This window comes from Lytechinus pictus, unplaced genomic scaffold, assembly GCF_037042905.1.
Source record: "Lytechinus pictus isolate F3 Inbred unplaced genomic scaffold, Lp3.0 scaffold_25, whole genome shotgun sequence".
Taxonomy (NCBI): Eukaryota; Metazoa; Echinodermata; class Echinoidea; order Temnopleuroida; family Toxopneustidae; genus Lytechinus; species Lytechinus pictus.
The window spans coordinates 751,909-812,856 of NW_026974145.1; the positions used below are offsets into that span (position 1 = coordinate 751,909).

The window sequence follows — 60,948 nt, forward strand, 5'->3', positions numbered from 1 at the left end:
CCCCATCGACCATTTTCTATTTTGTCCGATCTCTCTCATTTATTCTTAGTGAATTTAGGCCTACAATAATTATAGGCCTATATTTTGAATGGAAGTCTACGTCATAAAGACATTGTTTCTACTTTAGGCCTACTATGTTTCCTGATTGTTTATATTTTGTCCGTACAGTAATTATTGGAGCATATCATTCGTAATAATCATGTAGGCATACAAGCGTTGGAGAACAATGCATAACAGGAGCGAATGAATTGCGATGTTATTCAATATTGCCAAATGTCAAACCATGGAGCTATAGCTCTATGGTCAAACCAGTAGCTGCAACTCTAGGTCCGTGGTATATGCCTACCTTGAGTTTCTAGGGTCCATGGTTTATCAAACGAGTTTGACTCTTGACTTCTCTCTCATGGCTTTGCACGCATAAATCATGGAGCTCCATGCATAAATGATTGCTGATAACTCGGTCAACAGCAGCTTTCATTCTAGGTAAACTCTGATTAAGGGTATTAATGATAACGATCAAGCTTGGATTCTCCTAAGAGCATTCCATCTTAATTGCTTTGTGTGTCATATGAATTATAGAACACAGCTGGTAGCAGAAACACAGGGGTGGTCAACGCTTTACACGCGGCCAGGGATACAGGCGAGCTGTCACTGACCGACTGAAACCTTTCCCTTTTCACGCGCTTTTGAAAAACCTACTAATGGTAAAGGAATGCGATAATGTGGAGATATAGAAGATAATTATGCTCGAAAAGAATATTAATCACTGAAAACCTTACTCGTAAATGGGAAATGAATTATGGTACATGACTGTGTTAGCGTCCCTCTTTGTTGACCTTTATCAATATATATTTTTTTCATTGTCAGCAAATCATTGCTCTTCCCTTTTCATGAGGTTTGCCATTTTTACAATTTCTTTATCCCTATCCCTCGTTTCTACCGTCCTTTTGCATACAGAACTTGCGTTAACTTCACTCAAAAAAAAGTTTACCCAATATTGGGTAAAATGGGAGCATGCATGTTTGTTGAGTAAAAAGGTACCAACTATTATGTAAAGTTTGCGCAATGTTGCGTTGGAATTCACCCTTAAAACATGTATTTTGCCCCATACTGAAGAAAAAAAATACACAGTAAACATGCATGTTCCCTTTCTACCCAATATTGGGTAAATATTTCATATGTGTCTTGTTAAACGATTTTAAAGCGACAATTATTGCTGGGAATAATTCGATCTCATGCTTTCATCTGCATTGCCTATTCTGATACTTGTGATTAATATCAATCTGCAACGACGGCGCTGTATAATTATGCCTAAACACACGAGACACACAATACGACATAGATGTACTAAGGTATGCTATACGAAGTGCATACACATGTACAAATACATGAATCCTAAATCGGAATGTTTTCATTAATATTGTTATAACCTTTTACCTGGTATCATAATTCATTTTGCGGGCATACAAATCGTTTTTACTTGTAGTCAATAAGATTTGATCGGTACTCCATTAATGACAATTTAAATTACAGTATTCACATCGACTTATCAAAATTAAAGCGAAAATTGTTGAGCTAGCCGCAGCGCATATTTCCACAAATTGACGTGACTGAAAGGGAATTATCTAATATTTGATTTTCTTAAATCGGATATTTGATTTTGAGGAATCGGGAAAGTAAAATTGGCAAATAAAGAGTTGGGGGAAAGAAACACTCCAAAAAGACGGAATTGAAACGTGAAATTGAGCTAATCCTCGGCACTGAGAGCTCTCTGTGCGTTGAGTCTTTCCTTTACAAGTTTTCAACTTTCCCACGCCAAACACAATGCATAAATGAAAGTGTGTGTAATAGTATACGCCAAGCTACCTCGACCGTAGTCAAACTCAAAGAGGATATGGGCACTTCATTTTCTCTTTTTTTTTCATTCTTCCTCGTCCAAAAAATGTCCTTTCCGCTCCACCTGATGGAAGCGAATTGAATGACCTGACAAAATGCTTCACAATGATCAACTGGCTATCGGTTTGTTTTTCGTAGAGAATGCTACCCATCGAGGAGACATATTATCAACATATTGAGTCCACAACCGGGTCCACAATCCGTGTTTGCAAATTAATAATAATTATACAGTCATTCGAAATGACGCAGTTGTTATCGTTCTGGGGTCGGTATCGTCGGTGCTATTATAGCATAAGTTTTTGTTGGGGAATACCATTTTTCTTTAGCAAACACTTATCATGTTGATTAGTTTATACTGATACAATGATGCATCGTCATGTAATTGAACACGATTACAACGTTTGTTTGTGTCGCATGATTTTAACGGGGTTTGCGGAGGGTGTCGAACTGCACAAATTAATCTTCGCGAGTAATCTACAGAGGGCGATATATCACTTTTAGGCACGGTGTGCTCTCCTAAAAATATTCCATGCCTTCTCTTTCCCGTACAAGCTTGCTACCGTACCCCTCCCGATCCACCTTTCACCCCCCCCCCCCATGTCCCCCTCACTCGCCCCTCTCTCTCCCTTTCTTTCTCCCCCTTCCCTTCTTTTACTTATTTTCTTATTATCTATCTCTTCTCTATTCTTTATTTATTTGGATCTCAGTTGCTGTATATCTCATCTTATCTCGTTTTTTTAAATATATTGTTATTTTCTGGGCATGCTGGGTGATTGTGTATATATTTCTGGCTATGTCTCTTTATTTTCAGATATATTTGTCCTTTCTGTCGTAGAAGTTTTTCTTTCCCCCCTTTCCATTTATTTTTTTTCTTCTCACTATGATCTCTCAATTTTCTTCCCATCCCTCAATCTATCTAATACCGAAGTTCAATTTCTTCTCTCTTTCTATCCTGATTGGCCTAAGGGATCTATCCTGCTTGAGACTGGTCTAGCAATCAAGCCAGTCATGGCAGTGCCCTAATATCGCTTTGAGAGACAGGCCAGTTGAAAGAAATTAACTAGGGCAGATATTTTTCAAATGTTCACAAACAAATTCAGCTATTGTCCGTTCCTCTAAGTAGCTAGAAGCTCCATTTTGTGTGGGATTGCGTTTTGGAGGTATTGAGGTCTGGGGGTTTTTATTGAAGGCTTCCGTAAAAAGCCGTCAGGTTCATCATATGGGAAATGCAATTTCTGATTGATTCTATTGTGCTATATTGAAAATCCGCTCGCATATTAGCTACAACTTCGACACCCCAAGCGTCACTCAAATCTCTCCCCCTCCGTCTCTCCCTCTCTCCCTCCCCCTCTCTCTCTCTCTTCCTCTCTATCACCCCCTTCTCATTCTAACCAATCTCCCTCTACTCGTCTCTCATTCCTTCTTTCTTTATAACTGTTTTCTTTCTGTTTTCTAATATCTTACATATAAGGAAAATTTTGTTTACTACTATTAATTTATATTATAATATCATTTACATGATATATATGATTATCATTCTAGACTATAGAAAATGCTCTCATTTTTGTAATTTTATGAATATTTTTATTTCCTGCTTACATCTAAATATGTTTCCATGTCCTTATTCTAAGGTTATTGATTCGTAGGATTTTTTAAAATAGTATGTGTGCAAAATTATATAGAAAATAAAACAGTGCATTTTATCTGAATTATTAATTTTTAATTAGGCCTATTATCATCAATTATGTTTATAGAATGATTTATGTTAGTATCATTTGAAATCCGATTTTATTCATACCAACACTTCCGAAAAAAAGATAAAACAGCAATCTATATAATAAAATACGTAAACACGATTGATTTTCAAATTGTTGATTCATATTGGTTGCAATTAAAAGATCTATACAAGTGTTTCAAATAATATCCTTTTCCATAGGAATTAATTTGAAAGCTAAATATTTACTTTCAAATTTGAATTCGAAGCTCTAAAGTTTAAATTAGTAGCCTAGTGAGTGCAAAAAATCAGGGTTAGTGTATGGTGTTTGGGACCAAGTTTCTGGTAAAGCAATCGAGCAGAAAATGACTTTGTTAATACAAAAACCTAAATTTGTGACAATTTTTTACATAACATTAAACAAAAGTAATATAATATTTCTTTTCTTTTCAATTTCTCTCTTTTACTTCCTTTTTTATTGGTCTTTTTTTTTTTTTTTTTTTTGGGGGGGGGGGTAATTGAAAGTAATTGAAATTCAAATCTATAAGGTTGCCATAAATCTAGTATTCAACATACATCATGACTGTACATGTATGCCCATTTGACCCACAGGAAGCCAAAATGAATTGACCTTTATTCTTAATGATTCAACGCCAATATTTCAAAAACGATTACATCTTAATAATGATAAAAATGTGTGATGAAAGCAAATTTCCATGCATTTTTAACAATTTTGGACAAAATGAGGAAATCAGTTTATTGGATTGAATTGAATTGATATAAAAAAAGAGCTTTGGCACACATGGTCAAGACAGAGGTATAAATATTTATCTGACCACAAAAATATATATAACTACGTACTTGCAGAATATATCCACAGTACAAGAAAATGCGTCTATACAAAGGAAAATTCATTATAACAATAACCCCAAACCTAAATGCTTTGTTTCTTTCGGGGTTAGATATATCTATCTAACATGAAATTGTATTCTGATTCGTTTAGAGCAACAATGACGTTAAATTGTTGTTACAGCCTTCTAGTACTGAAGTGCAGAATTGGAAACATTTTATAAGCCTTGACTTGTACACGTGTTTAAGATGCGAGAGTGAAAAGAGGCGATAATGTAATTTTATTCATGTTTTATTCATCATCTGGAAGATTATCAAATTAATTTCGATTTTTTTTCTTCCCTATTTGAGATAAGTAAAATCGGCAACAGTTTTCTTCTTCCCCTTCAATGCAGTGGGAGATGTGATTATGGCAGACAGCAAAAAGCGGAAAGAAAAATTCTTTTTTTTTCCACCTGAGCTAAAAACGAACGTCAGTTTCTTTACGCATCAATAGTTTATGTTGTAATCAAGTGGATATTCTAGGCCAAATTTGTTTAATTGTGAAATTCAGTGCGCATTTTGTATTATCTAATTCATTTTTAACAATATTTCTGCATGCTGGTACTGTGGTAATGCACGATCTAGCGACTCTCCGCATTCTGACTGCCATCATGTCCGTGATCAAATTGATTTTTTTGAATTTTTCTCCTTGCAACATTATTTTGGTTCAATGTACCATGAAATTTCCCATGAATCATTTCAATACATGTATAATCATGTTAAGATTGTAATCATAAATCTGTATATAGAACGAAATAGAAACATATAATTGTTGCACTTAATTTATACAATAGATTTAACTTTAAAATTTAAATAGTTTGCAGCAAATTTACAGCAAATGTTTCTCCCTACATATCCAAATTGATACGTGCATTTGCATTAACATCACATAAACTTTTAAGGAATTGTTTGTTGAATGGGAAGATGTTGCAAGCATAACTCCATGCATCGCGTTAAAAAGCGTAAATGCATTGAAATGAATAAAACCTAAAGAATCTAATCATCCAAGATGATAAATGCATCAAATAAATTTGATAAAGAGGAAGGTGGATTGACTCCGAAAATATGATTGAATGATTGCGACTGGTAAGAACGGGTTTCAACAGTTGAAATTCGTCTTGTGGTGACCATGAATTAATTACAATCAATCATGGAAACGAAATTAATAGTGCAGTGCTCCTTCTTTGCATTTTCCAAGTTTGCTTTTTCTTCTCGTCTTTTATTGAATTTCATCTTGATTTATGCTCAAAAGACATTTAAAAAAATGTATTTTACTCAAGTTATAGGGTCTAGTTTGCTCTGGAAATTACTTCCCAATTTCAACGTAAAATAATATGTAACATCCATGCTTTTTTAAAAAGCTTCTTATAATTATATTGTTTGTTATTCATTTATCATTTTGTTGTGAGTTATTGACATGCAGGATATGGTTTTAAAAATTAGTTTGTTATTTTCATAGAAGCATTTTACAAGAATTTCTTTGATTCTGAAGCGAAAATCTATTCACACATAATATGCTATACAGTTCTAAAATTTCTAAACTCGATAAGCAGCCCCCTTTTTAAATTATGATACTTGTTTTTACCCATTTACCCCACTATAAAGCTTCATAATGGTGATTCAAAAACAAAAGGCTCTTTATTTTGAATTGTGATTTGAAAGTTGTTTTTTTTTCACTCCCATAAGAAAATATAAACTAAATTGCTCGGGAACTTGGAGTAAAGCTGTTTTGTTCGATTTTCCACTAATTTTCAAGACCCCAACCCAACGAAAAAAAGTCTGCAATCGGCCAGTCAATCAAACAAAAGTCATCGGATATTCGTTACCTATCCCCTTAGCCCGATATAAATAGCAATTGCTAGCTTTTCTTATTTGAACAAGATAAAAGTTTGGAATCAGTAGAAATACATGGATAGGAAATGTTCAGTTGGCGGGCTTTGACTAATCCCAGCACGTGTGAATTGGTGTTATCACGACAAACAAAACCATGTTTAGATGGTGAAACGAGAGAGCTACAAACTCGTGGCGAGTATTGACTTAACCAAGTTATTGTACAAATTACGGCGAGGCGTGGCGGACTCTCTCTGCAGTCCCACGCATTGGCTTAAGTGACATCTTTTCTTCCACAGCTATCAAAATGGTTCGCGCCCTTTTCTTCTTTTTCATTGATACACAGCCTTTTTTCTGCCCTTCTTTTGTCGAGGGAATCTCTAGCTAATCGTTGGGGATGATCTTGGTGTTTGCAGTGTCTTCGGGGCAAGATATGCCTCTGTTTATTGAGCGTATGTTTTTCAATCGTCTTCTAGGTGGACATGTTTTCTTACAACTTATTTGTCGTTTGATTTGTACATGGACTGAGGGAAGTTGCACTTCTTCATCAGTTTCGTGCCCGAGGAGCTCGAATTCCACCAAGTTTAATAATAGTTTACAATCGAACCATTACCAAAAATGAACCACAATGTTGCTGCATCTGCTGCTTTTTGAATTGATCTCTCTGCATGAAATTTAACTTGTATGTAATGAATCATTTTTTTTATTCCCAATGATATGTTCATTTGTTATCTCCATTATGAGATTTACTGAAATTAAAGTAGAAAGTTGTTTAAGATGCTCAAGCTCTCAAACATGTGTGTCTCTCTCATGTATATACAATGGTACAAAATAATCCACATGAAACTTCAATACTATATGTGATCAAGGAAATGACCCGATGTAAAGTGCTTATGAATAACAAAAGGCTCACCAAATAAAAGTCATGGCAAACTCATCTACATGATAAAAGAGAGAATCGTTTCAAACGAAAATCGATATGCAATGAACATGAACAAATGCTATTCGAATACAAAAATATTGAATCAAAATTACCTGTAACTGTTTTGAATTGCAATAATCCCTAGACCAATATAGATCACTGCTTCAACAAAGGCTTCTTGCCCCCCTCTCTCTCCCTCTCCACCCCTACTCTCTCTATCTTTCTCTCTCTCGTCCCCTTCCCCATTACGTTATTGGTCAATTATTCATCTCGCTTTCTATGTATTTTGGACCATTCATCATTGTCTACTTTTATGGGTGCGGTATGTCAAGTAAAGTTATGAAGAACAACAAAATCTTCTCGGAACCTGAATCGGAGACTAGGAAATATGAAATAAATGTTCGAAACTTTCAATAAAAATAGCAGAAAAGAGAGAGAAAAACGGGTGATTTCCTACACGATTGCAGCAGTATATCGCAACAAAAATCCCCATGATGTAAGTGCATGTCTTTTGTAGAATACACGTGTACACACTGATTCTTGGAGGATCCGTCACGGCACTGCCAAAAAATGACGTTTGGACATGATCATAAGGTCTTTCTTGCAGTTACACCTAGCGCCAAGCCAGTGAAACAGGGACAAGTTACGGCCCATTGGTAAGATTGATGGATGATGGGTTGATGTTTGTAAACATCCATGTATCATTTCATCTATTCCTCGACATAAAGTCAAGGTAACTCACAACGATGGCGTGACCATTATTCTTAGGAGGATCGTGGGGGACGGTTCTGTATAAAGCGATTTGTCAATGATCCAAGTTTGCGTCCAGCCAATCAGATGCAAGAATTCGAGCAGCTTGTGATATTTGTCAACGAAAATCACTAACAAATCACTTTCAGTAACGCTACCCTGATTAACCCACGTTTGGAGTAGGAGGAACTGAAACTCCCCCTCCCCACCCCTCTCTGTCTCCACTCCCAACATAAAAAGTCCTGTTTTGCGAAATTGTTAACAAAATTCATGAATACGTAATAATAGAGGTTATTTCGGAGCAGTAATTTAGCCTGATTACCATAAATTGATGGATGTGTTATAGTCACTGCAATAGATATTAGAAGGAGTGAACATTTGAGTTGGCACTGCTTGAATATACATTTCACGTTGTTAGTTGTTGTTTTCTTATACAAACCGACGTATCATTCGCATCTATTTGATTATATTGTTGGAGTTAAGAGTAGGAAGGACACATTGGTTACAATATCGGTGTCAGGAATGGGATCGTTAATGGGTTACATCATTGGTATGAGGATTGGGATGGTTACATTAGTTACATTATTGGTACCAGGAGCGAGTTGGTTACATTATTGGTGTCAGGAGAGGGATGTTACATTGGTTAAATTATGTTTATCAGAGAAGTGGGATGGTTACAGTAGTTTCAGTATTGGTGTCAGGAGTGGGATGAATAAATTGGTTTAATTAGTAGTGTCTGGAATGGGTGGTTACAATTGATCCATTATTAATATCAGGAGTGGGAAGTTTCCATTGGTAATATCATTGATGTCAGCAGTGGGATGGTTACATTAATGAAACTATTAGTGTGAGGAAAGGGGGTTACAATGGTAAAACTATAAGTGTTAGGAATGGGATGGATACATCGGTTACAATGTTGGTGTCAGGAGTGAGATGGTTACATTTGTGACATTATTGGTGCCAGGAGTGGGATGGATACATTGGTTACCTTATTGGTGTCAGGAGTGGGAAAATTAAAAATTATTAAAATGCTACTATAATCGTGGTATTTGTCATTCAAAAATATTTTGACGTGACTATTCAATATTTCGATAAGAAAGTCGTTCACTATAAGCCCTCCAATTACATAAAGATATTATCAATAACAAAATACAGAATTATATATCAGCCATTGCAAAGCCATACTTTAGTGCAGTTACTGATAGCATTTGTTATCAGAGTAATTTTCGTCAACGGGATCACATTTAGTTCCTAGTATTTATTTTTTCTTTTCATCTTAACATGCTTAAAGGTAATTAGTCCATTACCAACTTCTTAGATGTCTTAATTCTGGCAGCTCCGACACATTTGAAAAACATTAGTTGATAACCAAAATTTGCAATCATACATTTCCATTTTGAAGCCGTATATGCACGACCACAAGCAGGCGATAAGCATTGGTATCAATGAAAAATACAATCACCGAAACTCCTATTTTCCCCCATTTATAGATTTTTTTAGGGGGGGGGGGGCTTCTATCAAACAAATGATTAACCTTATCTAGAGTCTATGTTCGTTGAATTCTGCTCAGACAAAATCCGGAAGGTGTCAGAATTCTGTCTTAGAATTTTTACAACCGCAACCTTTACAATGCAGTCTACCTGCTTTTAACAATTATCACTTCATTTTAGACGAAAATCCCTATTCAGGTATATTGCCCTTTGTGCCTCCGTCAAAGAACACTATTTCCACATCGTTTCTAAATACGTGACAGGATAATAAACCACACATTTCGACCATTGTATTGGGACTATTATATCAGTGGTTTTATAATTTTATTATTTCCTTTGACACCCATGTAAGCCCAAATTGGGCTTCGTTTTTTTTTATTGGCGATAGATTGCCAGGAGCCTTACAAAAGGGGAAAAGCATAAAATGACTTGTGCTATTTTTTTCTGTTTCATTGTGAGTTCAGGAGCAAAACAGTTTTTGACATGCGTTTGTAAATGCGTGAAGTAGAATAAGTTTAATGTAGTTATCGTTGTTGTTTTGTTTTTTTCTCATTTGAATATTGTGTGTGAGGGTGTGGGGGTGTGTGTGTGTGTAACCAAATTTGTTTATTTGGGGAAATTTTGCAATTTTCGCCGAAAAATTCAAAAATCAAATTATGATGCATAGTGACGGAGGCATAGAGATTAAAGAGGAGACCAGACAATCGGGATATCAAAATATAAACAAATACAATCTTCAAAAGGAATAAACATGCTAATTTTACCATTTATTACATTTTAGCTTTCCTCGCCTCTTTTATTGATCTGAAATGAATTTATTATTTTTTAAGTCTTCATTTAACTATATATTTGGGTTATCTATCTGCCATATACCTTGTAATATAATCTCCCGATAGCATCGGATCATCCACCCCCTATTTCTCTCATCTCCCCCCCCCTCTCTCTCTATATCTCTCTGCCTCCGTCTCTATTTCTGTAACTTTGTATTCGCTTTTATTTCCTATACTCTTCCTGTCTCTTATTCATATTTGAATATTTCTCTCTCCCTTTTTTCTCTGTACAATTCCCTTTTTCCCCTGTCCTAGCCCCTACCCACTTCTCTCGCTCTTGATATTCCTCTTTTTATACTCCCCCCCCCCCCCCTCAGTCACCTTTCCAACATTCCATATTCTACGTCAATCTCCTGAGCTGCCATCCATCTCCATTTTTTGCTTTATCGCCTTGGAGGTAAGATTTTGACTTCGAGGTTTTCCTTAAAAACACCAGCAACCGGAAGTGTTAGAAAAGGACAGCAACCCCTTTTCGCTATTGCTACGACTAACCCACCCCCACCAATCACCAATAGCAATTTTTCTCCCTTGCTTCCAATCTGTAGTTAGGTGCTCAATTCTCCATTGTGTGGTAATGGTTGACATTGTCTTTATTCTTCTCATTTTTTTTTTTGGGGGGGAGGGGTGTCACTGCGGCGGTTCAATTGCCTCCATCCCCCATTCATACGCCAGTGTATTTGACTGCTATTATGAGTTTCTGTGGTTCATTCATGTGATGGCCGATTCGTTACGGGATTGAGGGTTCGAATCGCAGCCGGACAACATGAAAGAAAGAAATTCTTTTAACACTTTCTTACGCAGAAATCGATGGGCATCTGGATGGAGTAAGCCCAAACCTAAGCATGATAAATGGAATATCCTCATCGCCAATTTCAATTAAGTGGATGCGGATTCCAAGAGTAAAAGAAAAATACCGCAATTAATTAAAACTCTTCCCCCCTCTAATTCCCACTTCATTTCGTTTTTTTTTTCATTTTCAGGACTAATTCTTAATGTACATAATGTTATTATTAAAGAAATCGGATTTATCATTACTAGTTTATATTACGGGCTTTTGCTGTTGGAGCTTCACTGACACGAAGAATGACTTTGATATAGTAGCTCTATAACGTCACTATTAGAAATATGTTTTGTATTATGATTGAAAAAAGGAAGGCATTGAAAAAACAGAAACAGAGCTCACAAGTAGTGACAAATTCCACAATTGACTGATCATACAGATCGTTCAAAAAATAGTTTCATAAAAGAGAACGATACAAATAAAAAAAATAAACTACGACTGATTGCATTTTGTACCTTTTAAACTTATTCCTTTATTTCTTTATTTATGCTTTCCTTTTCCATTCTTTCACTCGTTTCTCTTCGCAGGCCATGTCGTTTCTCAAAAACTTTCTGCATCTAGGTCAAGACCCGAAAGAGTTCTCCTATATTTTGGTTGGTTTGTACTTTTCCGATGCCATCTGCTTTTGTGGGTTCGCCAAGTTTCAACACCTGATCGTCACCTCGCCCGGCCACGCTTAGTTTCTCCTCTCGACTCGTATATCGCTCAGAGTGTCTTGGGCTGTTGTCAGTGACCGGCTACTAAGTGCGACTTGTCTTTCAACTTGGTGGATTAAGACCGTCTGTGACTTAGCTAAGATGAAACCAGGGCAATGAGACCGGGCCAGGTTGACCTCCCAGAAAAAAGGAGAAATTTAGAGTGAAAAGGGGGCCATATTCGTCATCACGGGAACAATCGTATACAAGAGATTGCCAAGACGAATATGATGCCAACATACTTGGGATTCTTGACAGCTTATGTGTCATCATTGGCGTCATTTTGTCATAAATACTAGAGTGAATGCAAATTCAATGCTGTACTATTGAATATATATATATATATATATATATATATATATATATATACATACTACTGTATGTGTATTGATCATTAAGAGTAAACTATCTTCATCAACATGGCCTTCGGGCATCTAAGCAGGGAAACCCATATCCCTATCACATAAATCATTCGTGTTATTCATTTTCTATATTTTGCTACTTACAGTAAAGGATAAAATGTTCTTGCTAGTTGAAAATTGCTATTATCTTTGTTTTTGTATTCAAAGTGATCTAAATACGGAGACTAACTAATAAATTGCAAATATTATGGTGTTAAAGAGGAAGTTCACCCTGAAAAGTTTATTGTCAAAATAGCAGAAAAAAATATTGGTGAAGGTTTGAGGTAAATCCATCAAAGATTTGAAAAGTTATTAGAACTTTAATGTTTTGATTTGTGACGTAACATACAAGCACCTTCACATGTATCGTGAATTTGACAAATCAATTTTAATTTTATTTTCTAAAAAAAAGTGAAAATGGGTTTTATCATACTTTTAGTATTATATTAACAGACAAATTATTTCACACCCGGTCGTGAAATTTTATTTTTTTATCACCATGAACTATTAAAATAATTGAAATTTATGCATTTTATATTACATAACATATGGGGCAGCTGTTCGTACATGACGTTACAAATGTAAAACTTAAATTTCTGATAAATTTCTTAATCTTAATGGATTTTCCCGTAACCTTCACCAATATTTTTTTATTATTCTTTCTGCTATTTTTACAATAAGTGAACTTCCCTTTTTAATAGAAACAACGCCAATCGGTGTTATGAGAGCACCACACCCATAATGTGTTAACATACACCATTGACATGATTGAGTTTAAATATAACACAAAATAATATCAATATAAAAGCACAATATCACAATTGGGTGTCAAACCATGGTCTTGGTAAGCGGGGGTGATTTTCCTGATGTGGGGTGCTGCGTGTATTTTCTCCATTTGCAGCACCCCCTGGAATTCTGGTTGGTGTGACAAAATGCAGAAGTGTAACCAAAACTAATCTACATTTTGTATAGAAACCCCCCTTTTTTAATTGCTTGTCAAATTTCTCGGGACCAAAGTGATCTTTTTTGGTTTATTTGTTGTTGTTTTTTTTGCTTGTCAAATTTAGATTAGCAACCCCTGTAAAAAAAAAAAAAAACATTTTCCCGTTGCCGTGTGTCGAACTAACACCATGTAGTTTAAACACCGTCGTATTTGCAGTGTAAGCCCACTGTGCTTCATCAAACCCTGCACACCAACTTGTCTTAGACTTATTAAACTTCCGCACAATATGTTAATCAGAGGCCGCACTAAGAATTGTGTGTGTGTGGGGGGGGGGGGGCGACGTGTGTGCACGTGTGGGGTGTGAGTGTGTGAGGGTGTGTGTAAATAAGGGGTGGGGGCTGATCCGAAAGGGTGGCTGAACCTACATAAAATTTTAAGATCATTTTCAAGTTTTTTTCTTATTTTTTTACATCGGTACAGTAACAAAGGAGGGGGGGGGGCTAAATCTCTAGCTCCTGTTGATTACATACAGAGTTATCTAATTAATACATATATTATTATAGTCATTTGAATACGAATTCGTTTTCACGATTAGGGAAATCTTATGTTCTTATCACGACTGTATCATCTTGTTTTGTATATGTACATATAAATACAAAAAAAATTGTATGTTATTTTGTTTTCTGAAATAAAATATTTTTAGAAAAATATTTGGCTCGGCCAAAACGCATTTCCATTAACTCATTTTCCTGCTATATCCTGAATCGTCTGAGACACTCAGGACAATCAAGGAAAAGTGGGACTGTGGATTGATGATTGTCAATTAAAACTCTGTCTGACTTGGCCATGCGATGTTAGGTTCAAACTGTATAAGACTTGAAGAAGAGTTTGGGACTCTTCTTTTCGAAGGACCAAGAAAGTTCATGCGAGATGTCATTGCACTCTCTTGGTTTAGCTTGAGGGAAGAGGATGGTGGATGTGAATGATAGCAAAACAAGTCAGAGATAAACTTAGGCTCGTTCCAGTCGACCACGATCAACATTTTCAAAAAAAGAAAACTAATCATTTGGCATTGCAGGTGTAAAATATGGAGCGAAAGAACATTTAACCGGGCATTTGTTTAGCCTTGTGAGAGATCCATTTGGATGTGTTTAGCTCTGAAACTTTCTCCATTTATAGTAAACACAATGCCACTTCAATTATAAAAATGATTATTTAAAATAAAGGTTATCTTTTCAATGTCTATGTCATAATAAATTTCAATAATGAATTAACAAGAAGTGCAGGAATAACCGACATCTATAAGTAATAGTCATTTGTAGGAGAAGTGTGGTGCCGAATCGGAAAACAAAATATACATTTTAAAAATAAAACTGAAAAGAAATTAGGCATGTTTTAGAAAATTGATATTAACAAAACTCGAACGGCTTGATGAAGTCTAAGTGGGCATGAAAGGGTGAAAGATGGAGATGGATTGAGGAGGAAGAGGTGAAGACAGGTTCCCTTAACTTACCTCTCTTTGCACCCATCACTTGTCAAGTCTAGGTCCCGAACCGGGGCAATAAGAGGGGATGCCCCCGGGCTGGGATTCCATCGACCAGCATCCGAACTCCATTTCAGGCTTAGAGCCCTCTGATGACGCGCGGCCTTTCTCCCCTGAGGATCGTACGGAGGGGTGGGGTCGATGGGGAGGGGTGGTGGAACAGATATAGGGAGGACAGGAAGGGGGAAGTAAGGGAGGGGTAAGCACAGGCGGCATCAGGGGACAAGGGCGGATACTCCACACTTTGTCTTCATTTCTCAATTTCGGGGGGGGGGGGCACTGTAAAAAAATATTGGGTAAAATTTTTACCACCACGAGGGTAAGTATGTGTCCAACCAATTTGGGGCAGTATTTTACCCAAATGCGGGAAGCATACTGTACATTAATGGGCAAAATTTTCATCAAACTGGATAAATAAAAATGCCCAATATTGGGTGGACACGTAATTACCCTCATGGAGCACTTATACCCAATTTTTTTTTAGTGCACAACGCTTCATGCAGGGGCCTGGAAACGATTTTTGAAGAGGGTATGTTGATTTAAAAAGATGACAAGCAAAAAAAATTAAGGTAATTTTGGTCAAATATCTACATTTGAACATAACAACCTATTAAATTTCCAGGGGATGCTGTGTAAAACATACTCAGCATCCCCAGAAAATAGCTTTACAGGTAGGCCTAAGTATTCGAACCAAATTCTGAAACAAAAGTGTATGTTTATGATATTTGAATCCAACTTCATCGTAATTATGTTCAGTAATATATTATATTCTTGTCTGATCCTTTACCTATTTTTATTTTCACGAATTAGAATGTGATTAGAAGCAATTAATATTATTTTACAGATATTGCCTACCTAGATGTTCATTCTAACATTTTATTCCCCGACGGAATGACATTTTACCCCAGGTATTTTATTTTTTACGGAAGCGCACAGTTCTGAGGGAAAATATCAAATGCTAGAATATAAAAAAGTGATCACTGTGACTGTGGTCACATGGTTCACAGATTCGATAACCAATTTAATAAAAGCTAATAAGTTGTGAATATCTTCCGTGTGATGTTGAATATACTACTACTGCGACTACTACTACTACTACTACTACTACTACTACTACCACTACTACTACTGCTACTACTACTACTACTTCTATTGCTACTACTACTTCTGCTATTAATTGCTTCTGCTATTAATTATCTTCTTTATTTGTATGGATTTCCGTGTTCATATAAAACAAAAACAATGCTTCTCGATCCAAAAATTCAAAAACACGTCAAATAGGCCTATATCTATAAGCTCAGTATAAATTCGCCTTTCTGAGTTTTCACCAAGATCGTATGTGCGATCTGTCAACGAAATCACTTGGAAAAATCTTCGGGCTTGTTCTGGTAGGTGGTCAAATCAATCTGTCACAGAACTTTCAGAAAATTGGCATACAATTTCCTTCGCGTGCTATGGTTAATATGAAAAGTGCAAAAGGCGAAGACGCAGACTGAGGGAGAAAGCTAGCATCAAATTGCGAGGGAGACATGCTTGGTAGATAGGTATGCAAGGGGGCAAAGGAGTTCACACAATCTCACGGGTGGAGATGATTAAACCATGCATCTAAACGAAAAAAGTAGAATATGCCACCATTAAACATCACTGTCGAATCTAGATAGAAAGTTTTTTTATTGGTTCTAGAGGATGTGGGAAGACATATCGACATGATGGACATAATGGAAGGCAGAACAAACACCTACAATGTTTAATATCATGAATGTGTAAAGAATATGAAGAATGAGAACGAATATATTAACAAAAGGATTCGAAATTAATACACCACCCCCTTGAAATTGATTGAACCTAATTCAAGATAATAATGAGTGAAAATTTGGAAGTTCAGAAGTTTGTTTGTTTTATATGACGATGTATCTGCTGATCTAACAAAAAAGTTATCAATTTTTTTCTAACTATCCGATCATAATGGGTGATATATAAATATATACCCACCAACCATATTCGTTTTCTTTCCGAAGCCTCATATAATAACCAACCTAATAGTTTTTCAAAGTATACTTTCCAATAAAAATGAACAAAAAGTTCTTTAAAAACATGGAACAGATAAATAACTGTAAAATCAACTAAAGCAAATGTACACGCTCTGTAAAATCACATAAGATCATTCTGTTCCACTCTCGAAAAGAAATATCTTAATTGTAAATAAATTAGTCCATACATCAATGATTCAATATTTAACCATAGTCAAAAGTTTGACAGCAATTATCTGCTGCATCTAATGAAAATAGACGTGGAGTTATACATTTGTCCATTCAATTAGGGAAATATAAATAGTTGACTAGACTTTGGGAAGATTGTAATTGATGGCGTCACCATGCGATCAGAAGTGCACCTCACTTGGGTTCAATTGAAAATTAAAAGGGGTCATACGAGAAGAAAGGAGCGAGTATAGAAATTTACGGGATATATCGAACTCGTGAATGAAGAAAGTGAAGAAAGGTAAGGAAACGAGCGGAAATGTGGATGGAGAAAGAGAGAGAAGAAGAAAGGAAATGTACAAAATGAGAGATAGACAAAAAAACCAAAGACGTTATGCAGACAGTCATATCTATAACCCATAACCACACCTCACACTCACCCACACACGCACCCTTCCATACACACACACACACACACTTACACCCACCCATCCTCACACTATATAACTCCATCCAAACCCACACCCATTCACCCTCACACTCACACACATCATCCTTACCCACGCCCACACTCACACCAGCTCACCCTCAAACTTTATATCTATATCCATATTTTTTTTAACATGTTTTTATTAAGGATTTCATTCAAATGGATTACATAAACTCCAGATAAATACAAAAAATTACAAATCTTCATTTTATATCAACAAGGATATGCAAAATATATATATATATGTTTACCAAAAACTGAAACAAATAAGGACGGAATGAAATTCCTTAAAATATACTTTTATATCTAAAAACAAAACAAAACAAAAACAAACTAACTAAACTGAGCCCCCAACCCTCTATGTATTTTAATAATAATTAATATTAAATGACTGAATGATTTGCAGGAAAATAGAAATCAACATAAATGTATTATCATGTATTATTATTATCCATATCCATGCCCACACCCACCCAACCTCACACACATCCACATCCACACCAGGCCGCAGCACACCCTCAAACACAATGGGCAGGTAGAGAGGAAAGGCTATAACAGACTCTTCAGAATATAATACCTCGAAACAGAATGTATATTCTCAAATCCTGTATAAAGTAAGAACGTGTGTGTGTGTGTGTGTGGGTGTGAGGGGGTGTGTGTGAGCGAGGGTGTGTGGACGAACTATAATAGAAAAAATATAATGTACATTCTAAAATGAAATAGAAAGTGAATCAAGAAGAGATAAAGTGTACTGATATGATATCATAATAGATAATAAAGAGAGGATAATGTGAGGAATGGGGAAAGAAGAGAAAGAGGGAGAGAGAGGGGATTGGGTTGGCAAATCGAGATAGAAAGTGAAAAGTATATGGTATCAGGGAAAGGAATTGTAATGAGGACATAACCGAAAGATCTTCACTTTTTATGCTATGGGGGACGGTTGTCGACCATCCGTCGTCTTCATTAATTTTACCGTCTTCCGCCCCTAAAATTTGAATGCGTTCATGTCTGAATGGGTATCCCAGAGCTAGACTCCACAAAAGAGCTCTTGCACTTTTCAAAATTTATATGAAGGGAAAATGTGAAAATATGGGAACAAAATGAAAGACAAAAACTAAAAGAGAAAGCAGTGAAAGAATTGACGTATCATGCAAAAAAAAATTCCGCGAGTTTCAAATGGAATGCATTTTTTTTTTTACAAACCTCTCAGAAAATAATGCAAATAATTTTCTTTCAGTAGAAAGAAAAAAAATATCACGGTAAAATCATGAATCAGTAGAAATGAATCAACAAACATAACTTTACTAGCTTACGGTATATTCAAAATTAAAGTCTGCAATTAAAGCGTGAAAAATAAAAAAATACAAAGCCTTGTTGCGCGGTTAGCTAAATCACGTGATCGCGAGGTCGAACGCACACCCCCATCGTCGGTCGTCTGCTCAAGACGAATTTCATCAAATCAGAAATTCCAATTTAAGGATGCGGATTACCATGGTAATGATGAGAGTGATAAACATGCAGTGTCATTCCCCATATCTCCTGTCATCGAGAAACCAATACTGGCTCATGTTGACAAACAGCTAATGCGATCTAGCTCGAAAAGAAGCAGTCCTAGTCTTCATCAATCATACATTTTCTCTCATTTGAAATATCACCTTATCATAGCAAGTGAAAACACTAACAACTTAATTAAATAATTGTAATACTAGTTTCTACACCCATGCTTATCACAAATATAATGAGGACAATATCTCCTATTTTCAAACTAGAAAAGAGAAAACGGTGGGGCTTGATCAACAAAGGTGTATGGTGTTAGACTACAGAAATAAAAAGAGGACTTTAATTATGTTTGCAAGCGTAATTAAACAAATGTTTCACTCATCGAAAGAAAATCTCGAGATCTGCAACCCAGACATCTCAAACTACGCTTACGTGTAATAACGCATCAGTTAAATTCACATATTCTCCTTTCAGACTTAAGCAATTCCTATCTCAATTTTAACATGTGATTATATCATACAATTCAAAGGGTAATTCTAAATGTGTTTTCTGGTTGCCTGTAGAATACCTGTAAAATAAAATGATCACCATTCATTGTTTTATCTGCCATTCATTGAAACGTCTCTTTTAATTATTATTCATTTTTATATTTTTGGTATACCAGTAAAAAAGAATTGTAATAAAAGAAAGAGTTACTGTTATAAAACTTCCTAGTAGGATGCTCCCTATTGGTATGATTGGTGTTATTTGTAAAATATATAGTTCAAATAGAGTAGTCATAAAGATAACGACTATGATTACTAACAACGTGACATGAATATAATACATTTCTGCATAATATATTGCAATATAAGTATTTTCATATTTCGGTTAAATTGTGAACAAATGTTTTTTTTCTTCTAAATTCTGTTTTAATAGTCTACAATTTTAATCATAAAAAATATGTCAGGACAAAAATCAAATAAAAATTGTTTTATCGTCTTAAAAGTGTCTACGCAGCCCGGTTAGCTCAGTCGGTAGAGCATGAGAATCTTAATCTCAGGGTCGTTTGTTCGAGCCCCACATTGGGCGCACATCCTTTTGATTTTGAATATATGACCTTCGGAGGAATACCTGAAAACTGGGATTAAATACTACATTACGGCATATTTTCAACTTTCAGTCATACATATATCGTTATTCTATTTTTTTCAAATTAATTATGAATTGAATTGAATTTATTAGAACGTCTCTGGCATTCGCCAATATTTTGTTCAAAACAAGAAGTACAAAATAATACAAAACAAATTTACAATTCAAGGAATATAAGCAGATAAACAAAAACAAAAGAGAATTTCGTCAAAAAAGAAAAACAACTTATGTCTACTTATAAATAGTAAATGCATCATGGCATAAATAATAGAAGGGAGTTATAAGCATGCAGGGGACATATATTCGTAATTATATACATATACATGTATACATATACATACATATATATATACACATATACATACATACATTATGTTTGTTTTCGGTCCATTATTTGGTCCAAATGTCTGGATGAATTTTTTTCAGTTAATTTGCTTAGGAGCCATATGTTGGCCTTACATTTAGAATTCCTTCGATTTGTATACAATAAACGCAAATTCAAGTAATCATATTTACAATATCAGTATATAATTTAGATGATATTTGTTATCTAAATGTTGTTTGAATAGTACATAACATGAATCCTATACAAATCGTCGAGATAAAAGTCAAATTAAAATTGATTTTTATTGTTATCAACAATCATCGCGCAGCCCGGTTAGCTCAGTCGGTAGAGCATGAGACTCTTAATCTCAGGGTCGTGGGTTCGAGCCCCACATTGGGCGCACATCCTTTTGATTTCATCATACATTACCTTTTGAAGAATACCTGAAAACTGGGATCAAATGATACAAATTTAGGTTTATTTTCACCTTAAAGTCATGGATATATCGTTATTCTATATTTTTGATAATTCTGGTTTTTTGGGGTCCATATCATAATTGTGCTCAAATTTAGCATCCCTTCGATTTCTATACAATAAATGCAAATTCATTTGATCCAAATCGTTGAGTTTTTACAAACTTCTATAATGCTTGGTCAAAGGAAACATGAGTGAATGTCAGACTAACAGTTTGTAGTTAGCTTGCCCTCTTTAATATTCAGTGTAATATTTTGGCATAAGTAAACTAAAAAAGAACTGCAATACTATTAAAGTTTTCACATTTTTATTACAGTGGAAAGGTGAAATGGTATTAATCTATTATCATATTTATTTAACGACATAATTATGTTGGCTTTTTGTGGTAAGCCTATATGAGTAAACGGATTTGTAATGAAAAATAAAAATAAATACTGTTTTAATACTTTTTGTGAGATGCTCCCGAATTCAAATTTATTCCAGGTGTTATTTATAAAGTATATAGGTATTCAAAAAGATTGAGAATATTGTGGCAAATAAATTGATGGTTACGAATCAAATAAAATACAAGTCTTCATATTTTACAATATAAGTATTTCGAGAATAATTGTTTTTTCTAAAGTTGGTTTGAATTATAAACAACATGAATCGTAAACAAATCGTTAAGATAAAAATCAAATAAAATCAATTTTTATTGTTAATATCAATCTTCGCGTAGCCCGGTTAGCTCAGTCGGTAGAGCATGAGACTCTTAATCTCAGGGTCGTGGGTTCGAGCCCCACATTGGGCGCACATCCTTTTGATTTTGAATACATGACATTTGAAGGAGTACCTGAAAACTGGGATCAAATGCTACAATAAGGTTTATTTTTAACTTTCAGTCATACATATCGTTATTTCATCTTTTAAAATAATTATGTCCGTTTTGGTCCATATTTTGTCTTCGAATTTAGAATCCCTTCGATTTATATACAATAAACGCAAATTCGTTTGTTCCAAATCTCATTTATTCGAGTACAAGAAGTTACTGTTGACTTTTCACAGACTTAAACATGATGCTTTGTCAAAGGAAACATGAGTGAATGTCAAATTGAATGTTTTAGTTAGCTTGCCTTTTTAATATTCAGTATATATTTATTCAGCATAACTAAAGTGAAAATGACCTGCAATGTTTTAAGGGTTTAAACTTTGATCATTATAGTAAAAAGTTGAAAAGGTTTTTGTCTAATATCGTTTTTATTTAACAGCATATGTTGGCTTTTATGGTAAGCCTACGAGTAAACGGATTTGTAATTAAAAAACAAGAAATATTGTTTTTATACTTTATAGAGATGCTCCCGAATTCGAGTTTATTCGAAGTGCTATTTATAAAGTATATATTTTATTCATAAAGATTAGGAGTATTGTGGCAAATAATTGATGGTTACGAATCAAATAAAATTCCAATCTTCATATTCTACAATAAAAGTATGACCTTTGAAAAAATACCTAAAAACTGGGATCAATTGCTACAATATGGTCTATTTCTCAAGTTTCAGTCAAACATATATCATTATTTTATCTTTTTGGTCCATACTTTGTCCTCAAATTTGGCATCCCTTCGATTTTTATACAACAAACGCAAATTCCTTAGTTCCAAATCTCATTATTCGAGTACAAGAAGTTACTATTGACTTTCCAGAGACTTGTGCATGATGCTTAGTCAAAGGAAGCATGAGTGAATGTAAAATTGAAAGTTTGTATTTAGCTCGCCTTTATTAATATCCAGTATATTATTTGGCATAGGCCTAACTAAAGTGAAAAGGAATTGCAATATTTCAAGGGTTTTAAACTTCGATCATTATAGTGAAAAAGTTGAAATGGCTTTGGTCTATAATTATTGTTATTTAACGACATAATTATTCTCGGAAAACAAAATGACAAAACAAAATAATATGCGATTATGTCGTGGCTTTATTCAATAGAGATGAACGCTTCCCGAAATTGGTGTCACAATCACATAAGTATAAAACATGGATATGAATACCTCTGATTAGAGACTTACATTCATGTATATCTGAAACCAACCGATAGCCTCGAATTAGCTCCCCGAAGGGGGGTTAAACCCCCGGCTAGAAGGCCCCCCTCCCAGAAAATTCAACGTTAAATTTCGCGGCTGCTTTCCCACTGGTTCTCTGCTAGCCGGACAGGAATACCAGCACAGCTATGAACTACATTTATGAGCTACCGGCAAATCGGTGGATTACAGATGTCATACTTATATCATATAATATACATATATATATACCAGCCTTCCCGCATGAGAAATTGGGTGAGGCCTAAATTTCACGAAAAATATAAATGTATACAGAATACCAGCCTCCCCGCCTATGAGATCAGGTGAGGCCTAAACTGAAAGTTCGAGCGTGACACCCTTACATTCAAATCTACAATTGCGTTCTTAAAGTACTATGTAAAGTTATAAATAAATCCCCTTCGTCTAGGTACCGAATGAGGACCCGATTCAATATGAAATATTAATCAACGTACATGGCATCAAAGTGGAAAATCTAATAACTAGAGGCGAAAATATAATTCACTGCTTTAAACACCTTGCAAAAGTGACCATTGTGGATTAAAGAACATATGCCATGCCAATAATAAGACAATACAATTCATGTGAATTACCAATATATAACGAACACCCAGCCACAAAAACGGGTAAGGGCAAAAACCCACCTGACCACAGTCCAAAATAGATCAGAAGGATAAAATTCCCTTACGGCCCACATTTCTAAATGCACGACGATCTTTGTATTGTTTTGGTGTGCGACCAGGCAAACTGCCTCCGGATTTGAATTCGTGTTTCGTTATATAAATCAATATTATATTAATGTAAGTAAACTAATTCAAATGTCCATTATCGACAGCTCTACATCCCGTTATTCCATTCTGAACGAGCTGTACATTCCAATAAAACACAAATCAATTCTGAATGATACGTATAGCGTATCTTCATTCTCGACCTTCTCCAACGCATGTGTTTAAACAATATTCCAACATCGTTTGACCCAAACGTACCGTTTACATGGGTGGTTGTTGGGGAGGAGGTGGGAAAATTACAAGCGAATATTTTGGACGTTCATCTCCGTTGAAAGCCAAGACTAAAATGAAGGATTTTTCGCGCCTTCACACCTAGGCGCGCGCGCCAAAACATGCGCGCTCCTTGCGCCCAGTACAAATTATTATCATTGTGCGCATAAACCAAACAGGCTGACGCTCCATTGTGACGTATCACCTCGTCAACCGCGCCATTCCAAATTACAAATACCTTCATGACCTGGCATTGTTCACCGACTAATAAATCATTTTAAATCGCCGAGTCGTCTTTAAAATACATTATTCTCGGAAAACAAAATGACAAAACAAAATAATATGCGATTATGTCGTGGCTTTATTCAATAGAGATGAACGCTTCCCGAAATTGGTGTCACAATCACATAAGTATAAAACATGGATATGAATACCTCTGATTAGAGACTTACATTCATGTATATCTGAAACCAACCGATAGCCTCGAATTAGCTCCCCGAAGGGGGGTTAAACCCCCGGCTAGAAGGCCCCCCTCCCAGAAAATTCAACGTTAAATTTCGCGGCTGCTTTCCCACTGGTTCTCTGCTAGCCGGACAGGAATACCAGCACAGCTATGAACTACATTTATGAGCTACCGGCAAATCGGTGGATTACAGATGTCATACTTATATCATATAATATACATATATATATACCAGCCTTCCCGCATGAGAAATTGGGTGAGGCCTAAATTTCACGAAAAATATAAATGTATACAGAATACCAGCCTCCCCGCCTATGAGATCAGGTGAGGCCTAAACTGAAAGTTCGAGCGTGACACCCTTACATTCAAATCTACAATTGCGTTCTTAAAGTACTATGTAAAGTTATAAATAAATCCCCTTCGTCTAGGTACCGAATGAGGACCCGATTCAATATGAAATATTAATCAACGTACATGGCATCAAAGTGGAAAATCTAATAACTAGAGGCGAAAATATAATTCACTGCTTTAAACACCTTGCAAAAGTGACCATTGTGGATTAAAGAACATATGCCATGCCAATATATCTTATGACAACAGTGTTTAGGCGGCATAATTTGACAAATTACCGCCAAACGAGAATATATTTTATATATATGATCGGCCGCCAAACACTTCATTCATTTTTTAAGCCTTCGTTCATAATTTAGTCTAGTTTTGCATTAGCTGGCCAAGCTAAATCAGTTATCATGCATATGTAGTCAAGTAGGCCTCCAAGCCCTCCAATAATTTTAAATGAATTTAAAATATATCATCTTTGTATAAAATCTTTGTACAGCCTTGACGTCGCTGTATTACATGACACAGTTACCTGAAGGCTGGCATTCTTTGCCTCTAGCTATTCTGGCTGATATAAGAGTGATCATTTTATATGCAGTATACCCGTTTTCTATTCTTGACCAACATACCAGCCCGTTTTAAACCAGCATGAAATGACAAATACTTTGCACCTGAATATTTCACTTATTGCATTCCAAAACCAGATAGAAAAATTCAATTCAAGTATATGAACAAATATCCATCTCAAGTATAATGAGAGCATGAAAAACACTTCAATGTATTCAGCTGTTGGAAAAATCTCCCAATAGAAATACATTAAAACATAACCGTGTCAGAACTTCATTCACAATTAAAATCTGATTACCATGCGCAAAACTAAACAAAACATATGAAGGAAGACAAGATAATATGCCATTTGAAGTATCATGATTTTGATACAAATCTATTGCAATCTTCAAAATTGAAATTCATTGCATCACTAATTTTGATAAGTTATCAATAATATAATTAACAATATAATTAACAAATACTGGCATCCCAACATTGCTAAACTAGCAATGCATGCCGCACTGAGGTACTGCCTCTGTCTTGTTGTCCCATTTGCCATACATGTATAACAGTGCATAATTTAACCCTATGCACACAAATAATTCAATTGTGGACAATCGATCGATAAAAACCAAACACGGCATTTAGCTAGTCACTTCACACTTAATTCCAACAAATACGGTACATATCATACCATTCTGAGTTGTAATTTTATTTTATTCATTTTTTCATTATTAGTATTTTTTATGGATTTTATATACTGTTCTGTTGGAAATGAGATAAGATAAAATCTGAAACTGAAAACTTGAGTAACATCCACAGAATAACCCCATATTACCAATGGAGTATAACCATGATAACTGAAGGCACTAAAACCAATTAGATGGCCGAAAGCCATCAGTTTGACCATATAGTTAACACATACTAGCATCCCAACATAGCTAAACCAACAATGCATGCCGCACTGAGGTACTGCCACTTTCTTGTTGTCCCATTTGCCATATAATTATAACAGTGCATGACTTAACTCCATGCACCCATATGATTCAATTGTGGACAATCGATCAATTAAAATCCAACCACAGCATTTAGTTAGTCACCTCACTCTTAATGCCAACAAACACACATCATACCATTCCTGAGTTATAATGGATTTTGAATACTGTTCTGTTGGAAATGAGATAAAATAAAAACTGAAACTGAAAACTAGAGTAACATCCACAGAATAACCCCATATAACCAATAGAGTATAACCATGATAATTGAAGGCACTAAAACCAATTTGAACATGAAACCTTCCCGATCAGGACTACTCCGTTAGAGCTACACTCCTCATGCAGCTAAACTAAGAACCAGTGAACATAAACTGGAATTTTACTGGGGATGTTTCATTTTTCGATTATGTATTCACATATCGACGTAAAACATGACTGACTTTTTGTCTTATCATTTTCACCACATCCATGAAATAATTGTTTATTTCAAAAATAAAATAACATCCGACGAGTAGTCCTTCAAAGGATAATGAATAAAATTTGAAGTGCCTTATACATTTATACATCCATATATATATATATATATTTGTCCTGAACAATATGTTACATTCTTGTTGGCAAAAGCACAAAGAGGCAAAGGGCTTTCTTCATATGTTCAAGTTCCAATCCCTTCCAAGTGAACAATGTGGAGGACCTAATAAAAAGTCTGAAAATGAAATCATAATGAACTCATCCTCATATCATGGACTCATTATTCAAGATAGCCCACTGTATCATGATGTTTGGAGCAGTGGTCAACGTCTTCATCTAAATAATTTACCGACAGGTGTGGATTTATAATACGTAGTCCAAGGAATAGAGGTTTTCTTCAGTAAAAAAAAAAACTGGTGAACAAACATCTTAGCCTTCAAGGAACAGTATTGCAGCAGGGAAATTGTTTTCCCTGCTGCAATACTGTTCCTTGAAGGCTAAGATGTTTGTTCACCAGTTTTTTTTTTTACTGAAGAAAACCTCTATTCCTTGGACTACGTATTATAAATCCACACCTGTCGGTAAATTATTTAGATGAAGACGTTGACCACTGCTCCAATTACGGTAATTTCCGGCAGCATAGTTCTCAGGCTATACCCAGTTCATTTCTATTTATTACAAGAGCGTATTAACGCCAAAATTGACATCCATTACCATGGACTCTAGGCTATCTGGTCAGGAACTAGATCCAACCAAAGGGAAACTCTTTGCAGCCAGACTTGGAGCGTTCTAGGTCATACTATAGTAGGTCCAATTGTCATCAAACTTTCCTGCCAGCCTACCTTGCCTCGCAGTAGTCAGCTTGAATCCATTTTATCCAAAGAGCCGACTCTGCAAAAGAAAACAAGAAAAAAGCCTGGGCAGAACACCTAAATCTGTATCTCGTACCAAAACGGGTTTGTCCCTCTGCTTTCCCTTTCAATTTATCACTCAATTATGAGCTTAACACGAAAGGAGCAGCTTCCCGAAACATCTGAAAACCGCCTTCACGGAATAATCAGTAGTCCTGCTCCTTATGTTTCATTTTTAACTTTAATTTTCCAATTCCCTACAGTACAACCCCAACCAGCGATGCAATATCATCTGCATACATGTGCGTGTCGCAACTTAGACAATATTTCAAAACCAGATTAAGCTTCAAATAATCTGTTCCAAATGACTATAACTGTTATTATTTTGAAATATATTATCATTATTATTTCAGTATTCAGTTTACCTCTATATCACTGCAGAAATAATCGAGCCAAATTATTGCATCCAGCCCATTGGAAACATTTTCATACTCAACGGGCCACCAACAAAATATTTCACACGCTGTACAATTCCAAAAAAGAAGATGTACTTTTGTAACCTGGTTCCTGATTGTGCAATCGGTAAATTTCGTTTGATTGGCCAGTTTACCTACATGGCTTATTGCATTAAAGGCATCCGTATTGTGTCCCCCGAAAGCAAAGGGGGGATGACAGCATGGTGCATCTACAAGATTTCAGACTTTCCCACACATGCCCATTTACACTCAATGCCTTCCAGGAATTAACTCCTCATTATTTATTATTTTATTTGCCGCCTTGATCATTTATACCAAATCTATAATAATTATCATTCTTTTTAAAATGATATTATCGATATTATCTCAGTTCAAATCATTGACCAGCCAAATAGGCCTATTTGATACATACCTTGAACCATGAGGTGTAACTAGGTTCAATTGTGAAGCGCTTTGAGCAGTTCGACTTCGAGGTTGATATAAAGCGCTATATAACAACCAGTAATTAAATTCAATTCCAATAGGGCCTAAGCATTTCTATTTCTTTTACACAAAATAAAATCCACACAAAATCATCGCACATAAACGACTCCTATTACATAAAGGTTTCTTATTAGGAGGCCTATAATATTATAACAAACTGCTCGTTGAACCCCTTGACTTCAATCTAAACTAATTTGGGGATTCCAAGCTAGTTCGAAATTACATCCGACTATTATGTGCATGGTAAGTCTACTTTTACGTGTACCATGTTTCCTCGAAACGTGAAGCTCACATTTCCAGCAAGCATCGGCATTCAATTCATGCAAAGTGAATTCCAAAAAACCAACCCCTTTCAAGGCGTAAATGTATAAACAGAACTCCTTGTTGCAAGGTGGAGGTATTTATATTTAATGTATAATCATTATCACACTGTATCATCAACATCAGCAATAAATAGTATTATTTTCAATACTATAAACTCTAGTTATTTTCCTTTGAAAGACTGTAAGAAATCCATACAATCACATGTCATAATGCTAAGCCACATCCGCTACTTTTCAAGTGACTGATTCAACAATAATATCATGCCCGTCGCAGTCTGTAGATGTTCATTTAAAAACTGAGTAGACGTATGCATATCTAGTATAAGCTCTTCCACTACCGGTCTATCCACATAATTTTTAGACCGGGAACACAGCTCATGCTGGCCAATATCCAGAAAAAGTCACAGAGGTCAAATACTACTTTTATAGGCCTAACTGAACCAGCTGATTTATCCCCAAAACAGACATGTAAAACCGCGTCTACTGTAAGTAGATCTAACGTTGGACCTAGCCTAATTTCCTCTGTGGTGTCACCATTAAATTGTAGTCCGAGTACCTGTTCTAGTAGTAGACTACTTGTAAATTTATAACAAAGACAAAGTGACATTTCTCACTCAGTTATTTATCAGTACCGAAAAAATTCGAACTTTTTGCCAATCACTAGTAGACCCTCTGCTATTCTCACCATTTTTGCCAAAAACGGCGGCTTAAAATTAATCATGGTCTTAAATACATTTTAGCCTAGCCCATCACTAGGCCTAGAATAAGCTGTAATGCTAGAACCAATTTCATATCGGCCTCTATAGACTTCATTTTTCTTTGATTTTCCATCGTAAATATACATCGATTCTGGCCGAAGTTTTAGAACCTCAATGTAGGCATATACTGAGGAGACTAACCCCAATTTCCAAACCACCGGCTGTGAAAATGTATTTACATCCATATTAATCACAGCCATGAACTAGGGCCTACACCTAATACGATACGGTAATTAACGTTAATAAAATTGTTGAACTCATTTTAAAAATCACCATGACACACCTAGTGACCTAGTTCAGACACTAAAACAAGTCGTCAAGTAGGAACAGGCCTAGGCCCGTGTTTGAATTATGACGATAACCCCTCCCTTTTCCATCATGATCGTATAAACCGCTTGGACCAAATTTAAAATTAATTCCAGGCCAAGTCCAAGCTATGTCTTATTATGGCTTGACATATGACCTACATTCAAATCTAAACCCCAGTTGTGTTAACAAGCCAAATAGCCCCCCCCCCCCCCATCGAACCATGTTTGCCTGACTACCTTAACTAGTCTTATGCCTGGCCTATGGTTGGTAATAGGATCTTCGCGTTCTAACGTGAAAACCGGGGGGGGGGGGGGTTGACGGGCCATGAAATTGAAATGAAAAGGACTCAGAGCCTATTAACTCCTGACCAATAAGAACATGATTTTGTTCGAAATCTAAAGCCAGGCCTAGACAGGCCTACCTGCTCGTTACAAAGCAGGCCTCTTCTACGATTCATTTAAGCCTAACTTCTACTCTAAGTTAGCACTACATCAATAGGCTTAGCGTTAGGCCTAGACCTACTACTAGGCCTAGGCCTATACTATTTGACACTAAACCGTAGACCTAAATCTAGACTGAGTCTAGCCTAGATCTATTCCTGCTTCGTACTCACCGGATAGGCTAGGTCTTGTAGAGACTGGAACTTGTGAATTGTCTGGTAGTGGTACCGTCTTACCGACCACGAGTACCCCGTTCCCCGTTCCGTCTGCCAATCCAGACCGTCGCCTCACCTCCCACAAGCAGACTCGAGAGCTCGGACTCAGCCTCAGGAGTAGGACCTCTGACTTCCGACAAACATTCAATACTCATAGTCATATCATTGGGTGATCATGATGAATCATAGTCGACTGTATCATGGCGTCGCCGACAATGTCTAACTTATGCATGATTTCGTTGCCAATGTAGGCCTAGGCCTAGTCTCTAACCTTGTGCCAGGGCCCGTGCTCAAATGTTTTGTTGGCTGGGTTGGCTGTTGCCAGTCCCAAATCCTGCTCGTTAACGACAAGACTCTCAGACTCAATAAAAATTCCAGGCTTATGAAAAGCCGAATGAACTGAATTCCACCTAGCAGCTTGAGTCACATTCTCATCATTCGTTCCCATCGTTGCTGAAACCAAACAGCTCAAAGTTAGGGCCCAGCCGATCTGCTGACTGCTGTAATCGATACGGTCGCTCCCCGTCGTATTAAACTTGGTTCAAAGTCAAAGCAGACGAGTTATAATTGTTAATGTTAGGCCAGGCAAGAAATGGAGCATCATCAAGTAATTCGGACTGCATTTTCAGCTTCATAAGCGAAATTGTTGTGAGTCCCTATCGATGATGGTTTCAACAAAAAATTCTTGTAGATTTCGTTGTTCTTTGTAGATTACGACGTCTTCAAAAATGCAAGGTCGTAAGAAAAATTACAAGCGAATATTTTGGACGTTCATCTCCGTTGAAAGCCAAGACTAAAATGAAGGATTTTTCGCGCCTTCACACCTAGGCGCGCGCGCCAAAACATGCGCGCTCCTTGCGCCCAGTACAAATTATTATCATTGTGCGCATAAACCAAACAGGCTGACGCTCCATTGTGACGTATCACCTCGTCAACCGCGCCATTCCAAATTACAAATACCTTCATGACCTGGCATTGTTCACCGACTAATAAATCATTTTAAATCGCCGAGTCGTCTTTAAAATACATTATGTTGGCTTTTTGTGGTAAGCCTACGAGTAAACGCATTTGTAGTAAAAACTAAAAATAAATACTGTTTTAATACTTTTTAGTGAGATGCTGCCGAATTCAAATTCATTCCAGGTATTATTTATAAAGTAAAGAGTGTATTCATAAAGATTAAGAGTATTGTGGCAAATAAATTGATGGTTACGAATCAAATACAATACAAGTCTTCATATTTTACAATATAAGTATTTCGAGAAGAATTGTTTTTTCTAAAGTTTGTTTGAATTATAAACAACATGAATCGTAAATAAATCGTTATGATAAAAACCAAATAAAATAAATTTGTATCGTTATTAACAATCTTCGCGTAGCCCGGTTAGCTCAGTCGGTAGAGCATGAGACTCTTAATCTCAGGGTCGTGGGTTCGAGCCCCACATTGGGCGCACATCCTTTTGATTTTGAATACATGACATTTGGAGGAGTACCTGAAAACTGGGATCAAATGCTACAATATGGTCTATTTTTTAACTTTCAGTCATACATATATCGTTAGTTTATCTTTTTTGTCCATATTTTGTCCTCGAATTTAGCATCCCTTCGATATATATACAATAAACGCAAATTCGTTTGTTCCAAATCTCATTTATTCGAGTACAAGAAGTTACCGTTGACTTTTCACAGACTTAAACATGATGCTTAGTCAAAGGAAACATGAGCGAATGACAAATGGAAAGTTTGTAGTTAGCTTGCCTTTTTAATATTCAGTATATATTTATTCAGCATAACTAAAGTGAAAATGACCTGCAATATTTTAAGGGTTTAAACTTTGATCATTATAGTAAAAAATTGAAAAGGTTTTAATCTAATATCGTTTTTATTTAACAGCATATGTTGGCTTTTATGGTAAGCCTACGAGTAAACGGATTTGTAATAAAAAAAACAAGAAATGCTGTTTTTATACTTTTCCGAGATATGCTCCCGAATTCGAGTTTATTCGAAGTGCTATTTATAAAGTATATATTTTATTCATAAAGATTAGGAGTATTGTGGCAAATAATTGATGGTTACGAATCAAATAAAATTAAAGTCTTTATATTCTACAATAAAAGTATTAAGAGAATATTTTTTTCCAAATTTTGTTTGAATAGTGCACAAAATGAATCATATACAAATCGTTAAGATAAAAATCAAATTGAAATTAATCTTTATCGTTATTAACAGTCTTCACGTAGCCCGGTTAAGTCAGTCGGTAGAGCATGAGACTCTTAATCTCAGGGTCGTGGGTTCGAGCCCCACATTGGGCGCACATCCTTTTGAATTTTGAAACATGACCTTTGAAAAAATACCTGAAAACTGGTATCAAATGCTACAATATGGTCTATTTTTCAACTTTCAGTCAAACATATATCGTTAGTTTATCTTTTTTGTCCATATTTTGTCCTCGAATTTAGCATCCCTTCGATATATATACAATAAACGCAAATTCGTTTGTTCCAAATCTCATTTATTCGAGTACAAGAAGTTACCGTTGACTTTTCACAGACTTAAACATGATGCTTAGTCAAAGGAAACATGAGCGAATGACAAATGGAAAGTTTGTAGTTAGCTTGCCTTTTTAATATTCAGTATATATTTATTCAGCATAACTAAAGTGAAAATGACCTGCAATATTTTAAGGGTTTAAACTTTGATCATTATAGTAAAAAATTGAAAAGGTTTTAATCTAATATCGTTTTTATTTAACAGCATATGTTGGCTTTTATGGTAAGCCTACGAGTAAACGGATTTGTAATAAAAAAAACAAGAAATGCTGTTTTTATACTTTTCCGAGATATGCTCCCGAATTCGAGTTTATTCGAAGTGCTATTTATAAAGTATATATTTTATTCATAAAGATTAGGAGTATTGTGGCAAATAATTGATGGTTACGAATCAAATAAAATTAAAGTCTTTATATTCTACAATAAAAGTATTAAGAGAATATTTTTTTCCAAATTTTGTTTGAATAGTGCACAAAATGAATCATATACAAATCGTTAAGATAAAAATCAAATTGAAATTAATCTTTATCGTTATTAACAGTCTTCACGTAGCCCGGTTAAGTCAGTCGGTAGAGCATGAGACTCTTAATCTCAGGGTCGTGGGTTCGAGCCCCACATTGGGCGCACATCCTTTTGAATTTTGAAACATGACCTTTGAAAAAATACCTGAAAACTGGTATCAAATGCTACAATATGGTCTATTTTTCAACTTTCAGTCAAACATATATCATTATTTTATCTTTTTGGTCCATACTTTGTCCTCAAATTTGGCATCCCTTCGATTTTTATACAACAAACGCAAATTCCTTAGTTCCAAATCTCATTATTCGAGTACAAGACGTTACTATTGACTTTCCAGAGACTTGTGCATGATGCTTAGTCAAAGGAAGCATGAGTGAATGTAAAATTGAAAGTTTGTATTTAGCTTGCCTTTATTAATATTCAGTATATTATTTGGCATAGGCCTAACTAAAGTGAAAATGAATTGCAATTTTTCAAGGGTTTTAAACTTCGATCATTATAGTGAAAAAGTTTAAAAGGCTTTAATCTATAATTATTGTTATTTAACGACATAATTATGTTGGCTTTTTGTGGTAAGCCTACGAGTAAACGCATTTGTAGTAAAAACTAAAAATAAATACTGTTTTAATACTTTTTAGTGAGATGCTGCCGAATTCAAATTCATTCCAGGTATTATTTATAAAGTATATAGTGTATTAATAAAGATTAAATGTATTGTGGCAAATAAATTGATGGCTACGAATCAAATAAAATACAAGTCTTCATATTTTACAATATAAGTATTTCGAGAAGAATTGTTTTTTCTAAAGTTGGTTTGAATTATAAACAGCATGAATCGTAAATAAATCGTTATGATAAAAATCAAATAAAACTAAATTGTTATCGTTATTAACAAGCTTCGCGTAGCCCGGTTAGCTCAGTCGGTAGAGCATGAGACTCTTAATCTCAGGGTCGTGGGTTCGAGCCCCACATTGGGCGCACATCCTTTTGATTTTGAATACATGACATTTGAAGGAGTACCTGACAAATGGGATCAAATGCTACGATATGGTCTTTTTTTTTTTACTTTCAGTCATACATATATCGTTATTTTATCTTTTTTGTCCATATTTTGTCCTCGAATTTAGCATCCCTTCGATTTATATACAATAAACGCAAATTCATTTGTTCCAAATCTCATTTATTCGAGTACAAGAAGTTACCGTTGACTTTTCACAGACTTAAACATGATGCTTAGTCAAAGGAAACATGAGTGAATGACAAATGGAAAGTTTGTAGTTAGCTTGCCTTTTTAATATTCAGTATATATTTATTCAGCATAACTAAAGTGAAAATGACCTGCAATATTTTAAGGGTTTAAACTTTGATCATTACACTCTTAAAAATGTTGGGCAACATACGGTCCACACAACAATTGGTTAAAACTTTATCCAATTCTGGGTAGTTTTACACCAATAATGTGTGCTTTGGGTGAAAACTACACAGTATTGGTGTAAAACTACCCAGAATTGGATAAAGTTTTAACCAATTGTTGTGTGGACCGTATGTTGCCCAACATTTTTAAGAGTGTATAGTAAAAAATTGAAAAGGTTTTAATCTAATATCGTTTTTATTTAACAGCATATGTTGGCTTTTATGGTAAGCCTACGAGTAAACGGATTTGTAATAAAAAAAACAAGAAATGCTGTTTTTATACTTTTCCGAGATATGCTCCCGAATTCGAGTTTATTCGAAGTGCTATTTATAAAGTATATATTTTATTCATAAAGATTAGGAGTATTGTGGCAAATAATTGATGGTTACGAATCAAATAAAATTAAAGTCTTTATATTCTACAATAAAAGTATTAAGAGAATATTTTTTTCCAAATTTTGTTTGAATAGTGCACAAAATGAATCATATACAAATCGTTAAGATAAAAATCAAATTGAAATTAATCTTTATCGTTATTAACAGTCTTCACGTAGCCCGGTTAAGTCAGTCGGTAGAGCATGAGACTCTTAATCTCAGGGTCGTGGGTTCGAGCCCCACATTGGGCGCACATCCTTTTGAATTTTGAAACATGACCTTTGAAAAAATACCTGAAAACTGGTATCAAATGCTACAATATGGTCTATTTTTCAACTTTCAGTCAAACATATATCATTATTTTATCTTTTTGGTCCATACTTTGTCCTCAAATTTGGCATCCCTTCGATTTTTATACAACAAACGCAAATTCCTTAGTTCCAAATCTCATTATTCGAGTACAAGACGTTACTATTGACTTTCCAGAGACTTGTGCATGATGCTTAGTCAAAGGAAGCATGAGTGAATGTAAAATTGAAAGTTTGTATTTAGCTTGCCTTTATTAATATTCAGTATATTATTTGGCATAGGCCTAACTAAAGTGAAAATGAATTGCAATTTTTCAAGGGTTTTAAACTTCGATCATTATAGTGAAAAAGTTTAAAAGGCTTTGGTCTATAATTATTGTTATTTAACGACATAATTATGTTGGCTTTTTGTGGTAAGCCTACGAGTAAACGCATTTGTAGTAAAAACTAAAAATAAATACTGTTTTAATACTTTTTAGTGAGATGCTGCCGAATTCAAATTCATTCCAGGTATTATTTATAAAGTATATAGTGTATTAATAAAGATTAAATGTATTGTGGCAAATAAATTGATGGCTACGAATCAAATAAAATACAAGTCTTCATATTTTACAATATAAGTATTTCGAGAAGAATTGTTTTTTCTAAAGTTGGTTTGAATTATAAACAGCATGAATCGTAAATAAATCGTTATGATAAAAATCAAATAAAACTAAATTGTTATCGTTATTAACAAGCTTCGCGTAGCCCGGTTAGCTCAGTCGGTAGAGCATGAGACTCTTAATCTCAGGGTCGTGGGTTCGAGCCCCACATTGGGCGCACATCCTTTTGATTTTGAATACATGACATTTGAAGGAGTACCTGACAAATGGGATCAAATGCTACGATATGGTCTTTTTTTTTTTACTTTCAGTCATACATATATCGTTATTTTATCTTTTTTGTCCATATTTTGTCCTCGAATTTAGCATCCCTTCGATTTATATACAATAAACGCAAATTCATTTGTTCCAAATCTCATTTATTCGAGTACAAGAAGTTACCGTTGACTTTTCACAGACTTAAACATGATGCTTAGTCAAAGGAAACATGAGTGAATGACAAATGGAAAGTTTGTAGTTAGCTTGCCTTTTTAATATTCAGTATATATTTATTCAGCATAACTAAAGTGAAAATGACCTGCAATATTTTAAGGGTTTAAACTTTGATCATTATAGTAAAAAGTTGAAAAGGTTTTGGTCTAATATCGTTTTTATTTAACAGCATATGTTGGCTTTTATGGTAAGCCTACGAGTAAACGGATTTGTAATAAAAAAAAACCAAGAAATGCTGTTTTTATACTTTTCAGAGATATGCTCCCGAATTCGAGTTTATTCGAAGTGCTATTTATAAAGTATATATTTTATTCATAAAGATTAGGAGTATTGTGGCAAATAATTGATGGTTACGAATCAAATAAAATACAAGTCTTTATATTCTACAATAAAAGTATTAAGAGAATATTTTTTTCCAAATTTTGTTTGAATTTTGTTTGGGGGGGGGGGGGTGGGAAGGGTAGATATTTTTAGGACGGGTTGTTTTGTCCTTCACCAAACTGTATATTTTTTATTACTTTGTATTTATTTTGTGAGTATTTCCCTCTCATTTATTCATTCTTTTCTCATTTGATTATCTGTATTTATACTTTGTTATTTTGTTATTTGTTGTGTTATCTATTTCTTGAGGGGCCCACATTGTACAAGCATTGCTTTTTAGTGGGTCCCTCCATTTCCATCTTAATTTAATTTCTATTGAAAAATAGTATATTTATTTAAAACCTACAATGTGTTGCCCAAATCGTCTAAGTGGTTTTTTTTTTTCACTACATATGTATAATTAATTTTGTTTGCAACGGATACAAATATTTATGTTTTATATATGGTATACAATTTGTTTTTGTTTGATGGAAGTGAAATAAATGAATTTGAATTTGAATTTGAATTTGAAAATTTGAATTTGAATAGTGCACAAAATGAATCATATACAAATCGTTAAGATAAAAATCAAATTGAAATTAATCTTTATCGTTATTAACAGGCTTCACGTAGCCCGGTTAGCTCAGTCGGTAGAGCATGAGACTCTTAATCTCAGGGTCGTGGGTTCGAGCCCCACATTGGGCGCACATCCTTTTGATTTTGAAACATGACCTTTGAAAAAATACCTGAAAACTGGGATCAAATGCTACAATAAGGTTTATTTTTAACTTTCAGTCATACATATATCGTTATTCTATTTTTCAAAATAATTATGTCCGTTTTGGTCCATATTTTGTCCTCGAATTTAGCATCCCTTCGATATATATACAATAAACGCAAATTCGTTTGTTCCAAATCTCATTTATTCGAGTACAAGAAGTTACTGTTGACTTTTCACAGACTTAAACATGATGCTTTGTCAAAGGAAACATGAGTGAATGACAAATGGAATGTTTTAGTTAGCTTGCCTTTTTAATATTCAGTATATATTTATTCAGCATAACTAAAGTGAAAATGACCTGCAATGTTTTAAGGGTTTAAACTTTGATCATTATAGTAAAAAGTTGAAAAGGTTTTGGTCTAATATCGTTTTTATTTAACAGCATATGTTGGCTTTTATGGTAAGCCTACGAGTAAACGGATTTGTAATAAAAAAAAACAAGAAATGCTGTTTTTATACTTTTCAGAGATATGCTCCCGAACTCGAGTTTATTCGAAGTGCTATTTATAAAGTATATATTTTATTCATAAAGATTAGGAGTATTGTGGCAAATAATTGATGGTTACGAATCAAATAAAATTCAAGTCTTCATATTCTACAATAAAAGTATTAGGAGAATATTTTTTTCTTCCTAATTTTGTTTAAATAGTGCACAAAATGAATCATATACAAATCGTTAAGATAAAAATCAAATTGAAATTAATGTTTATCGGTTTTTGCAGGCATTACGTAGCCCGGTTAGCTCAGTCGGTAGAGCATGAGACTCTTAATCTCAGGGTCGTGGGTTCGAGCCCCACATTGGGCGCACATACTTTTCATTTTTGATACATGACCTTTGAAAAAATACCTGAAAACTGGTATCAAATGCTACAATATGGTATATTTTTCAACTTTCAGTCAAACATATATCATTATTTTATCTTTTTGGTCCATACTTTGTCCTCAAATTTGGCATCCCTTCGATTTTTATACAACAAACGCAAATTCCTTAGTTCCAAATCTCATTATTCGAGTACAAGAAGTTACTATTGACTTTCCAGAGACTTGTGCATGATGCTTAGTCAAAGGAAGCATGAGTGAATGTAAAATTGAAAGTTTGTATTTAGCTTGCCTTTATTAATATTCAGTATATTATTTGGCATAGGCCTAACTAAAGTGAAAATGAATTGCAATTTTTCAAGGGTTTTAAACTTCGATCATTACAGTGAAAAAGTTGAAAAGGCTTTGGTCTATAATTATTGTTATTTAACGACATAATTATGTTGGCTTTTTGTGGTAAGCCTACGAGTAAACGCATTTGTAGTAAAAACTAAAAATAAATACTATTTTAATACTTTTTAGTGAGATGCTGCCGAATTCAATTCATTCCAGGTATTATTTATAAAGTATATAGTGTATTAATAAAGATTAAATGTATTGTGGCAAATAAATTGATGGCTACGAATCAAATAAAATACAAGTCTTCATATTTTACAATATAAGTATTTCGAGAAGAATTTTTTTTTTTTTAAAGTTGGTTTGAATTATAAACAACATGAATCGTAAATAAATCGTTATGATAAAAATCAAATAAAATAAATTGTTATCGTTATTAACAATCTTCGCGTAGCCCGGTTAGCTCAGTCGGTAGAGCATGAGACTCTTAATCTCAGGGTCGTGGGTTCGAGCCCCACATTGGGCGCACATCCTTTTGATTTTGAATACATGACATTTGAAGGAGTACCTGAAAAATGGGATCAAATGCTACGATATGGTCTTTTTTTTTTTACTTTCAGTCATACATATATCGTTATTTTATCTTTTTTGTCCATATTTTGTCCTCGAATTTATCATCCCTTCGATTTATATACAATAAACGCAAATTCATTTGTTCCAAATCTCATTTATTCGAGTACAAGAAGTTACCGTTGACTTTTCACAGACTTAAACATGATGCTTAGTCAAAGGAAACATGAGTGAATGACAAATGGAAAGTTTGTAGTTAGCTTGCCTTTTTAATATTCAGTATATATTTATTCAGCATAACTAAAGTGAAAATGACCTGCAATGTTTTAAGGTTTTAAACTTTGATCATTATAGTAAAAAGTTGAAAAGGTTTTGGTCTAATATCGTTTTTATTTAACAGAATATGTTGGCTTTTATGGTAAGCCTACGGGTAAACGGATTTGTAATAAAAAAAAACAAGAAATGCTGTTTTTATACTTTTCAGATATATGCTCCCGAATTCGAGTTTATTCGAAGTGCTATTTATAAAGTATATATTTTATTCATAAAGATTAGGAGTATTGTGGCAAATAATTGATGGTTACGAATCAAATCAAATTAAAGTCTTTATATTCTATAATAAAAGTATTAAGAGAATATTTTTTTCCAAATGTTGTTTGAATAGTGCACAAAATGAATCATATACAAATCGTTAAGATAAAAATCAAATTGAAATTAATCTTTATCGTTATTAACAGTCTTCACGTAGCCCGGTTAGCTCAGTCGGCAGAGCATGAGACTCTTAATCTCAGGGTCGTGGGTTCGAGCCCCACATTGGGCGCACATCCTTTTGAATTTTGAAACATGACCTTTGAAAAAATACCTGAAAACTGGGATCAAATGCTACAATAAGGTTTATTTTTAACTTTCAGTCATACATATATCGTTATTCTATTTTTCAAAATAATTATGTCCGTTTTGGTCCATATTTTGTCCTCGAATTTAGCATCCCTTCGATATATATACAATAAACGCAAATTCGTTTGTTCCAAATCTCATTTATTCGAGTACAAGAAGTTACTGTTGACTTTTCACAGACTTAAACATGATGCTTTGTCAAAGGAAACATGAGTGAATGACAAATGGAATGTTTTAGTTAGCTTGCCTTTTTAATATTCAGTATATATTTATTCAGCATAACTAAAGTGAAAATGACCTGCAATGTTTTAAGGGTTTAAACTTTGATCATTATAGTAAAAAGTTGAAAAGGTTTTGGTCTAATATCGTTTTTATTTAACAGCATATGTTGGCTTTTATGGTAAGCCTACGAGTAAACGGATTTGTAATAAAAAAAAACAAGAAATGCTGTTTTTATACTTTTCAGAGATATGCTCCCGAACTCGAGTTTATTCGAAGTGCTATTTATAAAGTATATATTTTATTCATAAAGATTAGGAGTACTGTGGCAAATAATTGATGGTTACGAATCAAATAAAATTCAAGTCTTCATATTCTACAATAAAAGTATTAGGAGAATATTTTTTTCTTCCTAATTTTGTTTAAATAGTGCACAAAATGAATCATATACAAATCGTTAAGATAAAAATCAAATTGAAATTAATGTTTATCGGTTTTTGCAGGCATTACGTAGCCCGGTTAGCTCAGTCGGTAGAGCATGAGACTCTTAATCTCAGGGTCGTGGGTTCGAGCCCCACATTGGGCGCACATACTTTTCATTTTTGATACATGACCTTTGAAAAAATACCTGAAAACTGGTATCAAATGCTACAATATGGTATATTTTTCAACTTTCAGTCAAACATATATCATTATTTTATCTTTTTGGTCCATACTTTGTCCTCAAATTTGGCATCCCTTCGATTTTTATACAACAAACGCAAATTCCTTAGTTCCAAATCTCATTATTCGAGTACAAGAAGTTACTATTGACTTTCCAGAGACTTGTGCATGATGCTTAGTCAAAGGAAGCATGAGTGAATGTAAAATTGAAAGTTTGTATTTAGCTTGCCTTTATTAATATTCAGTATATTATTTGGCATAGGCCTAACTAAAGTGAAAATGAATTGCAATTTTTCAAGGGTTTTAAACTTCGATCATTACAGTGAAAAAGTTGAAAAGGCTTTGGTCTATAATTATTGTTATTTAACGACATAATTATGTTGGCTTTTTGTGGTAAGCCTACGAGTAAACGCATTTGTAGTAAAAACTAAAAATAAATACTATTTTAATACTTTTTAGTGAGATGCTGCCGAATTCAATTCATTCCAGGTATTATTTATAAAGTATATAGTGTATTAATAAAGATTAAATGTATTGTGGCAAATAAATTGATGGCTACGAATCAAATAAAATACAAGTCTTCATATTTTACAATATAAGTATTTCGAGAAGAATTTTTTTTTTTTTAAAGTTGGTTTGAATTATAAACAACATGAATCGTAAATAAATCGTTATGATAAAAATCAAATAAAATAAATTGTTATCGTTATTAACAATCTTCGCGTAGCCCGGTTAGCTCAGTCTGTAGAGCATGAGACTCTTAATCTCAGGGTCGTGGGTTCGAGCCCCACATTGGGCGCACATCCTTTTGATTTTGAATACATGACATTTGAAGGAGTACCTGAAAAATGGGATCAAATGCTACGATATGGTCTTTTTTTTTAACTTTCAGTCATACATATATCGTTATTTTATCTTTTTTGTCCATATTTTGTCCTCGAATTTAGCATCCCTTCGATTTATATACAATAAACGCAAATTCATTTGTTCCAAATCTCATTTATTCGAGTACAAGAAGTTACCGTTGACTTTTCACAGACTTAAACATGATGCTTAGTCAAAGGAAACATGAGTGAATGACAAATGGAAAGTTTGTAGTTAGCTTGCCTTTTTAATATTCAGTATATATTTATTCAGCATAACTAAAGTGAAAATGACCTGCAATGTTTTAAGGTTTTAAACTTTGATCATTGTAGTAAAAAGTTGAAAAGGTTTTGGTCTAATATCGTTTTTATTTAACAGCATATGTTGGCTTTTATGGTAAGCCTACGAGTAAACGGATTTGTAATAAAAAAAAACAAGAAATGCTGTTTTTATACTTTTCAGAGATATGCTCCCGAATTCGAGTTTATTCGAAGTGCTATTTATAAAGTATATATTTTATTCATAAAGATTAGGAGTATTGTGGCAAATAATTGATGGTTACGAATCAAATAAAATTCAAGTCTTCATATTCTACAATAAAGTATTAAGAGAATATTTTTTTCCAAATGTTGTTTGAATAGTGCACAAAATGAATCATATACAAATCGTTAAGATAAAAATCAAATTGAAATTAATCTTTATCGTTATTAACAGTCTTTGCGTAGCCCGGTTAGCTCAGTCGGCAGAGCATGAGACTCTTAATCTCAGGGTCGTGGGTTCAAGCCCCACATTGGGCGTACATCCTTTTGATTTTGAATACGTGACCTTTCGAGGAGTACTTGAAACTGGAATCAAATACAATTCATGGTTTATTTTCAACATTCAGTCATACATATATCAGTATTCTATTTTTCAAAATAATTATGTCTGTTTTTGGTCCATAGTTTGTCCTTAAATTTAGCACCCCTTCCATATTTATACAATAAACGCAAATTCGTTTGTTCCAGATCTCATTTATTCGAGTACAAGAAGTTACTGTTGACTTTTCACAGACTTCTGCATGATGCTTAGTCAAATCAAACATGAGTGAATGTCAAATGAACCGTTTGTAGTTAGCCTCCCTTTTTGATATTCAATATATTATTTGGTATAACTAAAGTGAAAATGAACTGAAATACTGTAAAGGTTTTTAAATTGTTATTAAAGTGAAAAGGTGTTATTACTTAACGACATATGTTAAAAGGGCCCCTTTTAATCCTATTTACTCTGAATTAACCCACCCCCATGCAATATTCAGTCTACATGTGTGTATAAGAGAGTGTGTATGAGGGTGCGCGTGTGTGTGCGTGTGGGCGTGGGTGCTGCATCACTTATAATAATTTGATGTCTGCAGACAGACATCAGTAGTACAAAGTTGTGACCTGACCTCAGTATTTCACTTAGAGCTGGATCAGAGGAAGGCTTCACAGCTCTCAGTTGGCGTTGGCGGGTTTGCATGATAGACTACAAGGCTCAACTTCGATCATTGACTCCGCACTACCCCTGCTGCTTCTTGACAAATTTGATGAGCACCGTGTCACCAAGAAATCATGGAATACCAGTGGGAAAATATTAATGCCTGGTGAGTGTGGGTGCTTATTATCACCTGGAATATGAACAAGAAGGCAGAATATCCCCCTCTTAATATTGGGTACACCACAATGAGATTGAAACCTCCTTTGTAAAATCGCAGAAGCATGCAGAACGGCATCGGTTCATATAACCACACCAACAGTTTTAGGGATGCGTTCAAGAATGCGCAGACAAGTTGGTTTGACCGTGTGAGGTAAAATGTGCGTGCATATTCGGGTGTGTGTGCGTTTGTGTGCATGCGCGTGTGCGGTATGATTGTTAATTTTGAATGGAATCCGTACTTAAGAAAAAAATTAGGGAAGATCTATGTGTGTGTAAGGAGGTGAGTGTATGCTTGAAACCAAGGGTATGAATGTAAGGTACCTGAACGTAGCAATCTTCGCGCGGAATCCTATTCTCTCCAATCGCATTGGCACCATTCTCCGAGACTTCGTGTTCAGATTAAACTTCTCTGTTTTATTTTTCACTTCAATTGCACTTAACTCTCACCACCAAAGAATGAATAGGAAATTACGATCACCATTCGGCCACACTCAATTCCAATTTTCACATTTTTCGTGTTTTTATAACACCAATTTATCCCATCTATGACACCTTCCACCGTCTCGCGTAAAAGCGTCCGCCATTACTGACAGAGTGATGTTGTCGGCCATTTTGAATTGGTCTCGTCATTCTCTACGGGGTGCTAATGATAAAAGCCAGGTGCTCCAGCAGACATCGCCCCATTATATTATCCCATGCACATGTTTTAAAATCAAATCATTGCAAAGCCAGCCCAATTACATCCATGTTGTTGACGCTGAGCTGGTATTTCTATCATTTTTTTGTGTGTCATGTTGGTGGTACGTTCTGTGTGTGTGTGTGTGTGTGTCCTCGTAAGATGACAGATAGCAGTGTCAACCTTTCACAGGTTTTGCGTTACCTGTAATTCATTATCGTAAACAAATACAATATTCGTTACATTCGTAAGAAATACAGAAAATTAAGAAGTAAAAGATCTAGGAGCGACATAAACTGCAAATTTCCAAGACAAGCAAACATCATGCGTCAGCATTCCAGCATCTTACTTTTGACGTTAATCTTTCAGTTTGATGTTGCTATATAAATGGCGCATGCCATTAATAGCTCATCATATCACGTGACTTGAGGTGGTTTAACGGCGTGGCACAATGTTCATGGTGGTATGACTCTCCCCCCCCCTCTCTCTCTCTCTCTCTCTCTTACTCTCTCTCACTGTCTGTCTCCCTATATTTCTCTTCGACCTTATCTCTCTTATTTATATACAGTATCTTATTCCCTCATACCTTTTTGTATTGGTAATGTTATCCCTATTCTACAATTAATTCACTCACACGCTTACGCACAAACACTCTGCACTTAGGCACTCACATTTTCCTCTCTATATAGTTTGATATATTTTCGTTTTCTCGCCATAATTTTTCGTTGCATTGGTTCTACGAATTACATTATGTTTTTCGTTGTATTTATGTAACTTTGTTATTCAACGTTGCACAAAATCCGTTCAATCTTATAAAATTTGCAATCAGGGATTTTTCATAAGGCTGCGTGGAAGCAAATTTATCACTACAGATCTCTACCATGATCATGATTATCATGTCATATCATTTATATCGTACATGTTTATTATAGCCATCAAGAGAAACAAACATGAATTATTCCAAAGTCGTTGCATTCTGAAAATGGAGAGGTCAATCAACTTTTGCTGCAAGCTTCTTAACCGTCGGGCCTCTCCCAGATTTGATGGAAAACACCCATTTTCTTGAATATCGCTGGTTTCCGGAATTTCTGTCCATCCGTGCCTAAAGACGCCTGCCGTCAACAGGTATCTGGTCTATCTGAACCTTTGACAATCGAAAGAGTGGAAGAGCAAAGCCCGGGGCCCTTCTCGCCTCGTAGTGGGTACCCTTGCTACGAGATTAACACCAGACCCTTGCTAATTTTACTCACGTCTTAATCCCAGGTTTGGTTTCAAGCGGCCCAGGAGGGGGTCTAATGAGGGCCCGTCCCGCTCAACCGTGCCAGGCAAAGCACGAGAAAGGGAATTGGGGGTGAAAGCTCCAAGCCACATGGAGCGAGAGAGAGGTGAGGGTTTCTACCCCACAACCGATGCTCTCAAATCGTCACTAGGCCACACAAAATGTCATTGTATGGAATGTTCAGTCGTTTTTACCAAAACTTTTTGTAAAACACACAAACATATTTCGTGGGAAGAAAACGATCACATCTCCAATAAAATAGACAGAATGCATTTATATCATACATTTCAACTTACACTAATTTGATATATTGTGGAGTAAATTCATGGAAAGAAAATGATTAATTAGATAATTACGTCTGTTTTGAGAGTCTAAGCTTGCGCATCGCACAATCAGGATTTGATTTCGCTCAGCCACGGCACCATGCGTAAAGAGTGGTGGTATACGGTTTCGCTGACTCCCGCTGCGCAGGGAAGGCCCTACGAAGTGTAACGTTACAGATATTGGTGTCAACGGCCTCATTGAGAACGCTGGTCCCCGCGGCAAGGCTGCTGCGGCATGTATCATGCGGGCTATCAATGGTTGACCTCCCCGAAACTCTCCCGATAGCTTACTCTAAGCGATACGCTTTGCGCACACGGATTTGTCAAGATTATTATACTATCTTCGTGAGGAAATGAAATGGATAGGAGAAGGGAGTGACATTCTTTGATAAGAAAAGTCTACCATCAATTATCCGAGCACATTCCAGATAAATGATTGGTGTTTACCGCTGTGCTTGGGTGCATGGTCCGATAGGTCAGGTATAAACCCAATGAAAGGTTAGATGACTGTAAGCCCAAACAAAAAATAAAAGTAGAAATTGAGCAAAGAAGTGGAGCTTTAATTAAAAACACTTTTACATTTCAAAATCACGATTTAACACTATGACGAAGTTTTCGATATATGAGTGTATATGCCTACACAACACTTTAGAACGGTATTTGAATATTTTTCTACCCAGAGTTGTTACCCAGAGTATCCTCTATTTAATTCTTCACACTACATCACAAAAAAACAATATACGAAGTTCTCTGGGACTCATCATTGTGTATAATTTTCTTTGAATCAAAATTTTACTTCAGTCAAAGTAACTGTGTTTAAACGGGTGCTCCGAAGTTACCAGAGGTTTCATCAAACTTCTGAAAGTATAAAAAAATAAATTATTGAACTTTAAAGTTAAGCAATATTTTGTAAAAACAGTTTTCACGCGGTCATAAATAGGCCCCTTTTCATTATGTGGGCTGATGATGTCATTCCTCCCACTTTCCTTAATATTATGTTATTAAATGAAATCATAATTATTTATGTTTATACATGTACATGGAGAGAGTTAGTTGAGTCGGTATTAAAGCGTCTGCCTGTTGAACCAAAGGTCGTGGGTTCGAGTCCTTGGTGGATATTCCAGAGATGCAAATTATGATACAGTTGAAAACATTCCATCCCTCGGATAGGAAGTTAAATGGAGGCATGGTGAATAATGATGATGATAATAATAATAATAGTAAGTAAAAAAAAGAAATGAACCTTGGAAAATATTAATTTGTGTATTCGTTACACTCTTAAACGTGTCAGTGAAGAGGTGTTTCATAATATTATCTTGACACTGCGAGCTATTTTATGAGTGGCTGCAATATCAATCGCCAGATATCATGGATATTACATCAAAGCAATCTTTGCCTGCATTTCAAATAATTGTTGATATTACAGTAAACAAAAACATATACTTTGCCCTTAAAATGTTCCAAAAACAGTAAGAAAATATTGATAGGCTTCTGCCAATAGCTTCAGCTAAACTAATCGTTTTAACTTTTTTTTTTACTTTTATTAAGCATCCCCTGGTTTGGTTCCTTGTAACAAATAAGCAGATCGATAATTACCCTTCACATATACACAAAACCGAAATTATATAAATTCTGGATTAAAAACATGAAACACATGCCCATCTCAGTAATACATCAAACAAGAAACAATCATCCCCCCCCCCCCACACACACACACACAGAAACAATTTATGTAGGATTAATAGGTTGAACTGAATAGAAAATACCCATGCAACATTTCTCGATCACACCATACACAAACCCACACCCAAAACACACTCACACAAATACACTTCCTCGTTCCCCCACATAAACACCCTCGCACACACACACACACACATCCCACACACGCGTGAGCACCTCTCTATCTTTATATATGCACACTCAACCACACCATAAGTGATTGCACAGAGAATTTAAAATGTATTAAAACACCCACACAATTTGATACAGAAAATTAAGAAAAACAACAACACTCCCGCGTCAATACGTCCACCCCACACGCGCACATCTTCAAAATAACCACACATCCGCACATCCAGTATGATATCGTATCTGTAGGAGAGCATTTCCGTCATCTAGAACTAATTTGAATTAAGAATTGAGACGAAACACAACTGACATACTTCTGATTGTTTTTAATAACGCTATTTCAACATCTACTATAGATTGTGTTAACATATTGTTACATGGTATAACAGACAGACCTAAAAAGGGAATGCGCATTTTATCTTCTGTTGGAAAAGATTTGAATTGATGAAAGAACCAATACCACAATTACACAATTATTGTTGATATTATAATATTGATGATTTATCTCAAATAATATTTCAACCCATGGAGTGAGTGAAGAAAAAAAATATCCACCAACTTGACCGTTAATCATCTGAGAGAAATGTAGAGCACCTCTGAATGTTGTGTTACTTTTCACAGCACTCATAGCGTAAAATACAGGCGAGAGAGTGGTGAAAAGAGGAGAAATGGGGTAGTGGTTGAAGCATTTTTCTGTCACTTCCTTTTCCTGAAAAGATAGTGAAAGGTTCAATACACTGTACTAATCGTTGATTCGCGCTTAATTAGCAACAACGTCATATATGACAAACGAAGGTAGCTCGAGCGATTCAAAAATCATCTGCTTTTCGCTGCTCCTCAAGCAATCCCAAAGTTTCACTACAAACTAAGGCCCAGCGGCCCTCGCACTTGCCACATGGGAAGACACAACTCCGATGACAAAAACGTCTATGGATTTTACCTTTCCTCATTTCCCTCCTTTCTTCTTTTCAACTCCCAATTCTGTACGCCCCAATGACCCTGTTGAGGCAGTCATCCCAAAATACATCTTTCCCCAATCTTTCTTTACTAATTCAATTTCAACTACGTTTAGCGTCTCCAAATTTTCAATTCCTTATCCCCCCCTCTCTGGTTTCCTTCCCCTTAATCCATATACATTGCTTATTGTCACCAAGGCATGGCAGGGCACTTTTGGCGCGCTTCTTGGCAGTTTCCTTCACAGTGTCGTCTGCGTTAAATCTCGTATGCTTTGGGGGCTTTTTATCTCTCAATTTCCAGCTCTTCCGGATTTCTCGATTCTCTCTTCGTTTCTCTCCCTCGCCTTTTTATTTATATTTTTCTCTCAATGTGCTCGTCACCCTGCCCTACGTTTATTCTAGCATCTTGAAATTCCTCTTAATTAGTTTTTTACTCTCTCATGCATCATGCTTAGAACGCTATTCTCAACGTATTAAAACGTATTAAAATGATTCTTAACATGTGAATACTCTTTACAAAATCGAAACTGATTTAATTTTCACCCCCTGCTCTCTCTCTCTCTCTTTCTCTCCCTGTATCTTCCCATAGCATACCAGGAAAGCTAGAAGCCTCATAACCACCATATCCATATCAACGAAAAAAAATCTGCACTCTGCTAGAAGGTCACCAACCTCCACCAAAGATTGAAAAATTGGCCTTTCTGGAGGTGGATTGGAGTCGATCGTCCAGGTGCTTTTCAGTATCTTCTCTAATCAAATTGCTCAACCCATAATTGACCCTATCTCCCGGCCCCCAAGCGAACAAGCCCCCACAATGACAGGCACACAATACGCGACAAACGATGTAGTCCACGATGATGATGATGATTCCGTGGAGAGAAGGAGGAGAACAACGGAAGAAGAAGGAGAGTAGGATGGAGGAAATAGAACGAAACGTTGAAGAAAGAAGAGCTAACTGATAAGATATTTTGTAGTTATCTCTTCCTTGTATTGGTTGATAACTAATAAAACCACAATCCTTCTTTTTTAGGGGGTGGGGTAACCGATTTAAATTAAGAATAGACAGGGAGATATGTTAGACATTTTGACGAAGAGGGCAGATAATTGAAAATGATCACTCGAGTCCTATATGACTATCATAACGATGCACTGAAAATTGTCAATCTCCTTGGTAAAAAATAATGTGTAAGATGTACCCTGTGTATAAAAATCAATTAGGCTGGTGGTAATTTGTTAATAATACGTCCACGATCATGGGCGACAATCCTTGGGGACGGGTAGATGAGCCCCCCCCCCCTCCCCTCCCACCGCCTAGAATGTCGAATTTTGTACAGCATCCAATGTGAGTAAGGATCGTCTCCTATATACCACCCACCACCCCTCCCTTCTCCAAACCCTCCCAACAAGATTACTTTAACATAAATCAGCATCAGTTCTGTAAAATATTAATGTAAAGACGCAATGATGATATTTATGCGAAATTATCTTTTTTCTGAATATTACTGTTGTCATGGTTGTTGTTGTTATCCTATAGAAAGAGAGATATGAATAGGCCTCTGCTATGATTGCTTACTCTTCATTAGAGAGTCTTTATTTAAATTACAAGAACATAATAACATAATCATCACAAGTTGTTAAGTGTTATTAAAAAAAAACTATCATGCATGGTCCCAGTGTTTGCTCGGTTTATTACAGGCTCTATCATTATGTTTCTTAATTACTCGGTAATTCCAATCTTAATTTTTAAAAAAAATGACACAATAGACCCATTTTTTTTTACGGAAAGTGAAAACTTATTTATTGAAAAATAAGTTGTATTTCCCAAAATATCAAGGAAAAAAACATCCTTCTTGGTAGGTGGGCCGTATGGTTATAATAGAATGGAATGATGGGATCAAATATATATAAGGCCAGATAGTATTCCGATGGGTTATATAGCAGTAAACAGGTATGCCATTTTCTGTTTGATGGGAGTGCTAGTATCGTTCCAGGCGGCCAGGGCCCCGAGGCGATGGTTGGGAGTTGATGACTCGATCTCTTCTCTCCGTGGCGTATAGTTTTGATCTTACCTGCAAATCACCTGGTGTGCGGGTCACTTATTTCTGAGCTATTTTGTACTCCCCACAGGACCGCCCCCCCCCCCCCCCTCAGCCCAGATTGGTTTCGAGGGCATTTACCTGTATTTCAGAGTTCTATTGTATTATATAAACGAGTTGAGAACTCTCAGTAGACAATTGACAATATGGAGGAAACAAATCGATCAGGTGTATAAATAAAGACCAATTTATTTTGGGGCATTCCCAAAAGATAAGATAAAGAGAATGGAATTGTAGACACCAAGTGAACGAATATTGATTGTGATCGCAAAGTATAATATCACGAAACTTCACTTTTGTTGAAAGAAAAGGAAAATCAGCTAAAGTTAATTTGATAAAGGATAAATCGTGAAAAAAACCTTATTATCCAGCCACTGTTATTTTGTTCATTGCCATTGATTTAATTTTACTTGGAGGTAGCAGCGTACCAGTGGCGTATAAGCTGGATTTTTGAAAGGGGGGGTTCAAGCTGAATGAAATGTTGACACCCCCCCCCAAAAAAAAAAAATGAAGGGGGTGTGAACACCTGTAACCACCCCCTGCGTACGCCACTGCAGCGTATATTCTACAAAATATTGTACAAAATAAGTAATTATCAGGTTTCAGGTTTATTTTTTATTTTTTGGTGGGGATTGGGGTGGTAGCCAGGATAAAGAAACATTTCTCAGCTGTCGATTTCGATGTTTTCCCCGTTTTTCTTCTGTTTATCATCATGTTTTTAATTATCAGCGTATTAATCTGCTCTTCTATATAAAAACAAATACGTACCAGTATATGGGGGAATTATTATTTTTTTTTAATTGATGATTTTTTTTGGTATTACCAGGGATTTCTCTCCGTTTGCAATCAGTGCAGCGTCCGAACTTTGTCTGTGCATCTTCCTATAGCTGGCGCTCTTCATTTTACACACGTTAACCAGCTTGCAGCACGGGTTTGTCACGGCAAAATGAGAAATCACAAACAAACTTTACTTCACTTTACTGGCATTTGCAATAAGGCGCGGATCTTGTCAATCGACTTTGGTCAAGCCTGAAATCACCTCTGTTTAATATCCATACAAGAGTAAAGTCCATTTAGATATCATGTTTCATAATTCTTAATATTACTAATTATTTAATTCATTCCCTAATTTTGACGTGGGTAAAAACAAGAATGCAGTAAATATTCATGAAAGCAAACATTTGTTTGATTTTACGATCGGTTGAAAACATCGAAATATATAAATTAAAATGCATACACTGTAAGAAATGAAGTGCTAATTTAGCACTTACAGTGCTTGTATAGTGACTGTACTACGAGTGCTATTTTTCTAGTTTAAATCTAAACTAAAAAATCAGCACTCGTAGTGCAGTCACTATACAAGCACTGTAAGTGCTAAATTAGCACTTCATTTTTTTTTACAGTGTAGAGTTTCTATGCGTTTTGTTTCTTATCGACTATCCCGAAGTCTTTTTATTTGTAATATCATTACCGTAAAATTCAAATTTCAAAGATTTATTCTACATGAATTAGGCTAAAACATTATGCATACAGTTTTTATCTAAGAAAATATGATACGTGGTTAGTTGCAATTCTTATATTATATTTTCCTTTAATCATAATCCTACAAATATTATATCAAAGTAGAACGGCTAGAATAAAAGACTACGCCAAAGCAATAAATCGCAGTGAACACGAGGTGGCGATATTTCACAACAAATACTCGGGGCGATCGAGCTTAGTTCCAGAGAGAAGGGCCCAACTGCTTTCATTAGCGAAGCTGCTCTCCAAATTGATCAGTTGATAATAAACATTGGAAAAGATCAAATGTCGATTGATGCTGATTAGTCAATCACATACGCCATATTTTTTCTTTTTCAACGATGATTTGTATCTCTTCGATCAGACATTGGAGAGAAGTCGTAAGGGAGCAGACATTTACTATAAAGTACTCGGTTGAATTACTCAAGGGGGGGGGGGGGGGGGCTACACAATGAAGGGGAAAGTCGTCTGTGTTATTCAATTGAGAAAAAAAGTCTTCACCTTTTCTTCACCTTTAGATCGTCTTGCATACCCCTTCCCCTATAAAAATACAATAATGAAGTAAAATTTAATTAAATGAAACAAAATAAAGAATAAAAAATTTGAAAATATATAAAAAAATTATTAAAAAAATAAATTTAACAAAAATAGTGATAAATATCACGTTATCGCCCCTGCCATCACTAACCCTTAGTGGTTGCTATTGTATAATGTAATTACACAAAGTCTAAGAATTTTGTCAAAGACAATAATCAGCCCCCTTCATAGTAATTAATTAAATAACGTTCTGCGCAACTTAGTATGAATGTTCCTGTAATTGCTTCTTTTTTTTTTTTTTTTTTGGATGAGGGTTTGGGGCTTCAACGGCCTTTCTCAGTTGGAATCAAATTTGAGTATACCACTCCCTTCTCCCACGACATTTCTTTTCCTTCCCACTTTTCTCTCCCGACCTGATGACAGTCATTATACACGAAAGAGAGAAAGAGGGGGAGAGAGAGTGGAGAGGGACGTTCCTTCAATCTAGCGTTTGCAGTATAAGGCAAAGACGCCATCACATGATCAGTTTTACAGAACTGGCAAAAATGAAGAGCATAGCTAGTACTCCGAACTGATAAAATGGATCCTTGTGTATTCCATATATTCTGCTCTTATATAGCATTTTAACCCTTTTTATAAACCCACATGCAGATTAAATGAACACCTAACAAGGGTATACACCAATACATAGATACTGATGTACTTTTGCTGTATCATTCTCGTAGTTCAACAAAGATAACTACAACGAGAGGATTTATCTGCAGTCTTTTCACCCTATATAAAATAACAATGGAGCTACCAACCGTAAAGTTAGTATATTCTCAACGAAATAACTTAGTCCCCCAAATCTATTTTTTTAAAGTAAGATGGAATGATTGATGAAGCAATGCTCTTCCACGATTTCCGGCAGAAAACGACCCCCCCCTTTCCAAAAAACCCCCACGCATTGTTAGCATGTTCCTAGTTATGATAATATCAATGGCGCAGAAGCTCCGTGATGTAGTGAAGCAGAATTCTACTTGAAAGCCTACATGTTTTTATTTATTTTCTTTTTATTTTTTTATTTATTTTATTATTATTATTATTACTATTTTTTTTTTTTTGGGGGGGGTCTTTTACAAAATTAGGGGCAATTACACATTGAAGTGGGAAACGTGTATGCAGCATAGAAGAATATGTTATTTTTTAGACAATTTCATTTATGGGGGCGCTCGTGAAAGTACAAATACTGATAAATTTGCAAAAACTCTGCAATAGTGTTACAATTGTATTAACTTAAATGATTTTTGGAACATATCATTATATTTTTACTCAAAACATTTTCCCCCAAGATGTTCATTTTTTCCCCATTAGTATTACAAGAATATTGATAATGGAATGAAAAATCACTTTAAATTCAAGGTACATAATTGATAAAGTTTTACCACTTCGGATTGTAAGAAGATAACAATATTCATATTCGTCAAAAAAAGGACGCAAGGAACATGCACTTCAGATTAAAAATCTACTTATCAAATTAAATCCACAATTACTAATCCAAGAATGAGTGAATCAAGCATTTCTTCAATTGAGCATGAAACTGAAAAGTTCTATTTTCTTTGGCATGGACCATTTAAAAACTGCATTCTCATTCTTTCTGTTTGTGTTATCTTGCTTTTAAAACGACTGGAAAACGGCTGATTTTCTTGAAAAGGAAAACGTCCCTGCATTATGCTATCAACGCCGTCTTGTAACTCACAAACCTCAATATATACAAATCATTTCCGAGTTCGTGATGCCCCTACCTCAACATGGCTATCACTGGGACCATATAAACAAACAAATCGATTGACAAATTCAAGCTTTTCTACTACCATTCGACGCCTGGTCTGTCGAAAAAAGGATAAAATTTCAGATAAAACTATAAGAAGACAACGGATTAGGAAATCGACCTAAGATTTTTGGCGCGTTGATGTGCCTTTGCCCACTTGTTTTCAACGAGCTGATTGGCTCTTCTCAAACAATTGGCCTAGAATTTTTTCAGGTCTCTCTGATTTTTAAAAAACAAATTTATGACAACAGATCAAACAGAGAGGCAAATGTCATGTCATTTTGTTTTCTTTTTTAATCGCCGTACTTCACTCCCATAATGCAGTCTTTATTGAACATTAAAACAAAAGGAATGTTATTTCTTCGTTTCTTTTTTGTTTTCTTGCGCATTGCAAGAAACTAGCTCAATCGAATAGGCGCCTGAAATTGTCTAGAAAGGGTAAAAAGGGGCGCCTTGATAGGAAAGGTGGTGATGGGCTATTTTCAAACAAAGGAAGCAACTGCGAAGGAGATCACCTGGAAAAAAAATGCTGACATCATGATGGGACAAGACGGGGAGGGGGGGGGGGGGGGTCTTAAGAAGATCTATAGCTATAGTCGTCGAGGCCGTGGTAAAAGAAAACACGTTAGTAACAAAAAATCATTGGACATGAACATTTTAGAGAAATACGCACGGAAAGATTTCATATCAGTAAGATTTCTTAAAATACATTTTTTAGAAGTTTGTTCAATTTTGATTTAATCTTAATCATGCTTTTAAAAAATAGAGTTGAAGTTACTTTGTCTTGTCGTCTTTGTAAACAATAAAACGCATTAAAATACACTGGTTGATACGTTCAATATTTGCATGATCATGACGCCCCCATAATAGTGAAAAAAAGTAAATATGAAATGAAAATAAGAGTGAAATGTCTGCTATCAATCACCATGTTAATAATTTTACGAATAATGTTCTGGGGACATGTTTGAATGCAACCAATATTGGCACCGTCGCCATGAATCACAATCATCTTTTCTCGTACAGGATTTCATGCATGGGAGGTCCATCGTTCTTCCCTTTTAAATGTATTTTCTCTACAAAATTAACTACATGTAATAATATCTCCATTTCATCAATGTAAACCAGTCAGAGATAAGTGTCAAAATGATAATGCACCTTGAAGTCAACGTTATCGAAAGAGAATAATTTTCTACAAGAAATGCAAACCTTAGTTGGGGTATTCGGAAAGGAATCTTACATACTCATATCGCTCATAGATTTGAAAATTAGAAAATATTTCTGAGTTGAAAACACGAATAATAATGCCCAACGATAAAATAAGTGAAATCTAAATTAGCAGAAAGATGTATTTCTGGGTAATATCTCGCCGAAAAAGTAAGCAGATTTATAACGTCTTGGTAAATGTTTGGAATATTGCTTCGAAAAAAACTCGGGTTGTTTATACAAGAAAGAAAGAATGGTCAATAACGATTTTAACAACACATTTATGAAAAAAACTCTTAATCCTAAAATGAATGGTAAATTGCCAATTCGTCTTCTGCCAATTCGTCCACTCACCTCACGGTCTACTTTCACTTAGTCTAACGCCATTCCGTCCATATACATTTCGTCTAACAACCATTTGGTCCATTAACCATTTGGTCCAATCATCACTTCGTCTAATCACCATTTCGTCTCATAACCAGTTGGTCTAATATCCATTTCATTTTCACTCATTTTGCACAACTTAACACTTAGACCGAATGATATATGGACTAAATGGCTATTGGACCAATTTACCAGTTACGAAGATAAACGAAACAGTTGAAGCCATCTGATTCTAGGCATAATAGGGCTTTGTAGTAATTGTTTCTCTGCCTTTTTCGATTTAAGAATGCACTTGATTTATTATTATTTATTACTGTCTTGTAATATCAATATCTATATTCATATCAGGCCTTAAGCATTTATTCCCACTTTTTCATGTTGTGTCATGTTTTGTCACATCAATTATCATTTAATTGCCTAATCGTTATCAGACTTTATATCATATGGCATTGCAATTCATTCTATTCGCATTCCTCATTTATTGCTCACAAACATTTAACTTTCAGTGACTAGCAACACGATTTTAAACTTGATTTGACAGAAACGTGCTATTTGCTTCAAATAAAAGAAATAAAAAATTAGAAAATAAATGTTGGCTGTATGAAAAAGAAATATCCGTTACACCTCTTCAGTCAAGAGAAATCAACCGAAGGAAGGTTTGATTTGATTTGATTTGAATTTATATTTTTCCACTTTTGCTTTCATTTACAATTCATAATAATTCATACATGATAAAACAGAGAATAAATGGAAAACAATATATATTTGAAAAAGTGAACATGTACGGAAAATCAACAAATTATTCAAAAACTACAATAAGTACAATAACTTGGAGAGGAGTTTCTGCTAAAAAAAACCACAAAAGTGGTGGAATCTAATTAGGTAAGTACACATTTCTTCAATTTTGCAGGCCACTATACATCAGTGCATAGTAAAAAAGCAAGTTTAATGTATATAATTATAATTTAACTCGGAGAGGAGAAATTAGGCGAAATTGCTGTAATAAGAATATGTTCTATACGACCGTAACAAAATTGATTCTTACATATTCCAAATTGATCTTGATAAAATGCATTGATCCATTTACCCTTGGGAGATATTTGGGACAATGTACTTCTATTACTGTTTACTTAAGAGATTAAATGGTTATCAAAAGATAAATATAATTGTAGTGAGATATGAAGCCTTTTTATTTTTCAAGGGCACAGTCCAGGCCTATCATCGCGAACCTCTAGGGGTGATGGGTTGTGGGTTATCTGGTGAAACAGGCCGAACTCCCCTCGATACGAGACAGCTTACCTACGGGGTCGAGATAACCTTCACATACCTCAAGATGTTTTAAAAGCGATGAAATATGTGATCTGGGCCTTGTCGGATTAATTAAAGTGCGATAAAAAATGAGGGAAAACAAGGGAGGAGAAGCCATAAAGACGGCTAAAGACAAAAGACCTCGTGCAAATGTTGTTCTTGCCTGTGTATAGCATGGCAACAGAACCCGTGTTATATATCTCTACAGACCACACATTACGAGAGCGAGGTAGGTGGGCTGGCGAACTGAACGCTAAGTGATCGCGTCGCCGAAGCTGACGGGGTCGAGTGATAGTGAGGATCGTCGCTGGTAACCGGCACCGCGTGGGATCCTTTCTTGAAAGGTGATTCAGTTTTGAATTTCTCTCTGGCATAAACATGGTCGTTATGGTTTCTTTCCATCGTTAAAGAAGAAGGCTTGTTTATCTACTCCTTGGAATGGTCAATAACTCCTCGCCTTTGACCTCCTTCTGCCACTCCGAGCAGAAAATGTAGGTGATCTTAGCCATCTTTTATTCCTCCAAACATAACATCAACAAGTTTCTCAAAAAGGCAGCAAAATAACTCATGTAAACGAGAATAGAGCATATGGAACCTTGACGTTATATCCTCCAATGAACCAATTACCTGCAATTGTAATATGTTTCGTTGGACTTCGATGATTCCAAGTGTCATTTACAAATAACCACTGAGCACAATATTAACAATCAACCTTCATGAAGACATTATTATCATTTGAAGACAGGTTGATGCGTTGAAATAAATACAATATATCATGCGCTTTATAATTTCTTTAAACGGGCATTCAAAGAGGAATACAACCTTGAACATTATTATGTGGGAGAGAGGGAAAAAATCAGAAAAAAGAATGGTGAAAGTGAAAGAAATCTGACAAGAATAAAGTTCTGGCTAGGGTCAAGGGTAAGTAAACTTATGATAAGTGGTAGGGACCACTTTCCCATATAGGCCATGTACTTAATTATCAGGGACAATGATTTTCTCCTAAGTTCTACCTATTCCCCTTTGGCAGTAATCAAGATATAACCAAGGTAGCATAGTGCCTCATGTCCTCATGAAAGAAAATATGATTTGAAGTAAAATTTTTGGAAAAAAAAATGACATTTCAGCTATTTTATGTGTGTGAGTAAAAATGAATTGTTCCTTGCCTTACATCAATATAAAGATCCTAGTGAAGCCAATTTGAAGTCTCCTTATGGTGAAAACCAATTTCTTTTTAATTGTAAAAAATTCATAACTTTCTTATTGTTTGTCTGCTATTGTTCAAACTTTCACTTATCTACTTGTTTGATTTGTCTTGTTCCTCTAAAACAACTTTTTGTTTGGGTTAGCGTCCCCTTAAAAAAGCTTATTATCTGTATCTTACTGATGTCTCATGCAACGAAATGAACTAATAGATTCTGACATTTTGGTAATTATAGGTAATACTAAGCAATATTCGAATGTGTGCCCGAACCCCATTAGTAAAGATTAATACAAAATTTCGGGAAAGATTTTTTTGTAATTCGCAGATGTATTCGAATTTAAAAAAAAGAGGAAAACAACCCCTGAAGTTTTTAGTTTTACAGAAATCGACCATTTCTATTTAATATATCGCGCCAAATCCACTCTATTGGGTGCTCAAGGCGCTTTTCAAGAAAATTTAAGGGACAGTAGGAAGAAATAAATATAAACGTTCTTACGTGATTTTTTAAGTTTACATGTTTTGTACATTATATTTTGTTCGTGAGCTAGCGAAACTTTAAAATATGATAAATTTCCTCTTTTACATCCGATTTTGACTAATAAAATATTCAGCACCATACTTGCTGGACTCGTTTCTGTTTATCCAAATCAATTTGTAATCGGGTCGACTTTGCCTTTTATTAAAAAAAACGGCAGAAGTTGTCTGTTACTGCTTCGTTTCAGAATACATTTACCAGCATAATTTTAGTTATATAATCTATATAAATGACATCCAGAACTCCTCTGAAATATTATCTTATGTCCTTTTTGCAGATAATTCAAATGTACTCTACTCTCATCCTAACCCCGATATTTCTATTTATAATGTACTGAACACTGAACTGGATAAGTTGGTACAATGGATTAGGGCTAACAAATTGTCAATTAATGTACAAAAAACGAAATGCATGCTTTTTAGCAATTCTTTAGAACAATTGCCATTTAATATCAAATTGGACAATATAGACATTGAAGTTGTTACTACAACAAATTTTTAGGTCTCATAATAGACAACAAATTATCTTGGAAAACTCACATTGACATTATACATGTATATGTAGTACAATTTCACGCAATATTGGTGTAATCAACAAAGTTAAGTTTTTTTTCAACTTACTCCCTAAAAATGCTTCATTCAACATTAATTTTACAAATTATGGAGCAATTGTTTGGGGAAAGACACACTTAACCTAACTAGATAGAATATTGCTTTTACAAAAGAAGGTACTGCGTGTTATTTTCAACATGTCCTGGAGATCCCACACAGATCAGTTGTTTTTTAACAATAACATTCTAAAAATAAAAACACTGTACCAATAACTTAGGTCAACTCATGTATCAGTTAAACAATAATATGTTACCACCCTTATTTAATTCTTAATTTAACAAAAAAAAAACTCTTCACAAATACCCCACACGTCAATCAGATGAATTCCATTTACCACTACCCCGGACCATCCTTGCAAAATCAATTTTTACTTTTGAAGGCCCTAGACTCTGGGGAACTATTAATAATAACATCAAAGAATCACCAAACCTTAATTGTTTCAAATATAAGTTCAAAAAATTTATCCAAGATAACCATTGAATTTAACTCTTCATCACTCAAACTCTTGTATTTTTTAATCAAAATGATTATCATGTGACGTACACTTTTCCATCTCTTTCGTTTTCCTGTCGATCGGCGAGGTCCGTTTGTGAGTGCTGGGG

At 35.1% G+C, this 60,948-nt stretch overlaps 12 non-coding genes across 12 annotated transcripts; all 12 read left to right on the top strand.

Moving 5' to 3' along the window:
- Positions 1–20,717: 20,717 nt before the first annotated feature.
- TRNAK-CUU (transfer RNA lysine (anticodon CUU)) lies at positions 20,718–20,790 on the top strand. The gene has a single exon. It is a non-coding gene; the product is annotated as a tRNA-Lys (tRNA).
- A 791-nt stretch (positions 20,791–21,581) lies between these two features.
- Positions 21,582–21,654, top strand: TRNAK-CUU (transfer RNA lysine (anticodon CUU)). Its single transcript has one exon. It is a non-coding gene; the product is annotated as a tRNA-Lys (tRNA).
- A 10,332-nt stretch (positions 21,655–31,986) lies between these two features.
- Positions 31,987–32,059, top strand: TRNAK-CUU (transfer RNA lysine (anticodon CUU)). Its single transcript has one exon. It is a non-coding gene; the product is annotated as a tRNA-Lys (tRNA).
- Positions 32,060–34,584: 2,525 nt separating this feature from the next.
- TRNAK-CUU (transfer RNA lysine (anticodon CUU)) lies at positions 34,585–34,657 on the top strand. The gene has a single exon. It is a non-coding gene; the product is annotated as a tRNA-Lys (tRNA).
- A 1,864-nt stretch (positions 34,658–36,521) lies between these two features.
- TRNAK-CUU (transfer RNA lysine (anticodon CUU)) lies at positions 36,522–36,594 on the top strand. The gene has a single exon. It is a non-coding gene; the product is annotated as a tRNA-Lys (tRNA).
- Positions 36,595–37,861: 1,267 nt separating this feature from the next.
- On the top strand, positions 37,862–37,934 carry TRNAK-CUU (transfer RNA lysine (anticodon CUU)). The gene has a single exon. It is a non-coding gene; the product is annotated as a tRNA-Lys (tRNA).
- Positions 37,935–38,742: 808 nt separating this feature from the next.
- TRNAK-CUU (transfer RNA lysine (anticodon CUU)) lies at positions 38,743–38,815 on the top strand. The gene has a single exon. It is a non-coding gene; the product is annotated as a tRNA-Lys (tRNA).
- Positions 38,816–39,618: 803 nt separating this feature from the next.
- On the top strand, positions 39,619–39,691 carry TRNAK-CUU (transfer RNA lysine (anticodon CUU)). The gene has a single exon. It is a non-coding gene; the product is annotated as a tRNA-Lys (tRNA).
- A 791-nt stretch (positions 39,692–40,482) lies between these two features.
- TRNAK-CUU (transfer RNA lysine (anticodon CUU)) lies at positions 40,483–40,555 on the top strand. The gene has a single exon. It is a non-coding gene; the product is annotated as a tRNA-Lys (tRNA).
- An 809-nt stretch (positions 40,556–41,364) lies between these two features.
- On the top strand, positions 41,365–41,437 carry TRNAK-CUU (transfer RNA lysine (anticodon CUU)). Its single transcript has one exon. It is a non-coding gene; the product is annotated as a tRNA-Lys (tRNA).
- Positions 41,438–42,240: 803 nt separating this feature from the next.
- On the top strand, positions 42,241–42,313 carry TRNAK-CUU (transfer RNA lysine (anticodon CUU)). Its single transcript has one exon. It is a non-coding gene; the product is annotated as a tRNA-Lys (tRNA).
- Positions 42,314–43,102: 789 nt separating this feature from the next.
- TRNAK-CUU (transfer RNA lysine (anticodon CUU)) lies at positions 43,103–43,175 on the top strand. The gene has a single exon. It is a non-coding gene; the product is annotated as a tRNA-Lys (tRNA).
- The last annotated feature ends 17,773 nt before the right edge of the window (positions 43,176–60,948 follow it).